Source organism: Corythoichthys intestinalis, chromosome 3 (assembly GCF_030265065.1).
Source record: "Corythoichthys intestinalis isolate RoL2023-P3 chromosome 3, ASM3026506v1, whole genome shotgun sequence".
Taxonomy (NCBI): Eukaryota; Metazoa; Chordata; class Actinopteri; order Syngnathiformes; family Syngnathidae; genus Corythoichthys; species Corythoichthys intestinalis.
Window position 1 is genome coordinate 15,239,921 of NC_080397.1, and position 71,040 is coordinate 15,310,960.

General features: G+C 39.8%; 4 protein-coding genes and 1 long non-coding RNA gene across 7 annotated transcripts; 2 read left to right on the plus strand and 3 right to left on the minus strand.

Annotated features, from left to right (window-relative positions):
- Positions 1–5,514: 5,514 nt before the first annotated feature.
- On the minus strand, positions 5,515–29,432 carry nol6 (nucleolar protein 6 (RNA-associated)). Its single transcript, XM_057830885.1, has 26 exons — positions 29,176–29,432; positions 28,655–28,858; positions 28,461–28,577; positions 28,214–28,393; positions 27,960–28,128; positions 25,921–26,055; positions 25,670–25,833; positions 23,310–23,430; positions 23,170–23,228; positions 22,983–23,084; positions 22,804–22,919; positions 22,024–22,201; positions 21,759–21,881; positions 18,850–18,998; positions 18,577–18,652; positions 15,931–16,071; positions 15,721–15,838; positions 15,492–15,646; positions 15,257–15,420; positions 14,291–14,443; positions 14,080–14,177; positions 13,820–13,944; positions 8,697–8,786; positions 8,420–8,620; positions 8,062–8,163; positions 5,515–5,879 (listed from the first exon to the last, which is right to left on the minus strand). Exons 1-26 carry the CDS (start codon positions 29,209–29,211, stop codon positions 5,730–5,732), a joined length of 3,426 nt encoding a protein of 1,141 aa, XP_057686868.1. The 5' UTR covers positions 29,212–29,432; the 3' UTR covers positions 5,515–5,729.
- Positions 12,031–12,712, plus strand: LOC130912819 (cocaine- and amphetamine-regulated transcript protein-like). The gene is made up of 3 exons (XM_057830886.1): positions 12,031–12,218; positions 12,313–12,396; positions 12,478–12,712. Exons 1-3 carry the CDS (start codon positions 12,075–12,077, stop codon positions 12,583–12,585), a joined length of 336 nt encoding a protein of 111 aa, XP_057686869.1. The 5' UTR covers positions 12,031–12,074; the 3' UTR covers positions 12,586–12,712.
- Positions 29,433–30,647: 1,215 nt separating the features above from the next.
- On the minus strand, positions 30,648–36,616 carry LOC130913726 (uncharacterized protein C2orf81 homolog). Of its 2 annotated transcripts, none has more exons than XM_057832540.1 (4): positions 36,516–36,616; positions 33,461–33,725; positions 32,723–32,935; positions 30,648–32,600 (listed from the first exon to the last, which is right to left on the minus strand). In XM_057832540.1, exons 2-4 carry the CDS (start codon positions 33,692–33,694, stop codon positions 31,863–31,865), a joined length of 1,185 nt encoding a protein of 394 aa, XP_057688523.1. In that variant the 5' UTR covers positions 33,695–33,725; positions 36,516–36,616; the 3' UTR covers positions 30,648–31,862. The 2 variants fall into 2 exon arrangements, with proteins under 2 accessions (XP_057688523.1, XP_057688524.1); XM_057832541.1 differs by lacking the exon at positions 36,516–36,616 and adding an exon at positions 35,872–35,962.
- Positions 36,617–37,149: 533 nt separating this feature from the next.
- Positions 37,150–56,072, plus strand: wdr54 (WD repeat domain 54). 2 transcript variants are annotated; one of them, XM_057830937.1, is made up of 10 exons: positions 37,150–37,223; positions 37,339–37,718; positions 37,867–37,929; positions 48,637–48,703; positions 48,845–48,901; positions 49,021–49,148; positions 49,276–49,376; positions 52,453–52,615; positions 52,695–52,769; positions 52,851–56,069. In XM_057830937.1, exons 2-10 carry the CDS (start codon positions 37,494–37,496, stop codon positions 52,980–52,982), a joined length of 1,011 nt encoding a protein of 336 aa, XP_057686920.1. In that variant the 5' UTR covers positions 37,150–37,223; positions 37,339–37,493; the 3' UTR covers positions 52,983–56,069. The 2 variants fall into 2 exon arrangements, with proteins under 2 accessions (XP_057686920.1, XP_057686921.1); XM_057830938.1 differs by lacking the exon at positions 37,150–37,223 and having other exon boundaries at positions 37,494–37,718; positions 52,851–56,072.
- Positions 56,073–66,184: 10,112 nt separating this feature from the next.
- Positions 66,185–70,564, minus strand: LOC130912884 (uncharacterized). The gene is made up of 3 exons (XR_009062660.1): positions 67,443–70,564; positions 67,281–67,328; positions 66,185–67,203 (listed from the first exon to the last, which is right to left on the minus strand). It is a non-coding gene; the product is annotated as an uncharacterized LOC130912884 (long non-coding RNA).
- Between the last annotated feature and the right edge of the window lie 476 nt (positions 70,565–71,040).

Sequence of the window (71,040 nt, forward strand, 5' to 3'; positions counted from 1 at the left end):
GTGTGTTGGCTCTGATGGCGGGGGAAGATGCTGGCCAGACCTGGCAGACCCAAACGTATTGTGAGGGTCTGCTGGGAACGTCTGGCAGAATCCCCTGTCAGAAAGAGTTTCAACACCCACCTCCGGCAGAACTTCTCCCTTTTCCCGGGGGAGGTGGGGGACATTGAGTCCGAGTGGGCCATGTTCTGCACCTCCATTGTGGAGGCGGCCGATCAGAGCTGTGGCCGTAAGGTGGTTGGTGCCTGTCGTGGCGGCAATCCCCGAACCCGCTGGTAGACACCAGCGGTAAGGGATGCCATCAAGCTGAAGAAGGAGGCCTGTCGGGCCTTTTTGGCCTGTGGGACTCCGGAGGCAGCAGACAGGTACCGGCTGGCCAAGCGGACTGCGGCCTCGGCAGTCGCCGAGGCAAAAACTCGGACATGGGAGGAGTTCGGCGAGGCCATGGAAAACGACTTCTGGACAGCTTCGAGGAAATTCTGGTCCACCATCCGGCGCCTGAGGAGAGGAAAGCAGTGCACCATTAACACGGTGTATAGTGAAGATGGTGTACTGCTGACCTCGACTTGGGATGTCGTGAGCCGGTGGGGAGAATACTTCGAAGCCCTCCTCAATTCCACCGACACGCCTTCCTTTGAGGAAGCAGAGTCTGGGGACTCCGAGGTGGGCTCTCCGATCTCTGGGGTTGAAGTCACTCAGGCGGTTGGAAAGCTCCTCGGTGGCAAGGCCCCGGGGGTAGATGAGATCTGCCCGGAGTTCCTAAAGGCTCTGGATGTTGTAAGGGTGTCGTGGCTGACACGTCTCTACAACATCGCGTGTACATCGGGGACAGTGCCTCTGGATTGGCAGACCGGGGTGGTGGTCCCCCTTTTTAAGAAGGAGAACCGGAGGGTGTGTTCCAATTATAGAGGGATCACACTCCTCAGCCTCCCTGGTAAAGTCTATTCAGGGGTGCTGGAGAGGAGAGTCCGCCGAGAAGCCGAATCTCGGATTTAGGAGGAGCAGTGTGGTTTTCGTCCCGGCCGTGGAACAGTGGACCAGCTCTACACCCTCGGCAGGGTCCTCGAGGGTGCATGGGAGTTCGCCCAATCAGTCTACTTGTGTTTTGTGGATCTGGAGAAGGCGTTCGACCGTGTGCCTCGGGTCCTGTGGGGGGTGCTCCGGGAGTACGGGGTACCGAGCCCCTTGGTAAGGGCTGTTAGGCCCCTGTACGACCGGTGTCAGAGATTGGTCCGCATTGCCGGCAGTAAGTCGAATTCATTCCCAGTGAGGGTTGGACTCCGCCAAGGCTGCCCTTTGTCACCGATTTTGTTCATAATTTTTATGGACAGAATTTCTAGGCGCAGCTGAAGCGTTGAGGGGGTCAGGTTTGGTGACCTCAGCATTGAATCTCTGCTTTTTGCAGATGGTGTAGTGCTGTTGGCTTCATCAAGCCGTGACCTCCAACTCTCACTGGAGCGGTTCGCAGCTGAGTGTGAAGCGGTTGGGATGAAGATCAGCACCTCCAAATCCGAGACCATGGTCCTCAGTCGGTAAAGGGTGGAGTGCCCTCTCCGGGTCGGGGATGAGATCCTGCCCAAGTGGAGGAGTCCAAGTATCTTGGGGTCTTGTTCACGAGTGACGGTAGGAGGGAGCAGGAGATTGACAGGCGAATCGGTGCAGCGTCTGCAGTAATGCGGACTCTGCACCGGTCCGTAGTGGTGAAGAAGGAGCTGAGCCGAAAGGCAAAGCTCTCGATTTACCAGTCGATCTACGTTCCTACCCTCACCTATGGTCACGAGCTTTGGGTCGTGACCGACAGAACAAGATCCCGGATACAAGCGGCCGAAATGAGTTTCCTCCGCATGGTGTCCGGGCTCTCTCTTAGAGATAGGGTGAGAAGCTCGGTCATCCGGAAGGGACTCGGCGTTGAGCCGCTACTTGGGCTACTCCTCCGCGTAGAGAGGAGCCAGCTGAGGTGGCTCGGGCATCTGGTTCGGATGCCTCCTGGAGAGATGTTGGTCCCACCGGCGGGAGGCCCCAGGGACGACCCAGGACACGCTGGAGAGACTATGTCTCTCGGCTGGCCTGGGAACGCCTTGGGATCCTGCCGGAGGAGCTGGTTGAAGTGGCTGGGGAGAGGGAAGTCTGGGCTTCCCGTTAAAGCTGCTGCCCCCGCGACCTGACCCCGGAACGGAGGGAGGGATGGATGGATGTCCTACCCATAATATGGCCCAAAAACGATTGCTTCAATCAAAGAAAACATTTTCAATGAAAAATTAAGTGTTCAAATGCCAATTTTTCAATCTCAAATATTTTTTTGCATTCTGAAACGTTTTTTATGATTGAAATTTTTCTTTTTTTGATTTTCTTTTTGAAAAATGTTTTTGAAGCAACTCATTTTTTATTAATAAAGACAAAAACGTACTAGCCAAAATGTGCCCCAAACACAAATCAACATTACTTAAAAAAATAAATAAATAAATAAAACTTGAATCCAATCAACAACAAAAAAAATTAAAGAAAAAAAGCTTTCACATGCATTTTTTGGAGTTTCAAATTTATTTTTGCTTTCAAACACATTTTTTTTTTAATTCAAGCGACTTTTTTTGATTGAAGCAACTTTTTTTGATTGAATAATAAAGACACAAATCTACCTCCATATGGCTCTGCCAAGGGGATACAATTTTTGACTGGGGTAACTACATTGGCACGACACCGGCAGGTGTACCATATTCAATGGTTGGCGATCTTGGCGAAAAGTATTGTCTAAGCACCCTGATTTAGAATTCCCCTCAAGAATGATGGGAAACAAAAAACGCTCATTGTCACCTTATTATTATAAATATTCTTGTAAGTTAATTTTATTGCCGACGCTGCGTTTCAGGGTCATCAACATGTTGCGCCCCCCCCCGCTCCAAAAGTCAAACTCCGCCTATGAATATTACTCAAGTAAAAGTAGTCGTCAAAAATGTACTCATGTACAAGTAAAAAAGTATTTGGTAAGAACAATACTCAAGTAATGAGAGTAACATTGTGAGTAACTGCTTATATTTTTATTGATTTTTTTTTTTTAACAATGGTATTTTTTTTTCTGAGCCAAAGTTATCTATGTGAACTGATGCTATAATGATACTGTATAATAACCCATTACATAACCACATTAAGCCAAAGAAATACAAAAAAAAAAAAAAAAAAAAAATCATTGAATTCTGATGATAGAAAAAAAAATTACATAAATGAAGCATTATTCATCCAAAGAGCATGACTGCCCACTGGTGTAGAGGGTTAGGGTTTAATAGTGAAGAGTTCCTTCCTAATTACTATTTTGAAATTAAAAGGCTCATATCTCCAGTTTTCCGTGGTCAATCAGTGCCAAATAAAAACTATGAGAGAGGTTAAAATCCACGCTTTTGAGTCATGTTGAGGGCAGCGCTCTATATCAAATACAGGACTTAATTTTTTACAGTGCTTGAAAGACACCGCATGATTGAACAGGCTGGCATGAAGATAGAACGGCAAGCTTGCGTGTGATTGGTATAATGGAGTCATGTGATTATAGTTTTGATGTTTCATTGGCGAAATTGGTAGAGCTACCCCAGTAATACACCAGGCGCGTCCCTACCCTTGGCATCGCTAGACGAAAAAAAAAAAAAAAAATCTAAAATGTAGAATAAAGAATATAATAATATTTTCTTGTTTAAAGATAAGTTTTAAAAATGTTACTGTCCCGCAGAATTATCATAATTATTACATTTAAAGTGATTAAAAAACATTTATTAATATACGTTTACATATACAGTGGGGCAAATAAGTATTTAGTCAACCACTAATTGTGCAAGTTCTCCCACTTGAAAATATTGGAGGCGCTTGTAACAGTCAACATGGTTAAACCTCAACCATGAGAGAATGTAGAAAAAAAGCTCCAGAAAATCACATTGTTTAATTTTTAAAGAATTTATTTGCAAATCATGGTAGAAAATAAGTATTTGGTCAATACAAAAAGTTCATCTCAATACTCTGTTATGTACCCTTTGTTGGCAATATCGGAGGCCAAACGTTTTTTGTAACTCTTCACAAGCTTTTCACACACTGTTGCTGGTATTTTGGCCCATTCCTCCATACAGATTTCCTCTAGAGCAATGATGTTTTGGGGCTGTCGTTGGGCAACACGGACTTTCAACTCCCTCCGCAGATTTTCTATGGGGTTGAGACCTGGAGACCCGGCTAGGCCACTCCAGGACCTTGAAATGCTTCTTACGAAGCCACTCCTTTGTTGCCCTGGCTGTGTGTTTGGGATCATTATCATGCTGAAAGACCCAGCCACGTCTCATCTTCAATGCCCTTGCTGATGGAAGGAGATTTTCACTCAAAATCTCTCGATACATGGCCCCATTCATTCTTTCCTTTACACAGATCAGTCGTCCTGGTCCCTTTGCAGAAAAACAGCCCCAAAGCATGATGTTTCCACCCCCATGCTTCACAGTGTGTATGGTGTAATTCAGTATTCTTTTTCCTCCAAACAAGAGAACCTGTGTTTCTACCAAAAAGTTCTAATTTGGTTTCATCTGACCATAACACATTCTCCCAGTCCTCTTCTGGATCATTCAAATGCTCTCTCGCGAACCGCACACGGGCCTGGACGTGTACTTTCTTCAGCAGGGGCACACGTCTGGCACTGCAGGATTTGAGTCCCTGGCGGCGCATTGTGTTACTGTGGTCCCAGCTCGCTGTAGGTCATTCACTAGGTCCCCCCGTGTGGTTCTGGGATTTTTGCTCCCCGTTCTTGTTATCATTTTGACGCCACGGGGTGAGGAGGGAGTTGTAAGTCCGTGTTGCCCAACGACAGCCCCAAAACATCACTGCTGTAGAGGAGATCTGCATGGAGGAATGGGCCAAAATACCAGCAACAGTGTGTGAAAAGCTTGTGAAGAGTTACAGAAAACGTTTGGTCTCCGTTATTGCCAACAAAGGGTACATAACAAAGTATTGAGATGAACTTTTGGTATAGACCAAATACTTATTTTCCACCATGATTTGCAAATAAATTCTTTAAAAATCAAACAATGTGATTTTCTGTTTTTTTTTCCACATTCTGTCTCTCATGGTTGAGGTTTAACCATGTTGACAATTGCAGGCCTCTAATATTTTCAAGTGGGAGAACTTGCACAGTTAGTGGTTGACTAAATACTTATTTGCCCACGTATACAAGTTTTTTTTTCCAACTATAACGTCTTATATGTATCTTTTTCCAATGATAAATCTGAATAAACACATTGACCACAAATTGGGTTGGGGGGGGCCGCAACTTTGCTGTTTTTCAGTTATTGCGGCGGGTTATGGTCCCCATTAACCACGGAAAACGAGGAATTACTGTACTGTATCACCTTTTCGATATGTTTTCACACCCCTACTTGATATCACATTGTTGTGAAACGTGGCAAACTTGTTTTCTATTGTTTTGATAAATAAAATCAATTTCAGACAAACGGTTAATGAACTTGGTACAATAAGACACAAAAACACAAATTCAAAAAACCGGGACATTTATTGGATATAGTTTTACATGATCATTTTTTTTTTTTCAAAACTTTACTGTGTCATGTTTGCTGGACTCACTGGTTGCTATTGACGTCAATAGGGGTTCCCAGTCAAAATACATTGGGTGTCTACCACAGTTAATGGCAAAAAAAATGTGACAATTCCCTAAGAAAATGTACAGAGGGAAAAATGTGTTGAAAATGAACGTCCAACTAAAATGACCATCTTTCAGTCCTGGCCTCCACCGATTTGACCAAATCCTTTCCAATGATGCTGAAGTCATCCAAAATAGCTTCCACGTTGGGAATTGAATTTGCCACGTCGCTACGTATATCCACACTTCTGGCAGACATCTGGGACGTCTACATTAAGTGGACAGGGGGTAAAAATATTGTAAAACATAAAAGTATTCCTAATAAACTGCTTATAACAACACATTATGTTGTTATATTTTTTTTTGTTAACAAGGTGGGTCGCATTCGGGTTTTCTGGGGGAAACCCTGAAAACCTGATACTTCTGCTGGACGATATGGAATAAAAATTTTCAAGATATTAGCAATTATACCTAAAAAACAAAAATGAATATTCTTTTCTCACTATCCATTTCCAATTGTTGGAAAACCAAGATGCAATTGACACAGGAATTCTCAGTGTACCTCACGGTGGCCATTTGTAAATAGCTATTAATAATTAAGTGTTTTATTGCTTTTGCTACTTTTCCAATGTAGTACTGGTCACTTTGTGCTCCCCCACCTAATGACTCATTTTCATTAACTGTTTGTTTTATTCATGCACCAGAGGTTTGTCACGTGGTGCCTTTTTTTGGGCTACAGAGACATAACCATATCTGATAAAAGTACCAGCTCATTCTTGTAAAAGCTCATTGCTACAGAGACATAACCATGACTGATAGAAGTACGAGCTTATTCGTTCATTTGCTGCTTCAAACGAATGGGACGTCTGTGAGCCGTCAATGGCAGCCAATGAATTAACTTTGGGTCATTCAGGTCACCTCCTGTCGATTTTGGAACATTTAAGGGTCACATCCTTTTGATTTTTGGTTGCTGAACAGAAAGTTAACAAAGACTATTTAAAACTAAATAGGAAATAAACTAAATATTCTAATATCAACAGGACTTGACCTGTAAATACCAAAAAATTAACAGAAGTGACCTGAAATGCCCCCAAAACCCAGAAGACCGGCACTAAAACCAAAGCAGTCACAGCCAATGACGGTGCTCGACCTCCAATCCTTATCGACTGGGAGAGGCGAATGAACAATGTTCATTTGCCCCCTCCCAGTCAAAAGGAAATGGACCGTCAACGGACGTCAATGAGTTAACATAGGTACTATTATTGTGAAAAAATTTGGTAGCAACCAGTTGTTTCCTTTTTATTTTTAAACAGTGATGCCTTTTCAAAACGATATATCGATTCTTGGCAGGAGCATATAGATAACGTTTTGGGATTCACAATTTAAATAGATTGTCACATCCCTAATAGTCACTACTAGAATACAAAGACTATGATAGATAAGTCTTTCAGTGCTATTGACGATGACAGACGCCCAACCATGTGGCTCTTTTCATCCTTCTGCTGTGAATTTGAAGTAGTTTATTACAAGTAGATGTCTAATCCATTTGAGCTGGTGGGGTATTCGTTCATTTGCTGCCACCCTCACACTTCAAACGGATTGGACGTCTATAGCGGTCAAGGGCAACCACTGCGTTTAATTTTGGGGCATTTCGGGTTATTTGCTGTTGATTTTCAGTCTCTTCCTGTGGATTTTGGGTTACTAAACAGGAAGTTACCCGGGCATCAATACGAAGTTCCAAGGAACGTTCGTTCATTCGCCCTTCCCAGTCAAAATGAATTTGGTCATTTGCTGCCATCCCTCCCACTTCAAACGGAATTGACATCTATGGCCGTCAGTAGCAGCAAATGCCAGGGGCATTTCAGGCAATTTCCTGTTGATTTTTGGTCACTTCTCGTTAATTTTGGGTTAATCAAAAGGAAATGACTTTAGAATGTCTGCAAATGAATAGGTATTGACTCAAAATGAACAGGAGGTGGCCTGTAAATGCCCACAAAAGACTGGCTGTTAATGCTCTGGTTTCAGTGTTATAGACGGCGCTAGACGTCCAAGCCAGTCAAAATGAATCGGATGCCTAGAGTAGTCAATGGCAGCCAGTGAGCTAATGTTAACAATACTGTAATGTCGCTGTTAACGCCAGCCAAATCGATTACCTTATTTTCCACACTTTAATGCCCACCTTCAATCAATGGCCTTGTTTAAATCTATTTATATAAAAGGTGCACTGCATTATTAAGGGGCAGTAGTAATAGTGGTTGGGGTTGCGTTATGCATCCACTTGATGGAGTTGCGCTGAAGGGAATGTCATGCCATGATTAGCCAATATTGATCTAGAAAGGTGCGCCTTTTATTGCGGAAAATACGGTAATATTATCACATGTCCCAGCACTACACAATACCCAATTTAATGTTAAGTGCTTCATTAATTTTCTGACAAAAGTGTGTTTTACCTTGAAAGGCAGCGGTGCAAACGCCTTTGGCTTCCATAAGACAGCAATGACAGATCCTCCATAGGGATCACAGAAGAAAAGGGCCAGGTCTCCAAATGCATCCTACATGAAATTAAAGCGCGTTACAAACATTGTGACGTTGTGATTTATTTAATCCGAGAGAGTATTAGGAAAGCAAAGTCACTCTAAATCTATTACTAACAGAATTTGTTCCTGTGTCCATAAAGGTTACATGCAAAAGCTCAGTTGTTTCATATGTATTTTTATTGTTTGCTGGCAGGAAGCCCCCTTGGCAGTTAGCAGAGCTCAGCTTGCATGCCGCCACCTTCTCGGAACATGAACTGAAGACGACGCTTACCCGCAGCTCTGCCAGGTAGAGGGTCACAGGGTTGAAGTCGGTGACAGGCATCATCCCCCCAGAAGCGATAGCGTTTCCGGCGAGCGCGCCCCTGCTAAAGTTGACGGTGGGAGGGTCGACTGCCTGGTTGAGCAGGGGAACCTGCTTGGGGTTCAAGTGGATTAGCACGTCGTAAGCATCCAAAGGAGGACGCATGGCCACCTGGGCATTCAAAATGAAACAAATTTAAAAATCATCTCTTCAGTGAGCGCGTTTGTATTTTTGACCTTCTACTAACCCGGACGTCTTGGATCTGATTGCCATTCATCAGCTGATTTTCCAAAACTTTGCGACTCTCAGCAGCAACCATCACCACACGCTGCAACATCTAAAGAAAAGCATTTGGAAATTCTGAACTCGCAAGTTGAAACAGATTCAAGTAAAATTCACAAGAAGAATAAACTCTGATCAACAATTGCCCAATTTGCTTCAACTTGTCTCGTGAAAGAAAATACGTAAGCGCTGCCTCAATTTTTGCTTGGGCCCAATTGAATAGACTTGAAACTCAGAATTAAGTCATACTATTTCATGCGTGAATGTGTGACGTTTCTGAGCAACCTGTTATACTCTTTACTACATGACGCATATCGTTTGCAACATCAGTGCCAATTTCCTGACTGGTGATGTGGTTTGTCTTTCAGGAGAAAATAATAACTAAATAATAACTCTCCGTGATTGTCAGCTGCTCCTTGTCAAAATGGATTGGCAGTCCATCACCGTCAATGGTGGCCAAAGAGTTTACTGCGTATTGCATATTTATCATGGCTCTTGATCAATGTCATTTAATTGTTTTTATAGTTTATCCCATGTGCTTGGGTTCACTTATCAGATAGAACAAAAGGAGGAACTGGGGGGGGGGGGCTGTCTACCCCCCAAAAAAGTTATTTTTCTTAAGGACAGTATGTAACTCTTGTGTAAACCAGTGGTGTAATGTAACTGTACTTAAGTAAATGTTTTGTGTATTTGTACAGTGTATCACAAAAGTGAGTAGACCCCTCGCATTTCAGCAGATATTTAAGTATATCTTTTCATGGGACAACACTGACAAAGTGACACTTTGACACAATGAAAAGTAGTATCTGTGCAGCTTTTATAATAGAGTTAATTTATTTTCCCCTCAAAATAACTCAAAATATAGCCATTAATATCTAAAACCCCTGGCAACAAAAGTGAGTACACCGCATAGAAACTACGTACATCCCTAAATGTCCAAATTGGGTACTGCTTGTCATTTTCCCTCCAACATGTCATGTAACTCGTTACAGGAGTGCTGTCAGCATTAATAAATTATTCCAAAACAAAAGTGTAGTTATCTTCAACATGGAAGCATTTGCATGGTTGAGCACTAACGTGTTATTCCACAACGACCAAGGAGGAGTTAGGAACAGGACTTGGAAGTGAAGATTTCAGTATATCACAGTATGTCACGTGACTTGTTACAGGAGTGCTGTCAGCATTGCTGCAGAGATTGAAGAGATGGGGGGGTCAGCATGTTAGTGCTCAGACCATACGCCGAACTCTACCTCAAATTGGTGTGCATGGCTGTCACCCCAGGAGGAAGCCTCTTCTGAAGACTGTACACAAGAAAGCCTGCCCGTCTCATCAGACCATAGGACATGGTTCCAGTAATCCATGTGCTTTGTTGACATGTCTTCAGCAAACTCTTTTCGGGCTTTTTTTGTGTACCGTCTTCAGAAGAGGCTTCCTCCTGGGGTGACAGCCATGCACACCAATTTGGTGTAGAGTGCGGCGTATGGTCTGAGCACTAACAGGCTGACCCCCCACCTCTTCAATCTCTGCAGCAATGCTGACAGAGGAGGATTGAAGAGGAAGAGAAAAAGGCCCGTGAGGAGAAGGAACGCATTGCCAAAAGCAGAAGCAAATGAAACGACTATACTGACATAAACCTTTACTTCCAAGTCCTGTCTCTAACTCCTCCTTGGCCGTTGTGGAATAACACGTTGGTGCTCAACCATGCAAATGCTTCCATGTTGCAGATAACTACACTTTTGTTTCGGAATAATTTATCAATGTTGACAGCACTCCTGTAACGAGTCGCATGACATTTTGGAGGGAAAATGACAAGCAGTACTCAATTTGGACATTTAGGGATGTACGTAGTTTTTAAGGGGTGTACTCACTTTTGTTGCCGGGGGTTTAGATATTAATGGCTATATTTTGAGTTATTTTGAGGGGAAAATAAATTACCTCTATTATATAAGCTGCACACAGACTACTTCTCATTGTGTCAAAGTGTCGTTTTGTCAGTGTTGTCCCATGAAAAGACATACTTAAATATCTGCAGAAATGCGAGGGGTGTACTCACTTTTGTGATACATTGTACTTGAGTACAAATATAAGTCGTTTTTTAAAATTATGTTTATGAATTAAATATGTACCAAAAAAAAAAAAAAAAAAAAACATTCATTTTGGTAATGGTCCTAATAACACTCTAAAGTTGTTTTTTTATTATAGAATTTAACTCATTGACTGACATTGAAAACAAAAGATGTGCAATTTATTTAAACTGGAAAGCAGTGTTGTTTTCGTCAATAATGACGTGAAGAAAATATTTCGTAGACCAACATTTTTTTCATGACGATGACGTGACAATAACGAGCTAAAAAATAACTAGGATTGAGAGACTAGATTCTAAAACATAACGAAACGAATGCCAGTTTTCGTCTGACGAGACGACGACGAGATGAAAATGCGACAGTTTCTGTCATATGTTCAGAATGTGTGACATTTTCATATTGTACGTGGAGTACGTCAGCTTGCATCGTAGCAGTGTTTGGGTCGTGTCACTCATGTGAGATCTGCTGTGTGTCTCTCACACTCCTCACCAGAGTTTAGGATTCGTTTCAAGCAAGGCTGCGCTCCATCTTGCTTGTTTGGATCACACATGGTAAGATTTGTTTTCTTATCTTGGCAAGAGAGAATATGCAATGTTGCTTTAGCCTTTAATGGTCTGTGCTAAGTGATCATCACACACTGAGTGTAACTCATTGCGTTAGCATAGCATTTGCGTGAGCATTAGCATCAACTCAAGAACATTTTTTTTCTTTTTTTTTTACATGGAGTTTGTGGCTTCTAGGTGGGTTTAATTAAAAACAATACTGCTTTTCCTGCTTTTTCCTGCGTTGTCCTTGTAGAAGCTACAATATGTGCACCTCTTTCTATGCTCATTTCAAATTGTTGTAAACACTTATTTATTTTTGGACTAAAATTTGAATTTTACATTTTGACTGGGAGTGTTTGCGGCGATCATTTCCCCTCAACACTCTCAGTCAAAATTGATTGGACATCCAGTGCCGTCAAAGGCAGCCAATGAGTGACCTAAAAAGGGTTTGATAACATTAACTAAGTCATTCCTAAAGTGGGTTATTGTTTTTCTTCTGTGTGAATTGTGTGGCTCTAGACTAGCTGATGTATACCTTACAAACGTCTTTTGTGAAGATATAAATAAAGTTGACACGACCCTCAAAACGTGAGCAAACACAAAGTTCCTGCTCTCCGGCACCCTTTATAAGAGGAGGCTGCTAGGAGGCTCCTTGGTATGTTTGGGGAAGAGTGAGGTGGAGCGCCGAAAGCTTATCTGGGTCAGCTACGCACTATGAGAGGCTGCTGTGTGTACCTTTTCTGCACGTTGGTGTGCATCACCAAAAGCTTTTATGTCGACGCCGAGAGCCGGAAGGAGGAATATAAAACTAGACATTTAAGATATTTCATGACGGCGGATGGCAACGAGAAGCAATTGGTGAGCACAAGCTTTTTAAAGAGTTCTTTGCCGGTGAAACTGTCACGGTTGCTGTTTGCCAACTCAAAAAAATGGTCAAATTTTGTGCTTTCAGATAAATGATTTACACGAAGTTTTAGATAGACTTCAGAAAAATCAACTTTCAGGTCTGAGAAAAAAACACAACTACCTGCCTATGGTATGTGTAATTACCAAGTGCGTTGTAAATTACCTGTAACACAATACTTTGGCTACAATTTGATTTTTTTTTTCCCTACAGTGTGATCCAGGAGAGCAGTGCGCACTGAGGAAAGGCTCCAGGATTGGGAAATTGTGTGATTGCACCCTGCCAAGAACATGCAACTCTTTCTTACATCGGTGTTTATGATCAGAAATCAAACCTCGAAAAAATATCTTATCCTCAAAGATAAATTTGTGCTCTTTTTGATATTGTACATATAAATCTGTCAACTTTTTGTTGTTGTTGTTGTAGTGTGTAGTGTGTGTTTTATAATGTGAACATATTTATGCTTCAATTAATAAATGATTTATATGTAGAGTTGTCTCATAATTACTTTTTCACTGATAACCTGATATTTTCCAACTCCAAAATTCCGATACTGATATCATGTATGCGGTCGTGCACTTACCGTGTAATTGCTAATTGTATTGTGATGACTAACTAGATGCATTCATAATGATAAATGTAACAACTTAAAGGCTTTCCAAATAAAATAAATAGGGATGTCCGAATCGCATAGTTTTGCACCCGAGTCCGTGGTTAAGGTTATGTCGAGTCGAGCAGAGTCACAAGGCTGTAAAGACGAGTTGTGTCATCAAGTCAAAAGGTTGTCAAGTTGGGTCTCGAGTTATTGCCTCACAGGTCAAGTAGTCTCGGACCCTCCCAGCTCAAGCGAGTCAAGTCAGAGTCTGCATTTTTTTCCCTTAAAGTGAAAGTCGAGTTGTGTGTCATCAATTTGCGACTCCAGTCCAAGTCCCTGTTAAATCACTTGTGACAATTGTCTGGTAAACAGTACAGTACTGTAACGTGTTTGGAACTTTTGTTAAAAAAAAACAACACTTTTTTTTTCGGTATCGGTTTGGGACTCAAACTCGGGCGACTCGGACTTGGGTGCAAAAATTTGCGATTGGGACATCCCTACTTTTTAGCCCTTGGAAGATGCATGTTGCAGGGCTTTAGCACAGATTTTTGTATTTTATTGCTTTTCTAGTTTTCTTAGTGACCATTTCTTTCTGGTCACAGAGCAGTTTATAAGTAAGTAATTATTACTGATAGTTAATCATTCATTATTTTTCAATCATTTATTGTTCATTTAATTCTTGCGCCATGAATGCAGATGGTCAGCTCACATTAATCCCAAGCATCTTAGTGTGGAGACATCTAATGGTAAATAGGAATAGCACCAGTGCTAAGCTGTTGCCAACCCTTGTACAAAGGCAGAAGGCTTCTGCAATCACTTTGAAGGCAACATGCAAACTGGCTTAAACTGATAATGAATAACCGATGTAAATATTGCCCGATATAATTTTAGAATACCCGATAATATTGGACAACTGTATTTATATGTGTTGGTCGCAATTCTATTTGATGGTCTACTGACCTGGACAGTGGGAGCTCGCTTGGTCCACATTGAAACCTTTTTGTCTTTAGGCGTTGCTATAAACATGACGGGTAGGGACTCCCTGGAGGCCATGAAGTCATTCCTGATCTCTGTGTAGTCGGCCGCTACACGTGAGGAGAAGTGCACAACAATCTCAGCTTAGCAACGCAAACGAGCAGGATGTCAAAGTATGTCAGATGTGTCAATAGAAAAAGGTCAGCGACTGTTTGTTTTGCACGAGTATGTGCGCGACCACTTGCCTGTGAGCTGCTTGTTGAGGTTGACCACCAGCGGGTTGTTCCTCCAGTCAAAGGAGGAGAGCAGATGAAGGAAGCGGAGGAAGCCCACCTGAGGAGAACTGAGAACACATTCACATGACCGACATAGCAAGAACAACGAAAAAAGAAGGGCGAAGAAACACAAACATGAGGCACACGGCGTTCAGACGATTTTTGTTTTCGGAAAAGTTACCCGGGAGGGGTGAACGGCGCTGGATGCAAGAAGAGGGAAGCCACGAGTAGGTCTGCCGTATCCTCTGTGATGTCTTCGCTGAAGAGTTGAGCCCCCAGCCAACGTTTGGCCAGGCGGCACACAGCCCCGAAACAGGGGTGTTGCTGCTGAAGCCTGACAAGAAAGGACACAAAGTAAACCGCTATTTTCTTGACTGCTAATTAGCTGTTATTTCATGTATTGGCAAATTAGACTGTTGTGAGGAGAAAAAAAATCCTAGTTGGAGACTGGAAGCTCGAAGTGTGCCAATAGATTGTGATACTTTGTATCCCAAAAGGTTATTGTTATGCTCCTGTCAAGAATCAATACATAGTTTTAAATAAAAAGGTGTCATTGTTCGGGGATAAAAAGGAGCCAACAGGTTGCTATCAAAATCGTCCGAGAGAATAATTTGTCTGTGTTTGCTCATTGGCTGCCATTGACGGTGCTAGATGTCCAATCAATTTTGACAGAGAGTCAATGATAGATTGGACGTCTAGTGCCGTCAATGGCACTGGAACAGAGCATTCAAGTTTTGGGGGTATTTACAGGTCACTTCCTATTCATGTTAGGCATTTCCAGGTTATTTTCTGTTGGAGTCAATTCCTACCCACTCGTATTGAACAGAAACCAAAAATTAACAGGAAGTGGCCCGTAAATGCCCCAAAAGGAAAAGGAAATCACTGAAAATCAATACAACACGAAATTATGTGAAATGCCCCAAATGAACTGATTGCCTGGCATTGGCAGCCACTGATCGGCCATAGATGTCCAAGCCATTTGAAGTGGGAGGGATTTGTCTATTTGCTGTCACCCTTCCAGTTCAAATGGACTGGACTTCTACTTGTGGTATAAACCCATCCCAATTCGCAGCAAAAGGATGAAAATAGCTTGTTTTTCTGTTTATTAGTTGTATTGTAGGATATCCTAGAAAGAAGCCATATTTACCCATGCAGTGTGCTGGTTAGCAAAGGCTTGTGTACAGTGCTCATTTCCAAGCTCTGAGCCTCCTCGTTGTCCCTGACAACCAGTAAACCCTCGGGACTCAGTCGCTCCCTCAGCACTTGGGGCTCTCGATGGTATGCCACCTGGATACGGAACACAAAGCCGTCCTGGAACAGACAATTAAATAAGTTGGGACGATAAACTTCCAGTCAAACTGAAATTGCTAAAAAAAAAGTACCTTCCAGACATCTAGGTGCGTGGCGCAGGGTCTGCATGTGTAGTTATGCTGCGTCTTGAGTAGCTCTCCCAGACGGATGTGGAAGGCAGTTCGAATATGACGGATGGCCAGGCGCTCGTGAGGCCATTTTCCACTGCCCTCCATGTGACAGATCACTGTACATTACCAAAAAACCAGTCATATGTATCAACGGGCCAGAAAATCAGGTGACAGTGTTACAACACCTAACCTGTGATGGGGGTCACATAAGCCGGGCAGGGTTTACCCTCCTTTGGTACTAGTAGTTGGAAACCACGTCTTTTGTCAAAGAAAGAGTAGTCGAACTTGAGTGGCAATGGAGGAAAAACCTGAAGCACAAAGAAGGAAACCACGCTAACATACATTATACCACTAACATTAGCAGCTTGTGTGTGTTGTGGTCTTCCTGACAGGAACTTACCTGTGTGTATCTGAGCGACGGGTGAGCTCCTTGCACTGATGTAATGGAGAGTGGAAGCTCTTCTAGTTTCCAAAGTTTTCTGCTCAGGTCATCATAGGACTGTACCACACGCAAACCTTCCTCCTCTCCAGTACTCGGCACCTAAGGACAAAGTGAAAACTGCTTCATACTGAAAAGTGCTTTAGTATTTTGTCCCTCCTGTTGCTCAAAGTGCCCACAATAACATGAGAAGCTTAGTAAAACACAGTGCAGCTCAACACCAGTGTCAACCAGCTCTCAGCACAATCAAAAAGACAAGTTATTTTAGTACTGCTATATTTGTAAAAACCTGACCATAACTTAATTACCTCAGTCAGTCTACAAAATGCAAAGATTATGTATTTAGTGGAGTTGACCAATATTATCGGGTAGCCGATAACATCATTTTAGAATGATATCGTATAATATCGACATCAGTTTTTTCATTATCGGTTTTGGGTCAATACGAATGTTGCCTTCAAAGTGAACGTACAAGCCTTCTACCTTTGTACAGGGGCTGGTCAAAGCTTAGACTAAAATGCTTGAGATGTGTTTGTTATGTGAGCAGACCATTTGAATTAATGGTGCAAAAATTGAATGAACTATAAATGATTGAAAAATAATGAATTATAAACTCATAAATTAGCCATAATATACGTTGAGTCCACGACTGCATATATTGGTATCTGTTTGATATCGGTATTGGATTTTTGGATTTAGCATCAAATGATCTGATAAAATATATATATACTAGAGCTGTCCCGACTAGTCGACGTTGTCCACATCATCGATGACGTAAATGCGTCAACGGCCAAAACATACCGTCGACGGGTAATGACGGGTTAAAAAAAATTACATGGGGATAGAGTTTAGAATGGCGGGCGCTCGCGATACAAGCGGTTGTTAATGGCACCCCCAAGGGGGCCGCAGTTATTTCAATGTGACCGGCGTTGTCAGATTGAGCAAAGAGGAAGAAAGTGGGCGGGCGAGCGAGCGAGAGAGAGAGCGGGAGTGAGATCGGTGAGTTGGAAAAGTGCGCGGGTAGCGCCGAGTTGAGTGGCTGCGTCCCCCACATTTTTGTTTTGGTCAATAAAAGTATCCATAAAGAGCCATCCGACGCCTCTCAGTGTTTTTATGCACGCCGCCGCCTTCCTGAGGAGGAAATCGGACAAACCCAGACGAAACGATGACAACGAGCCAATTGAATCGCCGGTTCACGCCTCACTATGGCGAGTTGAAAACAATTACCAAAAAGGGCAGAATTGGTAACACGTGAAAGCGGCATAAAGCCAAAAAAGCGGACCAGAATAGCCAGAGCTTGGAATTATTTCAAGGAAAATATGGAGGGTGCCACTTTGTGTACTCTTTGCCAAGCTGAGCTCGCATACCACGGTAGCACGTCGGCTATGAACGAACACTTGAAGCGCCGTCACCAAAGTGTAATTTTCGAAGACAACAAGAAACAACAAGCTAGCGGAGTGTAAGTCCATACAACTTTCTAATGACTTTTTTAATGGAAGTTGCCTTTATGTGCGTCGTATCAACGTGCATTTTTATTTAATTTATATTTATATATATATATATATATATATATATATATATATATATATATATACACATATAATTTTTTTTCAAATTATTAATAAATTTATTAGGATCATGGAAGCTCCCACTTATGGAAAATATATACATACATCCTGTATACATAATATAATAAAAATATATATGGAAACAGCACTGGCCTGCTTACTGTAATCCATGACTGCACTAATGTTAGTTACTCAATATTATAAAGTGCTATATACAGTAGTATACTATAAAATTAATACTATATATTTATATGTGTGCCTTACATTCAAAATAATTATGGTAGTATTTCAGTGTGCCCTCTACTTGATCTATTTTCAGGTTAAAACAAACAAAAGTTGAACAGTTTTTCCCATCCCCCAAAAATGCGGAATGCACACCAGAAAAAGCATCTAACTCACACAAATTATTCTGAAAATGGTTGTCCGGGACGTTGCAATTCATTTTAACATTTAGAACAATATAGACAATGACAGACCACAAAAAGAGTAACAATTGTTTTGACTCCTGTTAGAGGTGAAGTCACAGTGTTTCCGTTTACATTTTTTTGCACTAGTTAATGCCAGCAGCATTTGACCTCATTGTTTGTGATTTATTATTGGTATTTATGTTATTTATTCATACGTTAATAAATAATTTAGGTGTTCCAAAATGTTTTTTTGTGAATTAATAAGCTTGAACAAAAATTTCATTATTAAAGTAGTAAAAAATGTTTTTTAATTATTAGATTAGTCGACTTTGGGACAGCCCTAATATATACACAACACTCAGAAGTGATCAAGTATAACAAGATAAAAAAAAGAAAAAATACTGTCCGTTGTATTAGTTTCAATGATTGCGTGCACATCACAACAAGTTAAAAAAAAGAAATAAAAGTACTGTCCCTTGTATTAGTTTCAATGACTGCGTGCACATCACAACAAAATTTAAGATAGCCTTGTCCATAAAATATATTTTTTCCTCTATCATCTCTGTAAATGTGTGTAACGAAAAAATATTCTTAAAAATTCATGAGTGACTAAAAAAACAGAAAAAAGTTACCTTATTTCTCATTTGGATAACTTCGTCAACAACTGCCCCAACATATCGCACACAAGACTCAGGGATGTTTGCATGGCTGTTGGGGGGAAAAACATACATTACGGAAGAGTGGCGACACTTGGACGATTTTATACTCCACTGTAATTGGTGAAATAAGGCCTTTCCAAACTACAGGAATTTTCCCACTGGATATAACATGAATTATTATAGAAAACATCTCTATTAGCCTTGTCTAAACAAAAAATAAAAAAAAATAAAAGAAACAATGCATACAGCTGTAGCAAGTATTTGATGATTTGCTGGGGTACCAGGCGTTTCTGGTGTATACTTTCTCCTTCCCACAGGACGGCCTCAGTGATGGCGCCATCCTGAAAACGGCGGAGCTCCGAACGAGCACCCCAAAGCTTCCGGAACTCGGCAGCCTATGACAGTGAACAGTCATATTTCAGTGCTATTGATGGTGAGAGCCGTCCAATCCATTTGAACCGGTAGAGACTGGCTGAGATTGATCGATGCCAGCTTCTCAAAGTTCAAATGGATTGGACCTCTATCTCTTTCAATAGCAGTCAATGAGTTAAAAGTAGGCGTGGGAACCTCTGGGTACATCGCTACGATACAATTTTCGATACAAGGCTCACGATAACGATTATTTCACAATATAGCGATTAAGTATGCAACAATACTCTGTTTTATATTGAACCGTTTGATACGCCCTCTCCGATTCAATACGCAAAAACATTCATCCAAATGAAAAGGTCCCAAAATGTATTTTACGAATTTATTTTTGTCGTCTCTCGCTAAAATGTCTGGCGCAGCTTTGCCTTGAAAAAACAAACTCTGCCGCTAGCACCCCTGCTTCTCCCCCACACTTCCTGAAAGGTGGGAGGTGTGGCGCACAAGGATCATTGCTCGAGAAGAAAGACAAACTTTCAATGTCGTACAGATCTGTTGTTTGGCAGCATTTTGGGTGAGATGATGTGCAATCCCCACTCGTACATATTTAACAAAGACTGTCTTTACGGATACGTACAACAAAGTCCGCCTGCTACGAACAACCTCACTTTGACAATTGACAGCTGGACACGCCGGGACAACATTGAGAGCTATCTCACGGTTACATGATGAACAATGAGTGGCAAATTAAGAGCGCTGTACTTCAAACTTTTCCTGTTTATGACAGTCGATTGTCAAATGCTGGTGTTGTGCAGTAATGAGCAGATTTGAGTTCTGTGGCATTTGTTAACTTTTTTAATGCCCGACAACACTCGCGCGCACACACTAGATATCATCAAATAGCAACCTAGATATGCTACGTTAGACCCCCCCCCCACACCAAGTCCCATGCCATTGGCTGCGTGAGCCCAGAGTGATCATGGGACGCGTAGTCCATATACCACATCGATGAATTAAAAACCATTAAACTGAAGTTAAGCAGGTCAAACCAATCCATACCAGTGACTATAGATAATGCTGCAAATATTGTTAATTCAGTACATAACACAGATGGACTCGGACCACTAATAGGATGTTTAGCTAATGTGGTAAACATACCTGCTAAGAGAGCAGTAGCAATCAACAGTGTGCCCCGCCTCACTTCACAAGCAGTAAAGATTGTTCTCAGCACTTATACAAAATATCTTCAGACTAGTAAGTAAGCAAGCACATAAATATTATGCACAATAATGCATGTTTAAAGACGGCATTGTTATTTATGAGTCTTAGCAAAAAAAAAAAAAAAAAAAAAAACACTTGTATTTTTTCTTTCAGAGCATTAAATGTATTGAATCGAATCGAAAATCGTGTCCCTCGTATCAAAAATCATATCGAACCGTGACTTAACTTTCGTTGCATCCCTAATAGCAATATAACTATTATTGATACATAGGTCAGGGAATTCTAAGATATTTTAGAAATAAATATATAAGTAATAAACATAAAAACAAGCAATCATATGTAGACGTCCAATTCATTTGAACCACGAGGGTGGCAGCGAATTAACATTCATTCATTCGGTGCCATACCACCCACAGGAATTTAGCGTCTATGGCGGTCAATGGCAACCAGATTATAATTTTGCTGTTGATTTTCAGCCCCTTCTTGTTGATTTTGGGTCATTTATGGTCCACTTCCCATTGATTTGTGGGCATTTATGGGGTACTACCTGTTCATTTTAGGTTACAGAAAACGAAGTTACCCGTGAATCTTCCCAAATGAATAGGCAGTGACTCAAACTCAACAAGAAGTGACTTGTAAATGCCCCGAAAATTGGAAATACTGGCTGTGAATGCTCTGGTTTCAAATTAACATTCATTCGCCCCTCCCAGTCTAAATGGGTTGGGCGTCTAGTGACATCAATGGCAGCCATTGAGTTAACAGACACACTATTCTAGTGGAAGATTTTTGTAGCAACTTGTTTTTTTCTTTTTTAACAGTGACATCTTTTTAAAACGATATATCGATTCATGGCAGGAGCATATCGATAATCTTTTGGGATACAAAGTGTCACCAGATATATCACCAGAGGTGGGTAGTAACGCGTTACGTTTACTTGAGTAACATCTTGAGAAAGAACTTCTAATAGTAGTTTTACCACTCAATACTTTTTACTTTTACCTGAGTAGAATTGTGAAGAAACACTACTATTACTCCGCAACACTAGAGTCGTTACATTTTTCCTCTTTATTATACATATTGACTTTATTTTTGCCAGATATGCCGACAGTGGCTGCCTCAGTTACAGAAATGACACGTCGCAACAATAACCATAGGACTCCATTATACCAATCAGAGGTAACAATGTTTTTTCCACTAGAGGGCACTCATGCTCTTTGGACAGGTGATGTTTCATAGTGTTGTTCTGGTCTGAATTCTTTGATTTTTATGTCATCTTTTTGGCCAAATACGGTCTTGTAATTGGATATAGGACAGTATAATAACAACAGTTCATATAGATGAAGCTGTGCTGAGAATATACCATTATTTTTTCGAAATTCAGACATTGAACGCAGTTATTCACAGTGTTACTTATATTGTTTTCAACTAATATTTACTTGTACTTGAGTCATTTTTTAGATGATTACTTTTAAGTAATTACATTTAGAAGTAACGCTACTCGAGTAAAATTTTGGCGACTCTTATCACAATATTTTGTCACACTCCCAGTTAAAAGTCATTAAAGCTACCTTAGGGCTGTCTGCTGGAGGTCCTCGCTCCAAGACTGAGTTCGCAAACTCAGACTGCAGCAACAAGCCAAAGCTGAGAGGTGGCTGGGTTTTGTACTTTGGAGGTTCACTCTCCAGTGACCACTGTGAAAAAATTATAGTTATGAAGAAAGCTGCAACTCAAATTTTCAAGTTATTTCAAATCTTAAGTTAGCATAACGTATTAGAAGTTATATTCTTTTTACAGTGTGGCATACTCAGTCTCAGATAAATACACAGCACCCACCACAGGTTCAGGACAAAGTGAATGGGTGAGAAGGCTGATCCTTTGTCCAAGGCCTCTCTGAAGCAGCGACAGTATAAACGGGAGCACCGTGTTGACGTAGTTTCCACTCTGGTCCATCAACTCACTGAGTAGGTTTAGTTTCTTACAGCTGGACTGCAGCTTTACAAGTTCACACAATCTGGATAGGAGGGGAAAAATGATCACCAGTTGACATCCAATCTGTTTGAACTGGGAGGGTGGAAGTGAATGGATTAGTTAACTTCGGGGCATTTCACGTCATTTCCTGTTGATTTTCTGTCACTTCCTTTTCATTTTGGGGCTTTTACGAGTCACTTCACTACCTGTTGCTTTTAGGTTACTGGAAAGGGAACAAGTCAAGAATGTACACAAGTGATTAGGAAGTGACTCAAAATCAACAGTAAGTAACCTGTAAATGCCCACAAGACTGGCTGTGAATGCTCTAGTTTCAGTGCCATTGACGGCGCTAGATGTCCAATCCAGTCAAAATGAATTGAATGTCTAGCGCCGTCAATGCCAGTCAATTAGCTAACGTAGACATTATTCTAATAGAAGATTTTGTTGGGAACTTGTTTACTTTTTTGTTTTAAACAGTGACACCTTTTTAAAAACGATATGTCGATTCTAGGTGGGAGCATATTAATAACCTTTTGGTCTACAAAGTATCACGATATATGAATTCATTTCACTTTCAATATATTGTCACACCCCTAATTCAGTCAGAATTAATCATTTTATCATGAAGTTGAGGAGCAGCCATACTGGAAGACATGGTCACTGGTCCTCAGCATCGGTTTGGATGTCATGAGGAGGCTGTGGAAACCATCAACCGTTGGGTCATCCCAGAACTGCATGGAAACTGACGCTTCATGCTGCAACTGAAAGATTTGTTTCAGTTGGTAAAAACATTTTAAGCAAAATGGACTTATTTCTGAACAAACCTGTTTGTAGGTGCACGCAGTCATGTCAGCACACATGTTGAGGTGACCAGATGGATCAATGAACACGACCTGGAATGCATCGTGAAAGTCTGCCATGGAAGGCTGTTGGATAGAAAAACAAACACACAAAAAATAAAAATGTGAAAGGTGAATGTGTGAACATTGTTCAATGTTAAATGTTACTTACAGCTGTCGAGTCAGGATTTCTGGATAAGCTGATTCCATTAACTGTAAGGTCTGTTGATGCTGGGAATCACACCAAAAATTAAATCTGCTCTAAAATCTCATTGACGTGTTGTGATTGTAGGACAATTTTGATCAATGTACCAAGAAAATTCAGGCCGTTTCGCAGCAGCTGATATGCGGTCATAGTGTTGCTGATTCTGTGCGTGGTTAACAGGTAGGCCAACAGCATGGAGGCAAGAAATCCGTTAAAACCTCCAGTGCCCTTAAAAGAATTTTGGGGGAAAAAACACAATTGGATGAGTATGGGCTACATGAGTAATGACGGAACGATATTGATTTTGTTTGTTATTGCAGCAATAAATGGTTCAACATTGGTAATAGTTTTACCATTCATCCAAAAAAAGATGACAATACGAAAATATTTCGTCGACGAACAATTTCTTTCATGCCAATGAGCTAATAACATCTTGGGTGGCGAAAACATAAATAAACGGATGCCAGTTTTCGTCTGACGAGACGACGACGAGACAAAAATGTGGCGTAGTTTCAGTTATATGTTCACAAAATGTAAGTCAGCCTGCATCGTATGTAATGTTTGGGTCGTGTCACCCATGTGAGCTGTGCGGCACCCCACCGGGCACTGTGGCTGTGCTTCAAGCTAGGCTGCGCTCCAGGCTTGTATGTTTTGAAACACATGGTAATATTTGTTTACTTATCTTGGCAAGAGAGAAAATGCAATGTTGCTTTAGCCTTTAGAGGTCTGTGCTGCTGAGTGATCATCACACACTCAATATAACCGGTAGCATTAGCATCACATTTGAGTTAGCATTAGCATACACTTTAGCGTGGCAAGCGACCTCTTAAACTCTCAACTTTTTTTCCCTTTCTTTTTTCACATTGAGTTCGTGGCATCCAGGTGGGTATAAATACAACCCCTAGCAAAACGTATGGAATCACCAGTCTCAGACAAGCACTCACTCAGACATTTTATCATGTAGAACAAACTCAGATAAAAACCTTGAAAAAATAATGAATTAGTTCAAAGTGCACTCAAAGAAATGAAAAAAAAAAAAAACAACATTATGGTGGTCAGTAAATGTTACTTTTATAGAGCAAATGCAGGGAAATATATATGGAATCACTCCATTCTGAGGAAAAAAATATGGAATCATGAGAAACAAATCAAGAAATAATCAAAACACATCTCTAGTATTTAGTATCACCACCTCTGACTTTTATGGCAGCTTGCAGGCTCTGAGGCATGGACTTGAATATTATTCATCAATTTCCAGCATCATCTCCTTGTCAAGAGTCAAGAATCTGCATTGGACAAGGTGATGATGCTGGAACTTTGGTTTGGTGCTGTTCCAGTGAGATCTACAAAGTTGACTGCCTGAGGAAGACATCAAAATTCCCTCAGTGCTTGATGATATGGGGCTGCATAGCAGGAAAAGGCACTGGGGAGAGGGCTGTGGTTAAATCTTCAATAAATGCACAAGTTTACATTGAAATTTTAGACAGCTTTCTAATCCCTTCAGTTGAAAATATGTTTGTCATTTTCCAAGATGACAATGCATCATGCCACAGAGCTAAAACTGTTAAAGCATTCCTTGAAGAAAGACTCATCCTGTCAATGTCATGGCCTGAAAATAGCCCAGATCTCAACCCTATTGATAACCTGTGGTGGAAATTGGAAAAAAAAAGAAAAAGGTCCACAGCAAGGCTCCGACCTGCAAGGATGATCTGGTAACTGCAGTCAAAGAGTTGGCACCAAATTGATGAAGAATACTCATCAAGTCCAGGCCTCAGAGACTGCAAGCTTTCATAAAAGCCAGAGGTAGGGCTACTAAATACTAGAGATGTGTTTTGATTGTTATTTTATTGTTTATTTCTCATGATTCCATATGTTTTTCCTTAGAATGGAGTTTCCCTGCACTTGGTCCATAAAATTAACATTTACTGACTACCACAATGTTGTTGTTTTTTTCATTTCTTTTAGTGTTTTTGAATGCTAAAGAGTTGGACTTTTGAACTAATTCATTATTTTTTCAAGCTTTTATCTGAATTTGTTCTCCATGATAAAATGTCTGAGTGAGTGCTCGTCAGAGACTGGAGATTCCATACTTTTTGCTTTTTGGTTGTAATTTAAAATAATATACTGAGTGTGTATTATCATCACAAAGTTGCTGTTGTCTTTGTAGACACTACAATATGTGCTTGTGTGTCATTGTTTATTCGAAATTGTTGGAAACCTATATTTGTTCATTTTTGGACAAAAACTTTTGAATTTCACAGATGAAAACATTTTGAGTAAGCGTCGAGTAAAACTAAAGGAAATTAGAGGTAACTAGAGGAAGTTTTGAGTTTTTCCTCAACAAAAATTGGGTGGAGACGAACATATTTGAAATGACTAAAATAGGATTAAGACTAATAAAACACTTTTGTCTAAAAAAACTAAGACGAAAATAAAAGGGGCTGCTAAAAACAACACTGAACCACACCTGGTCAAGCTCTCGCTGACGGAGCCAAACTTTAAGTAAAGATACTCCATCAGGAAAAGCGGCGCATTGAGCGCTTATAGCAGTCAGAAACTGGAGGTGAGCCCTGGGCAGCATGTCACCCAGAAGGGAGCTATTATAATGTGGAGTGGGAGGCTCAATGATCTCTGCAAAAATAAAACAAAACAATGGGCAGATGTTTGAATGACAGGATTGCATGCAGCAACTGTTAAGTGTAAAGTTAAAATTCTCACCAGATTGTAAATTGTTCACCTCGGTGTACCAGCATGTCCTGATATTATTCATCCGAGGGTGGAAACGACTGGGCTTGAAAAATCCAGGAGGTGGGCAAGCATGAATGCGGACTAGCAAGGCTGGTGAGTCCTTACCTAAACCATACAAAAAATATTTTAAATCATGGTAAACCAAGGAAAATGATACGTACAACCACACAGGGTTCGTTTGTCTTTTGCATGTCTAAATTCAAGCACTTTTTAAGGACTATCAAGGCCAACTTTCCTGTTTTCCCAGTACATTTAAACGTTATCCCAATGTTTTTTCTTTATTTTAAGATCAAGTACGCAAACGTCTTTTAAAATATTCTGACCCCGGACGTTCGAGAAATTTAGTTTGAAAAGGTGCCGATTCTGAACCCCACTGGGAGGGTGCGTTCTGTACTACTGAACTACAGAACGAGCGTGTAGCAGCGATGAATCAAGTTGAATTTTCCTTCTTTTAATAATGTATATTTTTAGACAGGGTCCTGAGAAATATTGTGCGCCTTACACTTCTAAGCATTTAAGGATTTTTCGCAAAATTCAAGCATTTTTCAAATTCGACAGTAAAATCCAAGCATTTTAAAGGATTTCAAGGATCTGCATCAGGGGTCGCGTTAACCGGAAATTTTCCGTCGTTGACCGTTTTTTTAAAACGGTGACGGAAAAAACTGAAGTCCGTCAGTCATTTTGACAGGTTGCAATTCACACCCCAGAATACAGGGTGGCGAGTAAGCATATTAATTAGCTATTGTCTCTCTTAATGCATGACGTCGTTGGCTATTCTGTCAGAATATTGTAGTGTAACCGGGGTCTGGCGGCGGCACCGTGATTGACACATCAACGCGAGGTTCTTATTGGTGCACCCGGTGTGCCACCGCGTCATCCAATTGATGGACAAGATTGCCGTCTGTGTATAGACCCCAATCACATGACGTCACAACTCCGCCCCCCTGACCGGAGCCGCCATATTGTGTGTCAGCCCGTCATGTTTATACATTACCGCTACGTACATGCCTCCTATTACGGCGTGTTTTTCTGCTCGTTAATATTAATAATCAAAATGGTGAAGGCGTGTGTGGCGGTTGGTTGCTGTAACAGAGAAGATAGATGGAGAGACTTGAAGTTCTACCGTATTCTGAGAGACGCGAAGATGAGAGCGAGATTGACTGCTGTAATTCGACAAGAAATCTGGGCACCAAACGATCACCACAGGCTATGTAGTAGTCTTTTTATATCTGGTAAGATGCATTTAATATATATTTAGAAGATTTTGGGCTGACAACCACAATTAAGATCATTGTGTGACGTTGGTGATTGGGGTCTATATAGTTGCCTCCTTTTCTTTGGGGGCGGAGTTGTTGGCGGTAAGCAGAGTAAAAAGGGAGAAAAATACCACGACTTCCGTGTCTAATTTTTCGCCGCCAAGCAAGCGTTACAATATTAATTAAAAATGAATGAAAACTAAATACTATTGAATATGTCATCATTATCATTTTAAAAATTTAAGTGACGGGTAAAAATAGACTATGACCGGATTTTTATGACCTTGTCAGTCAAAATGACAGACAACGAAAATGTCTAGCGCAACCTCTGATCTGCATGAACCCTGCACAGTAAGGCTGAACGATATTGAAAAAAACTTACATTGCGACTTTTGGGGGATTTGCGATATATTTTGCGATATTAAAACAAGAATTTTCAGCAGATGACTTGAATAGCTGTTTTAGAAGATTTTGGTTGACTCTCACCATGACCACATTGTATTCATGCAATACCGTTTAATCCAGACGAAGGGAGTTCATCTTTGAATGATGAATGCTATATATGCTATATATAAATCCAGGAGGGCATGTCTCTGCACACTTACTGCTTTTATAAAGCAAAACAAAAAACAAAAAAACAAAAAAAAAAAATCGCATGTCTTGCGAGGGGACTATTGTGCACACATTGCGATAGCGATGTTCAAACGATATATCGTGCAGGCCAACTGCACAGATTCCTTTGTATCCTATTACCTGGGGGACTCAGCACCAGAACAGGACGAAGCCGATTCCCATGAAGGCAAGAGTACGAGATTTCTCCAATATCTGAGGATTCTGTGAGACACTGAGCCAGACCTGCCAGATAGAAGGCTCTTTTCCTGGGATACCTCTGGTTTAAGAAGTCTTTCGGGTGGAGGATATCCTAAAAACAAGAAGTTATAAGCACGACCATCCATAATCAGAGAACTGTCAGCATTATGCTACTGTGAAAAGCAGGTGTGATTTACAGCTGGGATTATGGCAGCTAGGTCCACCACGACACGTGGCTTGGTGCAGGTTCCCAATGGGTAACTTCCAATCAGATCAATAGAAGCAGGAGGCGCCATGTGAAATTTCCCCTTTTGAGTTTTTGGTATCAGGAGGAAAGGAACCTTCACATCATTGGATAACCAGGACAGATTGCTCACCTGAGAGGGAAAAAACAAATCCTGCAATTTTGCAACAAAGGTCCACTTTCAGAAAGGTTTTACCCACCTCCACCTCAGGTGACTGTGGTACAGCCTTTAGGAGCTTTGTGACCGTCTGAATAAAAGCATCTATTTGCAGTTTCCTGCGTTCACTGAGGGCGACTTCTTTTAATAGCTCATCCATCTGTTAGAGAAGATGGGTTAGAGCTTTATTAGTAGTAAGAATCTTTTACCATTACATTCAGGTTGTTAAAGTTGTACCTGCATTTTTAGCAAGCTGCAGTGAAATAAACTCTCTGCCTCTTTAAGTTGGTTGAGCTCCTCTGCTGTTGGGGGTCTGTAAAGGTCGCTCCTGGACAACTTCACCGGGTGGTATGCAACTTCCTCACCATTGCTCCTTTTCACTTTAACAGGCGGCTCATTTGTCTCCTCTCCCACGTTATTTGCAAATTCTTTCGGAATCATCTAGCGATTAAAAACAACATATCTGTAAAACAAGCTTCCGAAACTCTGAAATTTAACGCTGTCATTCAGTGATGACCACAGTTTGACCAATTCTATACTGTTCAGTCGATGTTCAAATATAATCTATTGACGAATTTAAAACAGTGTGTTCTCTTTATCGGCCATATATTTTACGTTTCTTTGCATGAAGTAGCGATGAAATGTGAAAATTCGATGTCGATGCAAAAATACAGCATTAATACAGCAAATATACCATGCATTACCCGTGTCGGGAGGCAAATGTTTGTATCTGTTATAAAACTGAAACGTTGTCTTACCTTGGCTGAGTAAGAATTTACCCGTTTCTTCTTCATGGCTAACCTTCACGAGAAAATTGAGATAAATCTTAGATTTTAGTTAATTCAACACTTGCTGATAGTCCTCACATGTGCAAGGGTCACTGAAACTTGCTTGTTGTTAAAACATTATCTGATTGGTCTACGTTAGTTGACGTAATGGAACTTCCGTTTGGGACTCATGTTAGGTTGAGCATGCAACATGTTGACGTCTAGGGAAACGTAAAAAACAAACGGAGGTTGTTTTGTAATACTGTTATTCGCAGTATTCATAAATAATACTTTATTCAACACTTATACACTACAGAACAGTACGTACGAACAAAACGTTTAATTTTTTTTCTTCAGTACATTACATATTATATTATTCATTATATTACATTAGGCTACATTATACATAACTCTAGAGGAATTGATCCCCATCCCCAAACCAAAAATGATATATTTTTTTCCAGAACGTTAGAAACGTTGACTTCAAATGTGTTTCCCTTTTCCGAAACGCACAAACAAGTTGGTTTTGTGCTCCATTTTATCAATGAGCTCGCACGGAAACAAATGCACACTTTTGTACTTTTTGCTGGGGACGAGGCATTAATAAAACCAAACAGATTGGGTTGAACGGGGGTCTGGGCAACATTTCTCACCAATATGAAGGTAATTAATTGATAGGCTAAATGATTAACGCAAAATAAATCTGTATTGATTCATACTAACTTTCACACTGCAAATTTATAACGTCTTAATCTGATATTTTTTCTTAAATCTAGTCGTATAAATTTCTCCCTCTTGTTTTGAGCGTTAAAGGCTAATTAACAGATTAATGCGTCAGATTATTGTACTTACTTTAAGTAAATATATGTTCATCCATAAATCTCAAAGTTGGTCATTTTTGACCAAAATGTAGAAAAAAAATTGCTTTCAAATAATATTTTGGACGGTATCTATTCTTGAATTAGGAACATTTCTGACAAAAAAAAAAAAGTTTTTTTTTTAAAGATTAAATATACAAACCTTTTGCTTAAAATAAATCGGTTAAGCTTATTTTCAGCTCGCTATTTTTTTATTTCATGAAATCTGAGTAAAATTTACTTGAAGCACTTGCAGATAATTTCACCTATTTTGAGGAAAGATTTACACTGAAAACAAGGGAATTTAAGTTTTTTTTTTCTTCCAGTTTTAAGGAGGTGGGTTTTGCAGTGCATTATATGTTCAGGTGATTCACCGTTCGATTCAAACCTTTGTTTTCAAAAACTACTAAAGATACATTTTGAAAACTTCCAGAATAAATGTCTGGATTTTATTAGCAAATTTCAACGGAAATATTTGAAGTTAACATACACAAGAAATACAAACGTGTTATTCATCTTTTAACTATCCAGGAATGCAAAAAAAAAAAAAAAAAAAAAAAAAAAAAAAAAAAAAAAAAAAAAAAGATAATAATAAACGTTGTTTTAAGACCACTCAAAATTGTCTAAATAAATTAAATATCCCAAAAAAACACTATTGCTTTTGTTCACAAGCACAGCCAAACGCAAAAAAAAAAAAAAAAAAAGGAAAGCTCCTTTGGGCTGCTTTAAGACCACATAAATATAATTAAAATGAAAACTGGGGAGAAGGTGGTAAACCTTGGTTCATTACATTTCTTGCAGTTTAATTAACGTTAACAGTAGAAAACACTCAGGTGGATATTCCTCTCAAAGCAAAATTCGTCATGTGCCCCCCCCATACTAATATCCCTCGTCTTCGAAGGTGGCGCAGGAGGCAGCATATTGCATATGGGGGGTGGGGTCAAGTCATCAGCCAATCAAATATGCGTTTGAGGGGAAAAATGGACTGGCACACCCAGCAAGCGAAAACAGACCAATGTAAATCTGAGCATAATGAAAATAATTCACTTAATAATGGTAGGGTCTTTTCTATCCTTACAACATATGGGAAGACAAATGACCTACAGTATATAACAGAAGTCACTGTATAATTCAAATAAGGTTGCCCAAAAGTTGGTGGAGACAATTTGAGCATCCTGAAAAGTTGGAAGTGTTATGTCCCTACCGTCACTATGCAAACCTACACCCTTGCTGTCAACACTCATATACTCATTATGATTGGAGCTCCGAGTGCAATGTATTCTCTTGGAATGGTTAAAACTACCCAACTAACCCAGGGGCGGAACTTAGGGAGGTGTGGCCGCTCCCGGGCCCCTTTGCGAGCGTAAAATGGCCGTGGTTGGGCAAGGGGAGGGTCAAATAGAAAAGTATGATGATGTGCGGAGCTGCAATATAGTGTTTAAGTGTTAAAATATCTCTGCCCGCCGCTTGGCTGTTGTCTGGAGGGGCCTGCAAAAAAATTCCACATGCCCACACATACACATACACATACACACAGCGGACGATCGTCTTGAGGTGCCAGCAAAAGTGTGGCTGTTGGACCGTCCACTCAGGGGGTTCCATTTATGCTCATCGCACCCAAGCCCTCTTCACATTTGTTCCGCCACTGAACTCACCATTAAATTCAACTCAATGGATTAATTTAATTTCCCTGTGTCCCAATGTTAAAAATTATTCAATTCTTCGTGTCCAAACACTACGTGAAATTGTACTTGACAATAAAGATGAACTTATTTACAAAAATAACAAAAGTATCAATAGACCTACCCAGTTGTGTTATAATCAAAACTTGAATTTGTCCAAAGGCAATATTTGGGTAACCTGTGGTGGACATCCTGTCGTCAACTCATCCACAGGGAACTCCGGCTTTACTGATTCACTGTTTATTGGCCTCAGTTTGGCAAACTGAGCTTGTGATTTGAACTGATGTGGGCCCATTTGTGTTCTCCAGGGATCCTTGAGACAAACACCTTTGGCCAAACTTATGGTGTCCATCCTCAAAGCTCGAGCCATCATCCTCTCATCTTTAATGGGAGACAACCTCTCGGGTTGATCAGGTTTCCAACAGGCTCCTGTTGTAGCAATCTGCTGCTTACTAGGCAAAGGCCGTAGTTTGGGTTGACCACTTGATGGTTTGATGCTAGATTTTGTGTGTTTGTCAATCTCGTATTGAGGAGTGATCAAACGTTGTGGCAAAGATGATTGATTAACCTTCAGTATAGTTTTAGTGTCCTTTGGTGGTTGGGTGGATCTATTGTCACTCGTTTTTGTTTTTTCTTCATGTTGCAAAACAGTGCTTCGGGGAAGCTTTGCGGGTAAAGAAGCCTTCTGTTTTTTCTTTGTGGAAATGTTCGGTTTAGGGCTAGGACTTGGTTCTTTGTCGCTCACATGCTCGCAGGGACTTATTTTCCCTTCGGACATCTCAGGTGGGGTGCTGATTTCTGGTGATGTATCGCTTTGAAGATTTTCTTCAAGATGGGCAAGCTCAAAGTCCGCACTGGTATTAGTTTCCTGGTTGATCTGAGTACACAAAGTGAAAAATCAATCATATGCATAGTTAAGTCTAGTGAAACATACAAAGTTCGGTGCAAACACAATTGAGTTGTTGTGATTGTAAAACCAAGAGATAATTTAAAAAGTACCTGCGTTGACACGGATGCAGAGTCAGATGAAAGTATACCATGTATAACGGGAAAACATCCTTCTGCCCAGACATCTGGAGTGATTGGTATTGGTTCGGAGTCTTCTGTTGCCGACAACGCCATGGGATCTTCCCCTCTATCTCGGCAAATAATTTTCCTCTCCACAGTTTGTGTGAAGAAACATTTAGCCCAGTATGCAGTGAAAGATGGTAGCTGAAAAAATTGTGGTGTATATTAGGGATGTGACAATATATCAAAAATGTGATATATCGCGATACGCAAAAGGTTATCGATATGCTTCCCCCAATAATCGGTATATCGTTTTAAAAAGCTGTCACAAAAAAATAAGAACCAACAGGTTGCTACCAAAATCTTCCATTAGAATAGTGTCTATGTTAGCTCAATGTCTGCCATTGATGGCAGTAGACATCCAATTAATTTTGACTTGATTGGACGTCTAGTGCCGTCAATGGCACTGAAGCAAGAGCATTCACAGCCAGGCTTTAGTAGGCGTTTACAGGTCATTTAGTGTTCATTTTAGGGTATTTAAAGGTTACTTTCGTTTGATTTTGAGTCACTTCCTATTCATTTGGGGACATTCTTGAACGTCATCGACATGAACAAATGTTCATTCGCTGCCACCCTCCCACTACAAATGAATTGGGGCGTCAACTAGTGATAAATCCTGATGAGGACAAAGACAATTTTAAAAAATGGTTGGATGGATGGATGTTTTACCTGTCTTTCAATGTGCACATTGTAGCAAGCTTCCATAACATTTGTCATCACATCAGCCATTATCTCTCCTACAACATCTTCCGCTTCCTCTTGGACCAACATGTCTATCCATTGGCTCTGAGTCAGACAACCTGGGATAATGTCTTCCTCTTCATGCTCATGGTTTGGCAGTGGTGACACACGGGCAGGGGCCTTGCCCTTGTCAGCTTGGGCTTTGGATGTCGCGCGTGACATCTTGATGGTTAGGTCAACTAATTTGAGCTACCTATGAGGGGCAATAGATAAGAATTACAGTTAAACATAATGCAGTGCGTATCCAGGTCAATGAAAACTGAAAATATGACATCACACATGTTGTGGAAATGTGAAGGTAAATTATGATACAGTAAGTAGTATAGTACACTGTTAAAGGCTGTTGTGAAAGTCATATGGAAAATAGTAGCACACTCTGGTGGCGATTTTTAAACCTGCAATGGCATGCTATACACATTTCTAGACTCTACATCAGGGGTCCTCAAATACAAATCTTGAAGGTCCACAATTATTTTTTTCATACAAGCATGGGCCCATTTATTAATGTCGGTCAAGTAAAAGGCAGGTCGAAGGTGGTAAAGGTGGTTTTCTTTTGACTAAACAAAAATACAACGTACATTCTGATTAAATAATAAATAAAATACATAAAATATAATAAATAAAATAATAAAATAAATTAACAAAACATTTTTTGACTTAAAATAAAAATACAAAAAAAAAATGCAAGTACAATTTTTACTCATGTACACTACATAATTGACAAGATCTGTCATTAAGGTGCAAACAATAACTATTGACAGTACATTTTGTAATTGTAAAACACTGCTGTACAAAAAAGAAAACGTGCAAGCAGTACAGTACATGTTCACTTGTTCAGAACATAAATGACAAGCTCTGTCATTAAGGTGAAAACATAATTATTGACAGTAACTTTAACTGTAAAACACTGCTCATTGAGAGAAATGGCATTTGGGGGGTCACAAAGCTGTTTACTGACATCATCAGCCAGTACTTCAGTGAGTCTTGTGGTTGATAAATCTGAGAGTGAGATTTGTTTTATTTTTTTTTTTTGTCATTTCCTCCTTTTCTTTCCCTTGTAACATTGCTGTCATCAGTTCAATCATACTCTTGTATTATTTCTCCATCAGAGAATGGCTTCTTGTGTTTGGCCAACAACCACGACGCTCTGAGTCAGCACTCCATTGCAATGTGTTGTTGTGTCATAGATTTAACAATAACCTTGCTTGACTCTTGATACCACTGCTTCAACCTGTTGATTTCTTGCCTTCTCAATTCCGATTTAGGAGGAAACTTCTCTTCAAAAGAGCTGTGCTCTTTAACATAATAGAGTTTAAAATTGTCACTTTTTATCAGAGCAACTGTCTTTAAGCATATTAAGCACATATATTTGGTATTTGCAGTTGGTAAAATGGACGCATATTTGTCATTCCATTCCTCATTGAAGCGGCGATTTTCGTTGTCCACTTTTTGTCTCTTGGTGAACGTTGAGCATGTCTTTTTGTTAGATTCGGTCTTCTATTGGTGGCATGGGTGGTGTTAGTGAACGTTGCTTAATGTTGTGATCTTGAACGTTGCACGGATGCAGCGAGAGTACCGGCGTAACACAGTGAAATAAATAAATTAATCATGTTCGCTCACAGTATGACTCACATTCTTGAATGAAAAATAAAGTACACGACAGCATGTATAAACAGATTGCACAGTGCCAGGTGCCACACGTGTTTGAGGTTGCTGACACTGCTGCGGTCCGTCCACGCTAGCTTGTAGCATGCAGGCTCTCTCAGCCAATCAGCGCATCGATGCACACTCTCTCAGCCAATCAGCGCATCGTTGTCATAGAGATGACAACAGAAGTGAGAACATGGAAGATATTTGACTAAAAATGAAACAGAATTTAGCGATAGAATAGTAGCGCATAGCAACAGATTGGCGATTCATGCAAATGATATATGTTGAAAAAACTTTTTTTTTTTCATTTGTCCGTGAGTCCGCAGAGAAGTGTGCTGTGGTCTGGTCGTGGACCGCGGTCCGCTAATTGAGGACCTCGGCTCTACATTCTTAACTCGTGTGTATAACCAGGGGCGAAGGTCCATTTTCAAAAGTTGGGGGAGGGGGGTGGGACAAAAAAAAAAACTGTAAAATTTTAGAGAATAATGATAAAAGTTAAAGAGTTAAACAGCATCTTTTACTGCAATTCGCCGTCAAGTTACCATAAATACTCCATATAATAAATCCTTCCTAGAAATAAATCTAAAGTTATAAAATGTCATTAAAATCTGAACTATTTCTAATATCAATATCCAGACAGTTAACCGTTTAGTGACGGAAATAAATATTACAGGCAGCTTGTCTCTTACCTGTGTTACTGTGAAATTATGCTTAGGTATTATTAGCTTTTCACTTAGTTTCACAGCACTCAGTAATGGCGAGTACAGTCTGACCCCTAGATTATAGCTCAAAGGATGTTTGAGAATTTGCGTGTCTGTGTTTGTGAGTTCAGGCTCTACCGTTGTGGAATGGACTAAACCATTTTCAGAGAAGGTAGAGGAGAGAGAAAGATTCTAATATTTTAAGAGCACATTATTGCGCGACTAAAATAAGAACTGAACAGATTTTACTTTGAATTTCGTCGACGGCTCCAAAAATACTTATTGTGTCAAAATATTGGGGGGACAGTTTAGTTGAGGAGGGGGACGTGTCCCACCCATCCCCCCGGGATAGCCGCCCTTGTGTGTATGATTTTGTGGGCCATTCGAGAGGAACTATTTCGCGAATTCAACATAAATAATAGATGATATTTTAATAGCTTTTATTGATATATCAGCGTAACCAAATGGACAAAAAAAGATTAAACAGAATAATACCGCAATCCAGATCTGTTCAAGATTGGTTATTATGTTTTCACAATTTACAGCAACATATGGTTGCCATGTTGTTGTTTGTGGCATTGTTTCAATCAGTTATCTACTGAAAACGCAATGACAACAACAAACAAGCATACCTTCAATTACTCAGCCCGCGGTTGTGTTGAAGTTGTATTTATTTTCAAGCCGCGGTTGTGTTGAAGTTGTATTTATTTTCAAGTAGTGTTTGCGACTTCTTTGCGTCCATTTCCGGCTATGGACAACTATTGCCTAGCAACGCAACTAATGACACTGACGTCACAAGTTGTCTTTATCATAGATATCACTTTGACAAGGCTAGATAATAATGTCTGCTGTGGAATAATCAAAAGGAGCGTCGTCACTTGTCGGCCATTTTGTGTCGGAGCCATTCGATGCATATTACTGGTAATGATTACAGTACTTTGAAATAGTTAGAGATTGTTCAATCAATTTTTTAAATTGTTTAGTTTTTCATAATTGTTAGAGATGTAGTAATTATACTGCATACTTAAGAAACACTTTCTCAAAAATCTAGACTGAATCACAGCCACGTTAGCACGGTTTGTTGCAAATTAAACAGTTAGCAAATCTGTCAACAATTCAGCAAGTTAAGAGTATTTCAATGGAGTAGAACTGTAAATCCCTCACCTTGCGTCCACAATAATCGAGCTCTCCAGATACGCAAGATGGCCCCCAGTTACTTACGCCGCTAACTTTCCTTTTAGACATCTAGTCATATAAAAAGTGATGTCTATGGTCTCTATGGCTGCGGTAGACGCCGAGTAAATCCAATCGAGATAAATGCGTATTTCAAGATAACTCAGGTGCCAACACTTGTTTTTGTTTTTTTTTAAACCAACAATTGCTCTTATTGGAGTGTTAATAAGAAAACACAATAACGTTGTTATTGTTTAGAATTATTTCACTCCGTAATTGCAGGTGGCTTTTTGTGCAAAGCGGCTTCGCTAGCCTAGCTGCTAAAGCTAAGGAGCACACAAAGCTGAACGTAATGCCGTTTTCACTGAAATTCCCATCCAACATGACGACGGAACAAGAGTAGACGTACAGACGTTCCGAAGTGATATTGAATCAAGATGTATCATAAAGAGAAGAGCATCCAGATTAAGAACAGCGCGTCTGCGTTGTACAACAACCTGAGCGTGCTGCGCATCGCTCCGCGGCGGCTCACCTACTTCACGGTGGTCCACGCCAATGTGGTCAACATGGTCAGCGCGTCGTGGGATGGACTCAACTACTCCCACCGCCAGTTGCAGTCCAAGGAGCCCAACGTAGCCACCAGTCCATCACTCGTCATGCAGGTCGGGGTCGTACCACAATTGTAGGATCTCATTTTGTTGTCATAAACCATCCCTTAAATTTGAAATGAATTGGACGTCCATCGCCGTCAATGGCAGCCAATGAGTTAGTCTGTGTTCATGCAACATGTATTTGTGTTTCTTGCAATAGGCCGCATTTTGTGTTTTGCCCTCTCGAGACCTGCTTGTGGTGACATCACAGAAAGGCATCCAGGTGAGACATTGATTATATATTAAACTGGAAATGAATACATCACATTATGACTACCAATTGTGTGTCCTGAGGCGAACATCCAAATATATGCGGACGATACAGTCCTATACATACACGGACCAACAAAAGCAGCAGTGGCAACTAAACTTATAAGTGCTACGGTCGAAAATCAATGATTGACTAAAAACCAGTGTAGTCTCTAATTAAACATTTCTAAGACAATTGGTATGTTTTTTTTTTAAAAACTGAATTCACAATTCTACACCAAATCCAAATATTGTATCTGGAAAAAACTTTAAATAGTTCCAGAATTTAAGTACCTACGTAGGTATACTAATAGATTCAAATCTCAACTTTAAATCACATGTCACTAAAATTGTCAAAGAAAGTCAAATTTAATTTAAATTGTAGGTATATTAGCAGTAGGACCTCCGGAAATGTTTCATAGGGGCGGGCTAATGGGGCCACTTAAAATCTTGGGGTGGCACACCAAAACTAAAAGCCATAAATTCAGTTATTTATTATGTTGTTGTAGTAAACACTAACAGGCAAGTAGAAAACTGTCAGAAAGACTTTAGGACACGCCTACTGTTACACCTTGGTTTATTGTGCTATATTTCAAGTTACTAATGATTTAATATGCATAGTCCATAAAAGTCCAGGTAATATTTGGATTTCCACAGCTACCGCAATCTGGCTTTATCCTGGCCAGTGGGGTAGCCCAAAAATTTATGGGGCGCCATTGTGTATCAGGATTCAGAAACTCCATGTCCACCCAAGCAGCTAAAATATATGTGCATGCACTCAGTGATGTTTTGACATATGATTTACAGTGTATTGCATAACCAGGTCACCCACACCAATGTCAAACCGTTACAGTCCCTTTATAAACAAACACTTCGAGTGCTCGATAATAAGCCACGTCATTATCACCACTGTAACATTTTGTCCAAATATCTAATTTTGACTTCTTATAAAGTTCATGATGATCTGCATCGCATATAAAATCCTTCATGGTGTGGCTCCTACACCTCTTAGTAACTTGATACGTATAAGATCTAATAACAGTCACCAAACCAGAGGAACATCAAGAGGTAACTGTGATTTCTTTACGAAAAACTGAATTAGGTTAAATTAGGTAACTTTCTCTGTTAAACTTCAAAAGTGTGGAATGGTATTCCCACATCAATCATAGAAATCACCACTTTGAGTTTATTTCGCTCACAGCTAAAACATTGGCTCTTAAGTTGCCAGACCTGTCAGCACCAGAGGTGGGAAGAAAAGCCAAAAAAAAAAAAATCAAGTAAGAGTAGTCTTACTTATAATAATAATATTACTCAAGTAAAAGTGGACATCCAAAGAATTACTCAAGTACAAGTTAAAAAGTATTAGTTGAAAATTATACTCAAGTAATGAGTAATATTGTAAGTAACTGCTTACAATGTCTAATTTTTAATGTTTTTTTCTTAGCAGAACTTCATCTATATGAACTGTGGTTATTATAATGTACTATATTATATTATATACGGTGAGTGTATACACTAGTGTATATACACTCACCGGCCAATTTATTAGGTACACCATGCTCGTAACGGATTGGACCCCAGTATATACACTCCGGTGAGTGTATATACACTCACCTGCTACTTTATTAGGTACACCATGCTAGTAACAGGTTGGACCCCCTTTTGCCTTCAGAACAGCCTCATTCTTTGTGGCATAGATTCAACAAGGTGCTGGAAGCATTCCTTAGAGAGTTTGGTCCATATTGACATGATGGCATCACACAGTTGGTGCAGATTTGTGGGATGCACAGCCATGATGCGAATCTCCCGTTCCACCACATCCCAAAGATGCTCTATTGGATTGAGATCTGGTGACTGTGGAGGCCATTTGAGTACAGTGAACTCATTGTCATGTTCAAGAAACCAGTCTGAGATGATTCCAGCTTTATGACATGGCGCATTATCCTGCTGATAGTAGCCATCAGAAGTTGGGTACATTGTGGTCATAAAGGGATGGACATGGTCAGCAACAATACTCAGGTAGGCTGTGGCGTTCCAACGATGCTCAATTGGTACCAAGAGGCCCAAAGAGTGCCAAGAAAATATTCCCCACACCATTACACCAGCATCACCAGCCTGAACCGTTGATACAAGGCAGGATGGATCCATGGTTTCATGTTGTTGACGCCAAATTCTGACCCTACCATCCGAATGTGGCAGCAGAAATCGAGACTCATCAGACCAGGCAACGTTTTTCAAATCCTCCATTGTCCAATATTGATGAGCTTGTGCAAATTGTAGCCTCAGTTTCCTGTTCTTAGCTGAAAGGAGCGGCATCCGGCGTGGTCTTCTGCTGCTGTAGCCCATCTGCCTCAAAGTTCGACGTACTGTGCGTTCAGAGATGCTCTTCTGCCTACCTTGGTTGTAACGGGTGGTTATTTGAGTCGCTGTTGCCTTTCTATCAGCTTGAACCAGTCTGGCCATTCTCCTCTGACCTCTGGCATCAACAAGGCATTTCCGCCCGCAGAACTGCCGCTCACTGGATATTTTTTCTTTTTCGGACCATTCTCTGTAAACCCTAGAGATAGTTGTTCGTGAAAATCCCAGTAGATCAGCAGTTTCTGAAATACTCAGACCAGCCCTTCTGGCACCAACAACCAAGCCACGTTCAAAGTCACTCAAATCACCTTTCTTCCCCATACTGATGCTCGGTTTGAACTGCAGGAGATTGTCTTAAACCATGTCTACATGCCTAAATGCACTGAGTTGCCGCCATGTGATTGGCTGATTAGAAATTAAGTGTTAATGAGCAGTTGGACAGGTGTACCTAATAAAGTGGCTGGTGAGTGTATACAGTTGTGGTCAAAAGTTTACATACACTTGTGAAGAACATAATTTCATGGCTCTCTTGAATTTCCAGTTATTTCTACAACTCTGATTTTTCTCCGATAGAGTGATTGGAACAGATACTTCTTTGTCACAAAAAACATTCATGAAGTTTGGTTCTTTTATGACTTTATTATGGGTTAACAGAAAAAGTGATCAAATCTGCTGGGTCAAAAATATACATACATGGATCTGAAAAAGCGAATCATTGACTTGAACAAGTCAGGAAAGTCACTTGGAGCCATTTCAAAGCAGCTGCAGGTCCCAAGAGCAACAGTGCAAACAATTGTTTGTAAGTATAAAGTGCATGGCACAGTTTTGCCACTGCCACGATCAGGAAGAAAACGCAACCTATCACCTGCTGCTGAGAGAGAATTGGTCAGGAGGGTGAAGATTCAACCGATAATCACCAAAAAGCAGATCTGCCAAGAATTAGAAGCTGCTGGAACACAGGTGTCAGTGTCCACCGTCAAGCGTGTTTTGCATCTCCATGGACTGAGAGGCTGCCGTGCAAGAAGGAAGCCCTTGCTCCAAAAGCGGCACCTTAAGGCTCGACTGAAGTTTGCTGCTGATCACATGGACAAAGATAAGACCTTCTGGAGGAAAGTTCTGTGGTCAGACGAAAGAAAAATCGAGCTGTTTGGCCACAATGCCCAGCAATATGTTTGGAGGAGAAAAGGTGAGGCCTTTAACCCCAAGTACACCATGCCTACCGTCAAGCACGGTGGTGGTAGTGTTATGCTGTGAGGCTGTTTAGCTGCCAATGGAACTGGTGCTTTACAGAGAGTAAATGGGATAATGAAGAAGGAGGATTACCTTCAAATTCTTCAAGATACCTTAACGTCATCAGCCCGAAGATTGGGTCTTGGGCGCAGTTGGGTGTTCCAACAGGACAATGACCCCAAACACACATCAAAAGTGGTAATGGAATGGCTAAATCAGGCTAGAATTAAGGTTTTCGAATGGCCTTCCCAAAGTCCTGACTTAAACCCCATTGAGAGCTTGTGGACAATGCTGAAGAAACAAGTCCATGTCAGAAAGCCATCAAATTTAACTGAACTGCTCCAATTCTGTCAAGAGGAGTGGTCAAAGATTCAACCAGAAGCTTGCCAGAAGCTTGTGGATGGCTACCAAAAGCGCCTAATTGAAGTGAAAATGGCCAAGGGACATGTTACCAAATATTAGCGCTGCTCTATGTATATTTTTGACCCAGCAGATTTGATCAATTTTTTCTGTTCACCCATAATAAAGTCATAAAAGAACCAAACTTCATGAATGTTTTTTGTGACAAAGAAGTATCTGTTCCAATCACTCTATCAGAGAAAAATCTGAGTTGTAGAAATAACTGGAAACTCAAGAGAGCCATGACATTATGTTCTTCACAAGTGTATGTAAACTTTTGACCACAACTGTATATATATATATATGTGTGTGTGTGTGTGTGTGTACCACATTACTAGTCCTTCTAAAAAATAGCATATTGTGATGAAGTTCATTATTTTCCAAAATGTTATGATAAAAATTAAACTTTCATATATCTTATATTCATTGCAGAAAAATGAAGTAGTTCAAGCCTTTTATTGCTTTAATATTGATAATTTTGGTAAAAAAAAACTTAAAATCCCTATCGAAAAAAATAGTGTTTTTCATCTGATCAATTTAAAAAAAGTTTTTAATCCAAAAAAAGTCAACCTTCAAATAATTATGTTCAGTTATGCACTCAATACTTTGTCGGGAATCCTTTGGCAGAAATGATTGCTTCAATGCGGCGTGGCATGGAGGCAATCAGCCTGTGCCACTGTTGAGGTGTTATGGAGGGACACCATGCTTTGATAGCGGTCTTACTGTAGGCTGTCCCCTGTGTGCTGTATCAAGTGGGAAGGAAAGAGTGTGGCAGAAAACACTGTACAACCAGAAGATGTGACCGGACCCTGAGGAAGATTGTGGAGAAGGACCGATTCCAGACCTTGGGGGAACTGCGGAAAGTGGGCTAGAACACTGTTCTGTGAAAAGATTTGGGGCCGGAACGTCAGTTAATTGAAGGTTGACTTTTTTTTGGATGAAAAACACTTTTTTTATTGGTTGGATGAAATATGCAAATGTTTGGAGTTAGAGATTTTTTGGTTTTCTTTACTTTTTTGCCAAAATCATCTATATTAAAACAATAAAAGGTTGGAACTACTTTAGTTGTGTGTAATCTGAAATATATGAAAGTTTAATTTTCATCATTACATCATGAAAATTTTGAACTTTATCTCAATATGCTATTTTTTCAGAAGGACTAGTACATTACAATATTAGGCCAAAAAGATCACTGAAAAAAATCTTTCAATTCAGACCAGAACAACATTATAGACCCTACTCACGTGACGTCACAGCCACGCCCCCGCGCCATGTTGTCCGTATAGTCGTCATGTTAATGCATTAGCGCTTCGTAAATTCCTCCTATTATGGCGTGTTTTTCTGCTCGTTAACATTAATAATCAAAATGGTGAAGTCGTGTGTGGCGGTCGGTTGCAAAAACAGAGAAGATAGACGGAGAGGCTTGAAGTTTTACCGTATTCCGAGAGACCCGGAGAGGAGACCGAGATTGACTGCTGCAATTCGACGAGAAAACTGGGCTCCAAACGACTACCAGAGATTATGTAGTAATCATTTTATATCTGGTAAGATGCATTTAATATATATTTAGAGGGTTTTGGGCTGACAACCACAATTAAGATCATTGCTAGGCTAATCGCCGACAATATACACTCAGATGTTGTGAATGAACTACCTGAAAATATATAATTATAAGGGGATAATCAGACAGTTGTCATACAATTAATTTACAATTTCCCTATTGAGGTCAAAAGCCAAAAAATAAATTCAACTAGGGACAATCTGGAGTAGTGCTATCGCACTTCATATTTATTACATATTATATACGTATGTAGTGAGAGTGCTATCGCTAAACCATATAAACATTAAAAGCCCTAGCTCCATTGACAAATGACATGAAATACATTAGACTTGACAGTGGATGTTGGCTAGAACAAAAGATTTTGAATTGAAAATTTCGTAACTCACCTTCCCGAGCACACGATAGATTCCTGCCGAATTTTCGTGGACGAGGACCTGTTTCACCCAACCAGCAACGAAGTATTTATAAGCCTCCAAGCTCTTAAAGTTTTTCAAACTTTCGTGAGAATAGGCTGATTTTGTGTGGACAAGATAGTTGTAAATATCAGGGTAGCTAGCAGATGTCAGGCAAAGACGGCGAAGAAAGCAGGTCGAAAAACATCGATTTAGGCATCAAACATGGATCTGGCGAATGGATAAACTGAAGCTTTTCCACATAACGCCTTTTATGCAACGCATCCAATGAGTTTACAGTGTCAGATAACACCGGGGCTTCCATGAATTGCTCTATAACTTGCACGACTAATTGAAAATAATGAGAATAAGTCTAAAAAATATGGACAATATGGCGGCCGGATACAGCGACACGTCATTTTGTGACGTAGGTGAGTAGGGTCTATAAAACGTCACCTGTCCAAAGAGCATGAGTGCCCACTAGTGGAGAAAATTACATTGTTCCTCTTCCATAATGTGAGTCGTGGTTATTGTTGGAACGTCTCATTGGTGAAACTTAGACAGCCACTCTCTGCATCTCTGGCAAAAATAAAGTCAGTATGTAGAATAAAGATAAAAAAATGTAACGACCAGTGTTGTCACGGATTACTTTAAAAAGTAATTTAATTACTGATTACTGATTACACCTCAAAAAGTAATCTAGCGAGTTACTTTACTGATTACTTTATTGTCAAAGTAACTAAGTTACTTTAAAAGTAACTTATTAGTTACTTTTTACCAATTTTTCTCCTTTTGCTGCCTCAAAATAAAAATAACTGAAAAATGTCATCGCATGTAATTGAGTTTTTCCACATAAGACTTAATCTTTGAGTTAGCGTAGGTTTAATGAGTCGACCACTATTGACTCGCCCTAGCTTAGCCATTCCGGAGCCCTAAAACTAACAAATAACTGACAAACTGCACGAAATTTGTTTAAATCAACTCCAACGACTAATGAAACCCCCGCTAACTCCAAGATTAAGCCTAATGTAAAAAATTCTGAACTTCCCCTTTGAAATAAAGACCTAGCCATTAAAATGTTGTCTATAAAAGTTGTAAAGCAATAAAACAAACAACAAAAATTAATGAAATGAACAAAAATCCTACAACGTAAAGTTTTCATAATGGGTCAAAATCATTTTTCGAACAGATCATGTGACATATTTTTGTCATCTTTACTGGACGGATATATGAAGTAATTGCTGTATCTCCAGTGAGCAAATGCAGCCGTTTGTTCTGTCTCTCCGACTCCTTTACTGTTAGCATTCGGATAGGCAGCCAAGTAGCCATGCTATGTTGTTGACTGCCGTGGCAGACGGCGCGCACGCACACAGCATGGTAATACACGTGACCCGTTGTTTTCCCGATGAGAAAACATGAGATGTGATGTAACTCCCAAACTCAAGAGCAGTATTTTCTATTCAAATGCTCTTCGTATATGACTACAGTAGAGCTGTCCCGACTAGTCGACATTGTCGACGTCATCGATGACGTAAATGCGTCGACGGGATAAAACATGCCGTCGACGGATAATGAGGGGTTTAAAAAATTACATGCAGATAAAGTTTAGAATGGTGGGCGCTCGCGATGCAAGCGGTTGTTACCGGCACCCCCAAGGAGGCCGCTGCTATTATCAATGTGACCGGCATTGTCAGATTGAGCGGAGAGAAAGAAAGTGGGCGAGCAAGAGAGAGGGAGGGAACGAGATCCGTGAGAGTTGGAAAAGTGCGCGGGCAGCGCGGAGTTAAGTGGCTGCATCCATCACGTTTTTGTTTTGGTCAATAAAAGTATCCATAAAAAGCCATCCGACGCCTCTCGGTATTTTTATGTACGCCGCCGCCTTCCTGAGGAGGAAATCGGACGCACCGACGACAACGAATCAAGTGAATCGCCAGTTCACTCCTCACTGCGGCGAGCAGTTAAAAACACCGCCAATTACCAAGAAGGGCAGAATTGGTAACACGTTGAAAGCGGCATAAAGCCAAAAAAGGGTACCAGACTAGCCAGAGCCTGAAATTATTTCAAGGAAAATATGGAGGGTGCCACCACTGTGTGTACTCTTTGCTAAGCTGAGCTCGCATACCACGGTAGCACGTCGGCTATGAACGAACACTTGACACGCCGTCACCCAAGTGTATTTCGGAAGACAACAGTAAACAACAAGCTAGTGGATTGTAAGTCCATACAACTTTCTAACGATTTTTTTTTAAAAATTGAAGTTGCCTATATGTGCGTCGTATCAACGTGCATTTTTATTTAATAATGGCCCTCAACGGCTTCAATACGCTTTTGCGTACCAATGGCTGACAACTGTATTTGCGGCGGACACGAGAAAATCACTTTCTCTCGGCCCCACTGAGTAATTATTTCCGTGATCCCCCACCCCCGTCAAAACACAGACAGACGACAGAGACATCACCGGAGCTACTGAAAAAAAGGACTTTTGCTGAAAAGTGGCTGCAGGAGGTACCATGGCTAGAAGCAAATGATGCTCGCACGGAAATGTGGTGCAACATTTGCCGTGAGAATCCCAATGTCGCTAATAAGAGCAGCGCATTTTATGTAGGGTCAAAGAATTTTAGCCATCCAAACTTTGAAAAGCACGAAAAAAACAGAGCATGTGGCAATTAAGCAAACTATCTATGTCAGATAGGACCCCACTCGCCCTATGGACAAGTGGCGGAATAAAGTTATTGTAGAACAGCGCCATGCGTTGACAAACGTGTTTTTGCTCGCATTTCACAAAGCTAAACATGCACGTTCAATGAGCTCGTATGAGGAGGATATCCCATTTTTACAAAGGCTTGGAGTTAATGTGAGAGCCGCATATGAATGCCCTTTATTTTGAATTGGTGCTTTTATGTCTATTTCTTTACATTTCACCTCAAAGTAATGGCAATTTTGTTGTGCCAGTTGATGTTAATCAAGTGTTAATTGTTTATATAATTAATTAAAGGTAATTGGCTCTAAGTAAAGCTTGTCATAATTTTATTGCATCAGGCGGGTCGGCTCTCAAGCTCAATGAGGACCAAGTCACATCTCCAGGTCCTCCTCTGAGAACCTGGGCAAAAAAATTATGTGCACCCCTGTATATGTGTGTATATATATATATATATATATATATATATATATATATATATATATATATATATATATATATATATATATATACACAGTGGGGAGAACAAGTATTTGATACACTGCCAATGGGAAAACCCATTGACAGTGTATCAAATACTTGTTCTCCCCACTGTATGTATATGTATAATGGAATTATATAATATTTTATTACTATTAAATGTATTAGGATCATTGAAGGTCCCACTTGGGGGGGAAAAAAAAATCCTGTATATACATAATATAATAAAAATATATATGGAAACACAGCACTGGCCTGCTTACTGTAATCCATGACTGCACTAATGTTAGTTACTTTATATTATAAAGTATTATTGTATTATTGTGTATATACCTATAGTAGTATACTATAAAATTAATACTATATATTTAATTTTTGTTACTATGACTATGTGTGCCTTTCATTCAAAATAATTGTGGTAATATTTCAGTGCGCCCTCTGCTTTATCTATTTTTAGGTCAAAATAAACAAAAGTTGAACAGTTTTCCCCTCCCCCAAAAATGTGGAATGCACACCAGAAAGAGGATCTGAACTCACACAAAGTATTCTGAAAAACATTGCAATTCATTTTAACATTTAGAACAATATAGACAATGACATACCGCAAAAAAGAGTAAGAATTGTTTTGACTCCTGTTAAAAAGGTGAAGTCACTGTGTTTCCGTTTACATTTTTTTGCACCAGTTAATGCCAGCAGCATATGACCTCATTGTTTGTGATTTATTATTGATATGTTATTTATTTATACGTTAATAAAGAATTTAGGTGTTCCAAAATGTTTTTTTGTGAATTAATAAGCTTTAACAAAAATTTCATTATTAAATTAGTAAAAAAAATAAAAAAAATATTAGTCGACTAATCGTAAAAATAGCCGGTTGACTAATCGGGAGGAAATTAGTCGTTTGGGACAGCCCTAGACTACAGCAGTCTTCATTCTACATACAGTATGAGGCAACAACAAAATAGTAATGCACAGGCTCCGAGGAAACTAACTTTAATCAGATTACTGGCTTGGAAAAATGAACGCGTTAGATTGCTCGTTACTTAAAGAAAGTAATGAGATTACAGTAGTGTTGCCCAAAGTAGTGGAGTAAGGGTAGTGTTACTTCTTCACAAATCTACTCAATTAAAAGTAAAAATTATTTTGTTGTAAACCTACTCTAAGAAGTACATTATTCTCAAAAAGTTACTCAAATAAATGTAACTACCCACCTCTGGTCAGCACTGAGCCTAGTGTGCAATCTTGCATGTGATACTGTTTCTCATTTATTCTTTCTTTCTTTGTAATTTTGTACATCTCTGGATTTTATTGTTTGTTTGTTTTTCCCCCAAATATTCAGTAATGCTCTCTACTGTGCTTTTTTATCGTGCGATTATTATTAATGAAAAATATTTTACGATTTCCTGGATGTCTATGTATATCTGGCCGAGGACTACCGATGAAAACTAGCCTTTTGGCTTATTCTAGCAGATTTTACAATGATTTGTAATGTTAAAATGCACTGTCCTTGTAAATAAATCAAATAAAAAGAAAATCAATAAATGTTTTTGTTGTCTTTCTAAGATGTATGAATCAGATGGCTCCATTATGGTGTATTGGCATGCACTGGATACTCCTGAAACACCGACAGGTAACATTAACACTACAAACCTCATTTCCTTTTCTCAGACACTTCATTAGGTACGCATGCACAATGTAATTTTTTTTTTTTTTTTTTTTTTTTTACTCCTACCTTTCTTGCGTGTGTCATACATGTTTCATTTGCCCTCAGCTCAGGCTGTGTTTGCTCGGGGGATCGCTGCTGTCTGGGAAAATTACATATGTGTGGGTAGGTAGCTGGAGGAGTGTTAGCTCACCCAGCCAACACCTTAAAGTGAGGACAAGCCTTATAACAAATGGATGGTTGTGTCAAATTCCAGAGTCTCTTGTTTGTCTCTCTAATTGAAGGTCTGTCCTCTTGTGGAATCCTGGTATTCGATGTTCCTAATAAAGGTAGCAATATAACCCTGTCAGAGGTGTTGGAGGAACATAAGGAGCCCATTACTGACTTGGCTCAAGAGTGCTCTGGCAGCCAGGTATTATAATGGGATATTCCTATTTAATTTTATATCCTTCTACAGTATGCCCCCCACTTTTTTTTAATTGTGCATGTTTAGTGGAAACTTAAAGCAGCCAACCTTCACTGAGCTTTTCTTCATTCAGGAGTGCATCGCCGACCTTGTCAGTGCTGATGATGGCGGCACTTTGTGTGTGTGGAAGTCGGGGGAAGAGTTTCAGCTTCTCAACAAGATTGGTGGATTTGAGTAAGAATAAAATTAACTTTTGACATTTAGCGGCTGTCCTATTCGTCACACAGTTTTCCCCAAACTGTAAAAGTGCAATGAAAGAACTGGACTCTTACTTATTTAAGAGATTTCACCTTTGATCCAATAAGGGTTTTCAGTTCTATATCATTCACTAAGCAAACTATGCTAATACTGTATAAGGACCACTACTGGTTAAACTCCATTATTCATAATATAACACAAAATGGTAGCTGCAAATTTGACATTTAAATTTGGAAACGGGTTAGTGAGCAGGCATTTAACAATTCATTTGAACTACAAAGCCAATCCATTTGAAATGGGAGGGGCGAATAAACAAATGAGCCGCCAATGACACTGAAAGATGAGCATTCACAGTTCCAGTTTAAGTGAATTGGACATCTATCGTTGTCAATGGCAGGCAATGAGTTCATTTTGCGTCACTTCCTTGTAATTCTAAGATACTTACGGGTCGCTTCCTGTAAAATTTGGATCATTTCCTGTTGATTTTTGGGGCATTTCTGGGCTGCTTCACGTAAATTTGGTTTGGGGGCATTTTTGATCACTTCCTTGTCATGTCATTGGCTGCCATTGACGGTGCTAGATGTCCAATCCATTTTGACTGGGAGGGACAGAAATAATGAATTTAACTGCCAGTGGTGTCTTTTTTTCACCTAAAGGGTACCACGGATAGAAAGACGTGTTCTTAAAAGATGAATGTAAGTACGAGTTATAATAATTTGATTTCAAACCCCTCTTAATGTTTTCGTTTTCATAATATTTGTAAAATTATTATTACATGGTAAACTATTGTGTGATCCAACTTATTCCAATATTATTATGGACATAGTTAGCATCCAGAGCTGTCATGTGCTTTACATATGATTACGGTATACAGTGAAACACAGCAGTTTGATTATTTTTGCTGATAGCCCGGGGCCATGCATAACAACACACGAAAATGTTTGCCTCTACTGAGACGTCTAATGGTGTCTAATGACGTCTTACCTTTTTTTTTGGTCATGTAAAAGCAGATGTCCAGATTGTTCATCATCCTGCCGGTTGTTTCCCGGTGAATAAGCGACACGGAAAATGAATAAATGTATTAAACTTTGTTTAATTGCTGGCTATTCGTATCATTTTCTGCCCAACAGATTATAATGAGGGCTTATTATGCACATTGAGATCTAAGAGGCAGAGAAAGATGAGTGGACACAAGGGTTTTAGATCCGTAGCTCGGAGCGCGCTGTTTATTGGCATAATATTCGTCAACTCCTTCACAACAAACATAAGTATCATATAGTGAAAATACAACAAAAAATAATAGTCGTATCGGTCAAAAAAATGTTCACAAAAAGAAAAGTGCTTCAATCTGTATTAATGAGGCCCTATTCTCACACTGTGAAACAACAATGCAAAAAGAACTTGCATTCACAAATTCACAATCAAAATAGATATGCAAAATACACATAAAACCTTCTCAGACTTTGGTCAAACTTAAACATTTTAGCAACTCGTTAATCTCAACAAATACACTGGATGGCAATATTTAGTCACAATATACAGACTATGACACTGGGAGCCATTATAAGGAGTCTTGTTTGTTGTGAAGACAACACTCAAAGGACGTAAGGCACGATGGACCCGCATTAAACAGGAAACTACAGCGTCAAACGAGGGACAAAACGCACTCATTTGCTTGAGCTCTTATTAATTTAAAACTCGTCATTGACACCTTGTGGTGTATTTAAATTACTACCTTACATAGTTAAAGAGTGACACTATGAAGTACAGCAGCGTACCCATGTGACGTCACCGCCCTGCGACGTAAACAACAATGGCGAGATACTATTTTTTTTTTTTTTTTTTTTAATTTTGCAAATTTTATTAAAACGAAAACATTAAGAGGGGTTTTAATATCAAATTATTATAACTCGTACTAACATTTATCTTTTAAGAACTTCATGTCTTTCTATCCGTGGTACCCTTTAAGTATAAGTACAGATACAGGGGCAAAAAGGTAAAATACTTGAGTATTTTTTTCTTACATACTTGTACTATTACTTAAGTAAAAGTACAAAAGTACTTGCTTTAAAATATGCAGAAAGTTTGAGCCAATATTAAAAGAAAAGCAGAAAATTCATTAACTGCTCATTTTTATTTAAAACTGTAGAATGAGAAAAAACAAACAATAAAATTGCCTGGACTGTAAACAGAAGCTTAACAAGCTCCAAAACTCCAAAATTTAGCTTAACTGTAGCTTGCAAGCAACTATCTGGTGCATACCCCCACCTACTGTACAAGAGTGTGCAGCACCCATCTGAAAGCGTGCTGCTCTCACTGTTAGTTTTTAATTGGTCGACATCTTGTTCACCTGCCTAATCTTGCTTATACTCGTGTTGCTGCCTCTAGTGCTCAATTATGGTACGGTTGCATGGGGCTTATTGATTGCGGCGAAAGCATGAAAACTAAACTATCAATTCCCAACAAGAAAAACGAAGAAAAGTAACGTGCAACGCAAGTGACAATTTGAAAAGTAGTGGAGTAAAATGTACAGACACGTGCAGTGAAATGTAGTGTAGAAAAGTAGAAAATACCACTTAATTTTTGTACTCAAGTAAAGAACGGATACACAAAAAATGTAGTTAAGTAAAATAACGAACTCGACCAAGCAAATCTACAGTTTTAAAAGCATGTGATTATGTATGCACAGTATGAATAAGCTACTTCGTCAGGCAGAACATCCTCCAGGGCTGGTTTAGACGCCCTGGTGCGCCGCTTCTTGCCCGCGGGCCGTACATTTGATTTTTCTCAATCCGCTGTCTGTCATTGTCAATGGCACTGAAAAATGAACATTCACTGCCGGCCTGTCTAATTAGTGATGAGATTGATTGTGATTGTCGTCAAACTTTGTGTACCTTTCCTACATTATTCCCATCCTCCTGCGTACATGGTTTTGCGTCACTACCTGATCTGTTTCTTTCCACTGTCCTCTCTCTTCCTTATCACTCACTCCCATAATGTAATTGCCGCTTTTTTGTTTCCTCAATGCAATGATCCTCAATCTTCTTGTCAGTATGAGCTGCTCATCCGTGAAGCTGTGGAAAGGTACAGCAGTGGCAGCTTACGGAACAGGCCAGATCCGTCTTTACGAGGCTGTGACGGGAATTTTGCATGCGGAGGTCAACGCCCACGCCCGCTGGATCTACTCATTGGATATTGCTCCGTTTTCTGGGCTGGTGAGTTTAGAGAAACAACACATCTTTAGCCTGTTAGTTGTTGTCGTCAGTCATTTGAATGTGCTGTTGTGCGCCCTAGCTCCTGTCTGCTGCTGAAGATTCTTTTGTCAGGGTGTGGCTACTGACAGTAACGCCAGAAAGCAACAGTGTTGAGGTAAAGCTTTCCAATAAACAACAGTAAAATAGCTCATTTTCTAGTTTAACTGCACAACCTATTACTCTAATTTTCTATTAGGTTGCCCATTTACATAATGAATGTGTGACAGACACACAAATCTGCGGAGCCAAGTTCTGCGACGGAGATGGCTACGCCTTCGCTGTGACAGGATATGATCTCAACGAGATTATAAAATACACGCAGACATAGGACTTCAACTGTATCATGATATATTATGGATACCAAACAGATGTAATACAATATTTCCGCATAGCGATCCGAATTTAGCGCAGTCAGAAGGGCAGAGGTTCTAGAAGTGAGTGTCAAGTTGCAGGTTTTATTTTATTTTTTTTAAATCCAATATGTATTATGTTGCAACTTTTGTGGTTGTAGATGTGCGTTATCTCATTAAAAATGGATCTAAATATCCTTTATCTGTTTTAAATGCTCAGTAGATAGTTTTTAATGGCAAATTTTTAAACCATTTGTGGACTTTATAAGCCCTATTCACAGTGATGTCACTCAATTTCCGGATTACTTTTGGGTTAGCGGAGTGTACCTTCAGTATTCAATGGTGATTGTGTGCACTGCTCCATAATCCAACAAAAGTAATTTAAATTCAAAGGAACAAGTTAACATGAATATTTTTACATTTGTCTCGATAATGTTATCTGTCTTTTATGCTTTACCATTCTGAAATTATCGTTAGTTCGCCTGGGAATTTATGCTATAAACTAATTCTAGTGATGCCTGTGTGTATCACAGCCTTATTTTTCTTGTTATTATGATTAGATGAAGAATAATGATAGAATCGTACAATAATAGAAAAGTGATGGAATCATCCAAAATAGCCGTAACAAAGGATTTCTTGTCATCATTTTAGTTAAAATTTGTGACTGCATTTCATACAATTCTGTTGGTGGCTTTTTACCTTTTTCCATTCTCAGACCCATTATTTATTTATGTGACATTTGAATCACTTACTATCAGAAATACGTTGTGAAGTGAGGCACAGGTAGTTTGCTAGCATTATTAGCGTTACTTAGCTTCCGTTTCCACCTAATCAAGAAGTATTCATTGTAGTTAAATTCGAAATATGTATACATTTAGCAAGACAACATATAGCCTTGTCATAAATAGTATTAATCTTCATTATACCTTTCGAAATGGAATGTTTATGCATTGTAGACCCTGGTGATCCATATAAACTCTGGTGTTTCACAGAGGGATACACTCACATCAGCAAACCCAGAAGAGTATATGACGTCATGTGAAATACCCCCATTTTAACTGGGGGGTCTCATTTTTGAGTGAGGAATCCAACTGAAAAAAAAAAGTCCACTAGAGGGCAGCATAAATTTTGTAAAGATAATGGACTAAAAAGTCAATCACAATGCTAGTGACTGAGCATTGGTAGCTTTTTGTAGGATTTCTTCATTAAAAACAAACGGAACCTACTCAGTGACAACTACTAACACCAAAGTACAATCACAAAACACTAGTTGTAAATAAATAAATGCCGGTTTGCTCATTGTGTGTGATTGATGGCTATAGCTGGAAGTGCTAACAGTGAATGATCATGTTTCACTTCCATCGATGGTGAATAGGGTTGGCCATAGACTTAATAATATATATTATAGACTTCATATTATATATTATAAAGTCTAAGGGGTGCCAACCGTCCTTTGAAAAATGGAATCGTCCCATATTCAGAAACAAAATATATATTATGAAGTCTATGGGTTGCTAACCATCCCTTGAAATATGGAATCATCCCGTATTCAGAAACAAAAGTGAGCGTTCCGGGACGCACTTTGTCCTTTAATATCATGTAACTTGTAAATAGTCTCATTTGTAGAATGAACGAATACTAAAATTATGATTAATGGGGTCCAGAACCCGCAGCGATAAGTGAAAAACCGCGAAGTAGCCCCCCCCCTTAAAGAAAAAAAAAATGTGTTTAATGTATTTATTCAGATTTAGTATTGGAAAGAGATACATACTTTTTTCCCAAAAGTATAATTTTTAAAAAACTTTTATGTATTTATATATTTTAATAACTGGTTTTGAAGCCCTTCAAATGTAATAATTTTAATTTTTAAACATGTTACTATCCCACCAAATTATGTTTAAACACTAATAAAGTAAAAAAAAAAATGCTTGTCTTTATTAAATGCTTCATTGAGTGAGTCCACTCAAATTCACTCAAACTGCTCACTTATGCACAATGAGTTGCCACAACAACTGTTTAACAAGCTAAACGATGATTGACACATGTGCCGCTGTGAAGTTTCAGCTTCCAAGCGTCCTTGGCAAGATCAAAACTTACCGTCTGTCAATCATCGTTACCTTTAATAAACAACTCCAGTGCACTGCCTGACCAAGAAAAGCAGCAGGAGGGAAAGTGAGGCTATGTCTACACTAGGATGGATAATGGCCTTAAACATGTAATTAGTTGGAGTATACGGCATGTCGGCCACACTAGTATGCCTATTATCCGGATTAGTTGTTAGACGGATAAGGTAGGCGGGTAATGTTACCCACCGCCTACGCGCTGCGTAATATGGACTGCTGTCTCTGTACAACATTCGGATATTCAGGAAGGGACATCATGCCGTCGCTGTTTTTAGTATGGCATGACAGCATGTAAACAATGGAGGCACGACGTGGCTTTCCTGCGCTTTTCCACACATTTTTCTTGAACCTTCAAACTACCTCTCAATAATATGTTTCAATTCAGTCCCCATTTGGGGTCCTCCCATCACAGATGAGGTGAAGATGAGCGTTTTTTACAGAGCTCGTTTCCGAGTTGTCTCACATCACCCAGCTACGGGGTTGGCCCCTCCCAACTCAGTGCCAACCGAACATAAGTACTGTATATAAAAAAGCATAGAAGAAAATTAAACCACGAAAAGTGACGTGCGTGGTACCCCCAGTCAAAGAGGCGCGCGATCATTTTTTTTTCTGAGACATTTCTGCCTGTCAAAATTGTCGCCACTTCCAGGATCGCCACTTTTATGCACAAGCAGCCTGGTTGCGGCTTCCAGGAAATATACCTAGTGCCACAATATATGCTTCTATTGGTTATTCTCCCAAGTGGTGAGAGCGCAACTGAGCATCGATTGTAACATTCCAAGTAATGATGTCAGGCTTTCGTTGTTTTATAAAGGTTTATTTCAATCACAACTTGGCTCCTGCTCGAACAATCCGAGCGTGCTCTCCCTTCCTCTCTCACTCCTGCATGATGCGTTCGATTGCGATCACGGAAAAAACAGTGATCACAAACTAATGACAGTCTAGAAGGTTTAGTAATTTCGAAATTTGCCGCGGGCGAGGAATGAGTTTCCGTTTCAGAGGTAAACCGCGCGGGCGATGACGTAACACATGAGGCTTCTCCTTTTTACACGTGTAGTTTGCGCAAATGCAGGCGTACCTTGCTGAAGCGGGGGAGGGGGGGTGGCTTAAAAGCACCTTAAATGAAGTGTGGACAGGTATAAAAATAGTCGGCAAAATACCCTGGAAAAAATTATCTGTCCTAGTGTAGACGTAGCCTCGACTACATGATCGGATCGGGACAGCTCATCTATATTTATTTATTTGTGTTTTTTAATTGAAAAAAAAAATCTGCGATGGACTAAAGGCGCGAAGTTGGAAGCGCGAGGTAGTGAGGGATCATTGTATCATAAAAAATAACTTTTTTTATACAAAAAATTTTTTTTAATGGTGCCTGTTATCAGGCCGGCTCTACCAATGAGGTGTCCCTTATTTTTTTCAGGAAGTTGGCAACCCTAAAGGTGATAGACCTCTGATCTATTTGAATTGCAAACTTTTCCCTGTCCAAACAGATTGGACGTCTACCGCAACGATTAAGTTAATAATGAATTTACAAAATGTACCCACAGCCTTTAAAATTTTCATTGATGATGAGTGTCAGGGCAGGGTCACTAAATATATTTATTTGCTATCCTAGCGTAGCGCATCTCCCATGCACTTTTTAATTTTTGCTCATATCATGCGACGAGGTCTCCCGGTAATCCGTCCACCTTATCGTGATGAGATAAGAAGAATCAGGTCAGCGAGGAATTGTACGCTGTTTATCGGTGTGCGGCTAAACTAAATCCCAGAGTTGTAGTCTTTCTGCTTTGCAGTCAACACTGATCACATAACATCAAGTGACAAGACTTGTTTTGAAGCCACACACTCATGACATGTTACATAACTTAAATTTGCGAGGTGCCAGTGGACCGCGGGGTTGATGCCGACACCCGGCCGGCACGTAAATGGTGAACATGCGCCAGCGGCCCCGCAAACGTCACACTTTCTAATGGAGTCGATACATTTTAGTAGGTCGTGTTGTGTCACGCCTCTCGGTCGGCTGGTGTGTATTGGGTGAGGGGGACAGGGACAACTGATGGTGAGAATGAGGTCCCCAATGACACAGATGTTACATAACTTTCTGGAACAGAATAATACACATAAGGAGTGATTGCTGAAAAGCGACTGATGAAATAAAAGATGGATTGAGGGAGAAGGGAGCGATTGGAACATGCCAAACAAAGGTTTAAATAGAAGAAGGGATGATGAAGTCATTTCTCAGAAAATTGGGGGAGGGGGTGGACAAACATCAGCATTTAGCCTTCCTGGGGGTCAGTCAATAACGCTGCGTGACACTGGTTCTTTTTCAAGCCCGGGGCCACTTCTGCAATACTTGTTGACTCTTGGCTGTTCCAGCTGAGCACACAAAGAGGAGATATTACAACGCAAAGTGCAGTCGACATATGTGTGTAACTTTGCATATGCTGCATTGCTTGTTCACAATCCCCCCCAAAAGTATAGAACTATTGAGACTCATTTATTTTTGCTGTTAAACAGGAAGACAACACTAAGTATAAAGTACCTAAAGTGTTTAGGTAGGCAAATAGCGAATTTCTAATATCTCTGATAATAGAGAAAATAATGTTAACTTTTGACACAAAAATATGACACTGCTTCAGGTGCAACCTTTTTGTGATGTCAGTCATACCCAAGCACATACTGTACACTTATCGACTTCAACACGTACTGTACATGCGATAATGGTGTTGTATTTTGCGTTGACTCATTAGTTGGCATTGACTGTGATAGACGTACATGATAAACATAGACCCACATGGTTGAAAAGAGTTAACTGAGAATTTTTTTTTTACATTAGATAACCTTGACCCTCATGATCTGAGCACAATTCCATTCCAGGACCAAGCTTGTAAATTGACTGTGCTCATACATCTTTAATGTTTTTCTCGATAAGAAATCATAGAATTCCAGTTAATGCCTGCAAAACATCCCATGACCCCCAATGTTATCCCAAAAAATAATTCAAGGCATCATTTTAAAGGCTAATAAATCTGAAAAAGAAATTAAAAGTGTAAAAACAATGTTATTTATACACAGTGGTTCCTGTACTTACGAAATTAATTGGATCTGGGAGTAGTTTCGTAAACTGAAAATTCTGTAAGTAGAGTCGCGTTTTCCATGTATATGCTCTCATGTGTTCCAAGCCCCTCAAAATTCAGACCGAAATCTTTTATAAAGCATAAAAATGCCTCAAAATATGTAACAAATACATTTTACAATTAGATTATTGCACGATAAAAATTAAGAGTTTTGTATACTGTAACAAATAATAAAGACTAAAAGTTCATAAACTCACATAAAGCTGTCGGAACATCTCATGGCTCGAGGGGGCGGATGACGAGGACACTGGGATACACATACTAGTACAGTACAGGCCCCTCTTAGCCAATTGGATGCCAGGAAGATGCTAGTAGCCAGTGGCAGAGCAGTTATAAGTATGTTACTTTCAGTAAACTCTGGGAGCTGCGTATAGCAGTCTATACTGTATTTTTGCCTCTCGTAGTCTAAAATTTCTTTCGTAGCGAGTCAATATTTTCCTGTTGAGGCATGTCGTAAGCTGAAAATTCCGTTTGTAGAGACGTTGGTCAGTAGAGGTACCACCAAACAAGCACATACTATGAGGGCTTAAGTCTATCAACATAACGAAAGTGTGAGCCAGCTGAACAGGAGGAGTGTTAGAACGGGCAGCTATACATACACCTTGACATAAAAGGAAATGTTTAGCATAACATAAACAAAACAGAATTTTGGGTGTAAGACAACTTGGGGACATGGTTAATGTTCACTTGGAAGCACTTCGATACAAAATTCTATCTCCAGAGACGACAAGGATGAGCGGCAGATGGGGCATTCTGTTGCTGTTGATGCTCACTTGGGGGATCGATGTACTCGTACACACCAGGTAAAAGAGAGGCTTTTCTTGATTTTGCTTGTTGATCTTATCATTAAAATTTGCTTGCGTAATGAGACTCATTTTCTCTCATGATGATGCTCTTATTGTGAAAAACCCGTAAGGTCAGGTGCTCGTATGATGGGGGTCCACTGTATTTAAAACAAGGGGAAAAAATAGGAATCGAACCTGTGCTGTCTGCATGCAGAGTAGACTGTTGGTATGTCCAGCTGAGTAAAATTAAAAAAAAAAAAAAAAACCTGAATGTGTCCTGTGTATGGCGGAAAACACTGACGTGACTTTAAGTTCCGCTTTCAGACCCCCAATTTGGCCAAATTTTAAAATTGTCCGATATGCATGTGTGATACATCATTGGAAAGCTTAAAATCTCAATTTTCTGGGGGAAGAAAAAAATTGAACAGGAGGGCATTTTTAAAAGAAAAACATTTTTTAAACAGCAAAACCCTATCTGGAGGTGAGAGCACGCAAGAGCAGAGTTACAGACGCCATGATTTTAACGAGATACTATCGCGTACTTACTTTGTTTCGATCCAAAAACCCCATGTAGCATGTATCACTGAGTGTCAAGACACAGCTGTGAATGGGCGCACTTGGATTTTTGGGGGATTTTATGGGCGAAACATGGTAATATAACAAGGGTTGTGATGCAGAAATCGCAGACATCAAGGAGTGGACGAGATTTTCTTTTTCATGTATTTAGTTTTAAAAGTTTTTTTTCCAATTTTTCTTGGTTTGGATCGATTATATATCATCTAACATATCGGAGAAAATGCGACAGTAACAAAAAAATACAATTACGCGATCGTTATGAAGTAGATATCCATGACTTTTTTACGGACGCCATTTTTTTCATTGTGACGTAATTTGTTTAAAAGTTTAATATATGCAAGTGAATAATTTTTTAAAGTCATTTTTTTCTTTTTAAACGAAATATGAGACCTCAATTAATGATTCTAAGCTTAAAATGACAGACATTTTGAATAAGAAATATGATTAATTACTTTCGTTTTATGGCTGGGTTGAAACAAAAGCGGTTGCGCGACGTCGGTAAACTGAGGTTTCCAGGGTAAAACGGACCAATTAGAAATAGTTGGGGGGCTTCATGCGCCATGAATCTGCTATGGCAGCATATAGACATATTGTTCTATCAAACACAACAGTTGTTTTGGCTTAAAGTACTGCAGTTTCTTTTAAAGAGGAGTGCAAGAGCAGAAACTGCTTCTTCTGTCTTGTCTGTGTTTTCCACTGTATGAAAATACGGGTCCCCTAAGTAAAAGCAGCTGCTTTCATCCTAAAAGTTAATGGTGAGGTTTTATTTTTACAGATTTACTGTCCCAACATATTTGATCAATTAAAATAATTCAAATTTTGTGTCGATTCACATTCAGCAATCCTGCGTCACACCCTTCCAGAGTGAGTAGTTTTGTTTTATACTTGTATGAGAATGGATTGAGTTCAAGAAAAGTTTCTCAAATTTCACACGTTCAATATTGCCTGCGTTATTTTTATTTCCCGTTTTTTTTTCCCCTTTCAAAGATTTTTTTTTTCAGAAGCAGATCTGGAATGACTGCCAACTTAAACTTTCCAAGTTCAATAGGGAGATGTAGTTTTTCAAAGTAGTAGTTTCACAATTTGGGTCTAGACTAACATCTGCTGCTGCGTCAAATGCACTGGCAGCTGTACTATGATGACCTTATGTGTCCGAACGTGGTTGATGCTAAGATTTTTGAGTGTTTGAACTAAATTATAGTGCTGAAGAGTGAGCAGTTTATTCCGTGCCATCCATGCTTGTGACAGCAGCTGGGCTTGTATGGCTAAGCCTAGTGGGATAGATCCGAACCGTAGGGATGAAGTGCCTAAAGCCCCTCCAGCCGGCTGCCATAGATGGACTAGCTCACTGATAAAAGCAAACAGCCAAGTAGCTTCCTAATACACGCGACTTTTGAGGAATGACTTGACACGCTCTGAATAATTTCAAAGGAAATGGCTCTAAAACCCAAATGATTTTTTCTTACAAAATCAAGATATGTACTATATTTATTAATCACATTTATTTATCCCTCAGTGGATTAAGTAATGTTATCCATTCAACAATTTGATTATTTGATAGGTTAAAAAAAGGTGCTCGTCTGTCAATATATGTTTGTCAATAGCCACGTTTACATGCTGACTTTTATTCATACCGATTCAAATCATTCCGAATGGAAATTTCACATCAGCTGTTTACATGTCACTTCATCTATTCCGATCCAGCATTTACATGTGACTGCCTTTATTCCGAAAGGACGTTTGACAACTGCCGTCTGACATGCGCAGATTAATCAAAACAAAGCGTCACGTTGCAAAACATGGAGATCGATCGTCAGATCAGCTGCTGTTTTAACTTTTCGAGTGGAAACAAAACTTCAGAATGATACGCCGTTCATTTAAAAAGTTGTGTGTGTGCGCTGTGCGTGCCTGCCTGGGTCGGCCCCCAATGGGAAGGCATGGCGCAATGTTTGTGGGAGCTGTCTTGTCAACTGATGCTGAATTCTATGAATATGACTGAGACTTTCAGTATTTTCATCCAAAAGACTAAGACAAAAATTAGCTCATTATCGTCCTGTCATCGTCATTGAAAAAATGTTTGTCGATGAAATATTTTCGTTATTGTCATCGTTAGAGGTGGGACTCTTGGGGCACTTAACGATTTGATAATAATTCAGAGGCTCCAATTCGATTATAAATCAATTTTTGATGCAACCCCCCCCCCCCCCTTTTTTTTTTTTTTTTTTTTTTTTTTTTTTGTCTTCAGGCTTCATAATGCAATGCACCCGGTCAAGCAGTCCAGTGCCAGAGGTAGCAAAGCAACCGCAAAACATCAGGGAACATCTGCCATGTTTGACTGTGGGGACCTTGTTGTTTTCTTTGAAGGCCTCGTTTTTCCCTGTAAACTCTATGTTGATGCCTTTTCACATAAAGCTCTACTTTTGTCTCATCTGACCAGAGAAAATTCTTCCAAAACGTTTTTGGCTTTCTGAGGTTAGTTTTGGCAAACTCTAGCCTGGCTTTTTTATTTCTCTTTGTCAGAAGTGGGGTCTTCCTGGGTATCCTACCATAGAGTCCCTTTTCATTCAGGCGCCGACGGATAGTTCGGGTTGACACTGTTGTACCCTCGGATTTCAGGACAGCTTGAGCTTGTTTGGATGTTAGTCGAGGTTCTCAATCCACCATTCGCACAATCTTTCGTTGAAATCTCTTGTCATTTTTTCTTTTCCGTCCACATCTAGGGAGGCTAGCCACAGTGCCATTGGCTTTACACTTATTGATGACACTGCGCACGGTAGACACAGGAACATTCAGGTCTTTGGAGATGGACTTGTAGCCTTGAGATTGCCCATGCTTCCTTGCAATTTTGTTTCTCAAGCCCTCAAACAGTTCGTTGGCCTTCTTTATTTTCTCCATGCACAATGTGGTACACACAAGGACACAGGACAGAGGTTTGATTCAACTTTAATCCATTTTAACTGGCTGCACGTGTGAATTAGTTATTGTCACCACCTGTTATGTGCCACAGGTAAGTAACAGGTGCTGTTAATTACACAAATTAGATTCCCATCACATGATTTTTCAAAGGAAACCAATACTTAAGTCCGGCCCAGTTTTGTGTAAAATGATAATGATTTAATTTCCCCCCCATTCTCTTTTGTGTTTTTTCATTGCAAGCAAAATAAATGAAGATATTATTACCAAAGCATTTGCAATTGCAATCTTTTTCAGGGGGAAATTGAACATTATCTGACAGATTTGCAGGGGTGCCAATACTTTTGGCCTGCAGTGTATGTTCCCTGTTGCGACATTTAGGCGGGAAATTGAACTCAAGTGGATAACATTAGAATAAAATAAACATTGGAGCCTGACATCTGGAACGGCACAGTTGCCTAGCATTGGGCACTGTTGATGTGCTGACGCTGGCTTGGTGTGCTTAGACCTTCATGATTATGTAGTTTTACCTGCATACAGTTGGATGCGACCACTGAAATGTTGATGGATTTACGTTCTAGGCTTCTTATCCAAATCAAGTCTGATTCAATTGTCTCTCTGTACGTTAGAGTAAAAGACAAAGCGATTCTGATAAATGAAGATAACGTGAACATGTTATTGTTCTTCTCTTGTGAGTTGACAGTAACAATAACAACAATATCCTGCAAGCTTTTATCACTGTGCTCTTGTCAGTCTAATGCTGATATTATGAGTGCTACAAATTGGCACCTTTAGGGCACGACAGGGAGTCAAAACAGTGCAAACATTTCTGGCAAAGATTTAATCATGTGTCGTCTTTATGCAGTCGATTTTAGAATACGCTGGTCATTTCGGTAGCTCGCTATATTTACCTCTCTGCACATGCTATGACAGCAATGAACAAATCATGCAACACTGCAGGAGCATCACACCAATTATTCACTTCACCAATAGGAGAGTGGCAAGGGACCAAACATGACATGGAATCATCTTGGGAGAGAGCGATTGTGTTTGCATCTGTGCTAAGAAATGATTGGAAAATTCCATCACCTCTGTTAAAGTTAAAATGCTAACAGATGGTCTCAATTGCATTCTTAGTGTGCATTAAGGGTGGAAACCTCTGGGTAGCTCACAATACAATGCGTTTTGCAATACAAGGTTTATTCGTTGTATTGTAGAATATCCTAAAATGACTTCCTGACTCATGTATCGATAATTGTTGTATCACCAGATCCTGTGATCATTGTGATCGTGAGCCTTGTATCGCAAATCGTATCGTATCGTGAGCTACCCAGAAGTTCCCATCCCTAGTAGACACCCAATCCGCTTTGACTGGGACCGCTTTGAACTCATTGGCAGCCAATGGGTTAACATGGACAGTATTCATGTAGAAAATTTTGTTTTTGTTTTATTTAACGGTGACAACTTTTTGAAAAGATACAGTATTTCAATTCATAGTGAGAGCATATAAATAACCTTTTGGGATTAAAACAAGTATAGCGATCGCTCACGATTTCAATACATTGTAACACTCCTCGTGTCTTCTGTTCTTTTTTTGTTTGGAAACTAAGGCTAGTCATTTTAAATACAAATATTTTTTTTATACTTTTGGGTATAATAAGCATTCAGAAAAAGGGTTGAATAAAAGCAGTGTCAAATTTAGTTGCAGTAGCACACTAATGAACCAATTTGCGCCGGACATTCCGCAGCTGTTCTGTCGCTCTCATGCACAAACTAATGTATCAAATGTGGGCATAGCGTACACATTAATGGTTTTATTACTGTAGTTATGATACTAAGAGGGGAAAATAGCAGTGGTTTACTCCCAAAATAACCGCAAAATTACAAATAAATAAAGTAATATTAACAATGGAGGTGGGGGGAGGGGTGGTAATATTGTGGGGAAAATCAGCCATAAATTCACTGGATTGATGCTGCCTTCACATGCTCTAGGAAAGAGGAGTGCTTTTGTTATCATCGCAAAAAAACATAGCAGACACGGACTTAATTTTGGTTTGTTGCATGAGCAAAACCGCCATTGTGAAAAGCAAAATCTTGGAAAATCGGGAATCATAGCACAATCCCAGTTCTCTAGTAGAAAATAGGACTTGAGGCAGCATTCACGTGCAATTTTTGACTCGACAAGTGGTATTTACCATAATTACGACACTATAGACCCTACTCACCTACTTCACAAAATGACGTGTCGCTGTATCCGGCCGCCATATTGTCCGTCATTTTTTAGCCCTATTCTCAATGGTTTCAATCAGTCGTGGAATATATAGAGCAATTCATGGAAGCCCCGGTGTTATCTGACGCTGTAAACTCATTGGATGCGTTGCATAAAAGGCGTTATGTGGAAAAGCTTCAGTTTATCCATTCGCCAGATCCATATTTGATGCCTAAATCGATGTTTTTCGACCCGCTGTCTTCGCCGTCTCTGCCTGACATCTGCTACCCTGATATTTACAACTATCTTGTCCACACAAAATCAGCCTATTCTCACGAAAGTTTGAAAAACTTTAAGAGCTTGGAGGCTTATAAATACTTTGTTGCTGGTTGGGTGAAACAGCTCCTCGTCCATGAAAATTTGGCAGGAATCTATCTTGTGCTCCGGAAGGTGAGTTACGAAATTTTCAATTCAAAATCTTTTGTTCTTGCTAACATCCACTGTCAAGTCTAATGTATTTCATGTCATTTGTCAATGGAGCTAGGGCTTTTAATGTTTATATGGTTTAGCGATAGCACTCTCACTACATACATATGTGTATGTTGTCGGCGATTAGCCTAGCAATGATCTTAATTGTGGTTGTCAGCCCAAAACCCTCTAAATATATATTAAATGCATCTTACCAGATATAAAATGACTACTACATAATCTGTGGTAATCGTTTGGAGCCCAGTTTTCTTGTCGAATTGCAGCAGCCCATCTCGCTCTCCTCTCCGGGTCTCTCGAAACCCGGCAGAACTTCAAGTCTCTCCGTCTCTCTTCTCTGTTATTGCAACCGACCGCCATACACGCCTTCACCATTTTGATTATTAATGTTAACGAGCAGAAAAACGCCATAATAGGAGGAATTTACGTAGCGGTAATGCATCAACAGTGACGAGTTGACGGACAATATGGCGCGGGGGCGTGGTTGTGACGTCATGTGAGTAGGGTCTATATGAAGGCAGCATATGTCAAAATATTATTGGGAAAATAAATCAACATTATTATAGATATAATTGTCCCATAGTGACTTTTTAACTAATATCCAACCGATACCGATATAGGCGGTGGTGGATTTAATATACTATGGTTAATTGTATTGTGATTCCCTACTGGATGCTTTAATTATGATAAATGTAAGAACTTCAAAGTTTTCCAAATAAACATTCTGTGAAAAATAAGAGAAAAACGTCAATTGAAGTTATGGAAAAAGTGCCTATATTGCACTGATATATTAATTGTTGCAATCGAAATAGTGCAAACATCAGCTTAGGCACTTATTCTGTCCTCAATGTGTGTGCTGGTACACAAATCGGCAGAACGCGAACAAATCAGGCTCCAAAGAGAAGTCAGATGCTGGGCGTAAATTTGAATTGGCTTTACTGTTGTCATCTTTCTCTTGACAAGAGCACTGATACTTTTTTGTAAAACTAAAAACAACAAAACATTGTGTATAAAATAAAGTCACAAATAAAGTGAAGTATTCACAACCTGTCAATTTGAATAGCAACTGGTAGTACAGCTTGCAAGCCGTGAAATAATGTAGCCACAAACAAAACAATATATACACATCTCCAATACACTATACAGTGCTCATCAATATAAAACAAAGGAAGATTATAACTACAAATTATGCTTGTATAAGGAACAAATGACATGGTGAGATGGCAAGAACTGCTATGGTACATTGGCTGCAGACGTTAGCTCATCCATTTACTGTCTCTCTCTATTCGCAATGAAGCAGAAAGTGCTGGAACTTTTCAAAACTAATTACACCTAGCGCCAGCAGGCAATAAGTGAACATGACAGCACTGCCATATGCATATTGGCCCAAAACCGATGTCAATATAATCCGATATCATTTTTAAACTACCGGATAATATTGGACAGCTCTAATATTAAACTGTAGTCAGAATTCAAGAAAATTTGAAATATTTGACACTAACAAAAAGAAAACTCAAAATGAAACAACAATAAAGTTGGAATATTACACAATAAATATTTATAATACATGGTATGACAGTAATATCAACATATTATAAGCTAAAATCTGAGAACTTTACATAAATAGTCAAAGTTTATAGATTCAAATTAAAAAATGATTTATTCCTCATTAACATTAAGAGAAGAATCTCAACATTTCTTATTTTCCAGAAAACCAAAACAAGAAGAAAAAAAAAACATTTTCCTTGGAGTACAAGTATTACAGGAAAAACAAAAAATGCAACAGTAGTTGACACAACAGTCCAACAATCCTCAGCAGAATGCCATTTGGAGAAATCCAATGAGTGTCCAGATTGCATCGCTATGGTGAGATCAAATCAATAATTTGACCAATTTATGCAGAAATCCAGGTCATTCTGCCTTGGCCACATTCTATTCTTGCAACTCTGTATTCCACATGGTTTCAGATGCTAAACCACAGAAAAACAAGCAGCTGAAGATTACCGTCAGCCTTTATTTATTCAGTTTCATTTTGTTAACCTCCTACCTGGCCTGCCATATGGCTTCTCGCCTGCCCATCAGTGCAGAGTAAATTCTACATGATCAGACACAAAGTGGTAAATGGAGCAGAAGTACAAACACTGCAATCTGCTCATTTGGTGCTGTGAAGGCCGTGGCGCTTTAGTCAATTAGGCAGTGACCCACTCACCTCTCCATTAGTCTCTTCCACACCACGCATGGGGAGAGTTGGAAAAAGACACTCTTGCACTTTACCTAAAATGCCTGAGTTGATGCCACACGGTAGAAAGTAGAAATCAAAAAGAGAAAACACCACACAAAGAAAGAGGAAGACTTTTCTTGAGAAAACCCAACAACGGATGTCAGGGCAGGGGTAGCTGCTCATTCTTGTTTCCATGGCAACACCAATGTGCTGCCGGTGCAGCGACACCAGGCAGGAGCGCATGAGACACACGTGCCAATGCCCAGCTGACGGCACTGACGATACGCCAGCGTCTATTCATAGCACCTCGGTGACGCCAAACAGGGACACGGTTTTTGGGCCACAGAGGTCCGCAATCTGGGCATTCGCTTACATCTTGACGAATATAGGCAGAGAAAGATATTATGGTTTATGTCATCTTCCTTCTGATCACTGTCCAGCCTGCCAAAGAGACAGCTGGTCGCACAACAACCTCTTTCATTTATTTATTTTTTTTAGAAGCCCGCACTATGTTTATATATGTCTGGATACGTTAAAGATCAAGATCCACTCCACTCACTTTGGCATATTTCTTTCCCTGAATTGCATTATTCATGGACGTTTTTTTTCTCAATGATCTTTATTTGTTACAATTAAAGATTTTAACCAGTATTTTTTGATCATGTGCTTCCATATTTATATGCTTTTATGCAGGGGATGGCAAATGTACGGCTCGCGGGGTTGTTCTACCTGATAGGCACGTTGTAGCTTCTTTATACTGTACACAGGGTTTGTACACCTTTTTCATGTCCAAATTCAAGCACTTTTTAAGGATTTTTGAGACCATTTTTTCAGTTTTTCCAGTACCTTTTAATCAATATCCCAATGTTTTTTTGTTTTTGTTTTTTTACAATAAAGCAGATACAAAATATGGTTCCTTCTCACAAGTACGCTAAAGGCTTCCAAAATGTTCTACGACCCAGGAGGCTCGACAATTTTTGTATGAAAGGCTGACGGTATTGAGAACACCCTGAGAACCTTACTCTTCCAAATTTTTTCAAGGACTTTACGCAAAATTCAAGCATTTTTCAAACCTTGAAAACACAACATTAAAATCCAAGCATTTTCAAGGACCTGTACGAACCCTGTGTGTATATACAAAATCAACATTAATGCTGTAAAACATTAGATTTGTGTGATTGAGGGCTCGCACTACCACACTTGGTTCACTTTCATGGGCGCAGTTACATTCGTTCATTTGCCGTCTTCCAGTCAAATTGGATTGGACGTCTAGCACCGTCAATGGCAGCCAATGTGCTAAGAAGGAAGTGACCAAATACCAACAGGAAGTAGCCTGGAAATACCCAGTAAGTATCTTAAAATGACATGGAAGTGACCCAAAATTACCTCATTGCCTACTATTGACAGCAATAGATGTCAAATTCACTTCTACTGGAAGGACTGGCTGTGAATGCTCATTTTCCAGTGCCACCAATGGTGCTCAACGTCCAATCCTTGACTGGAAGACGGCAAATGAATGTTCGTTCATTAACCGTCAATGGCGGCCAGTGAATTCACTTATTTGGCCAAAAATATACTAGTCTGGCCTACATGAGATCTAATTGTCATAAAATGACTACTGAACCAAAATGAGTTTGACACCCCTACCTTTAGGTGTTTTCAAGTCTAGACAAACATTGCTGATTTGGTTTCAACCAAATTTTGTCAAGAGAAGGAACATAACTTACGTCAGGATTTCAGGAAAATTTGCCTGTGTTCAACTGCAGGAAAGATATCTGATTCCAATCAGATTCCTCTTCAAATCTGATTTTAAGGACAAATTATCTAGGTTCGTACGGGTCCTACAAATCCTTGAAAATGCTTGGATTTAATTGCCGTGTTTTCAAGGTTTTAAAAATGCTTGAATTTTGCGTAAAGTCCTTGAAAGTGCTTAGAAGTGTTAGGCACACAATATATCCAGGCACTGTGTCTAAAAATATAAATTATTAAATGAAGGAAGATCAATTTGCTCAATTGCTGCGTTACGCTCGCTCTGAAGTTGCTTTCCCTTGATGTCCCACATCACATCGAGTACAATGCATTTGAGCCCGTGCGTGAGTAGTTTAGTTTAGCCTGAACAACAGCTTTCGGTTTGACATTTGGAAGAATGTTACTTTTCTTTATAAGAACTCGGATAGCACAACCTTATTTGTTTGTACAATTGTCACCAATGTTTTAACTCTGACAACCAGTTTTTGGCCTTGTTCAGACTGTCAACCCAAATCTGATTTTTAGCCCATCCAAATTGAAACTGGTTGGCTCTTTTGTAGTCTAGACAGTCCCCAAATTTTTATGAGACGGATTGAAACCACTTACAGGAGGTAGTTTCGTATCCGATCTGGACGAGATACTTCTCAGTCTGAACAGCTCAGATGGGATTTGACTGTCCGTAACGTACCTCTTTGCTGGATGACGCCTTCGTTGCCGCAACAACCTGTCAGGTGTGTCAATAATGTGAACAGGCCCAGATCTGATTTGGACACTTGCTAAAAATAGTGTGAACAGTCAACCCTAAAAATCAGATTTGAGGAGCAATCCCATTGGAATCAAATATCCCTGCGGCCTGAACACAGCCTTAGTATCAAGACCCTTTTCACGGTTTCGTCTTGTCTCATTCTTGGACTCCCCGGCTATGCGGATTTAGGATTTTCCATCAATCCCAGCACTTCAACTTGATACTGAAAGTCATTTTTATGGTTTTGGTCTGTTTTGGTCTCAACTTTCAGGAGTCTTGGTCTTTTCTTGGTTTCTGTGCGTTTAGCCTCGGATAATGTGGTCATGAGTACAAACCTAATGCTGTGACTCCTTAACTTTTAACTTAATATCAGCAATCCAAATCAAGACTGTCATGTGCTTTTAGTGGTGTTCAACATCCCTGAAATATATATATATTTTTTAATCTTCCATTAAAATGTGGTATTAAATCAAAACGGATCCAAATTCAGTGAACGAGTTATCCCAAAACCTCTCAATTCATCACTGACAACTGAGTGCACGTTTTTTCAGTGCACCGTGACGCAATGACCACGATGTTGTACAGTTGGCAAAGAGGACCAGAGACGACATCAAGTCACTGGCCGCTTTGTGAGCGATTGTTCAAGCTCAATTGAAACTTTTGTCACGCCCTTTGTTCCGCCGATCATCCCAAAGAATAACAGAGGCTCCGAGGCAAATAGAGGCTCATTGTGGCCGCTCGGCTCCCGAACGTGTGTCATTGTGGCGGCTCAATGGCTGGTGTCGAACACCGCTTTGGCTCCTCACGTGCAAAAGTGAAAGTAATCCAAGCGAGACCTAGATGGCTCCTTTGTTTGTGCCAATGTTGTGTTGTGTCTATGTTAAAGGCGCTGTGCAATCGCCAACTGTTTGTTTGTCGTTATTCTGCTGATGCTGGCCTTTTACACCCCGGGGATCAGCAGTTTGCCCACTTAGGAGAGACCGATCGAGAATTGGCTTTATGTGTGTTTATGTGGAAACGCTCCATTATAGACCTATTGTGCCCATATTGCTACATCAATAGTGGCATGACATAGGAAAGTGCTGTCTAAGA

What these genes read in the sequence shown, in the direction of transcription:
- LOC130913726 (XM_057832540.1), bottom strand. Translation starts at nt 33,694, where the DNA reads ATGTCACGCGCGACATCCAAAGCCCAAGCTGACAAGGGCAAGGCCCCT. An exon ending in ATGTGCACATTGAAAGACAG is followed by an intron (nt 32,936 to 33,460) that starts GTAAAACATCCA and finishes CAATTTTTTCAG; the next exon opens with CTACCATCTTTCACTGCATA. An exon ending in CTGCATCCGTGTCAACGCAG is followed by an intron (nt 32,601 to 32,722) that starts GTACTTTTTAAA and finishes TTGTGTACTCAG; the next exon opens with ATCAACCAGGAAACTAATAC.
- nol6 (XM_057830885.1), bottom strand. Translation starts at nt 29,211, where the DNA reads ATGAAGAAGAAACGGGTAAATTCTTACTCAGCCAAG. An exon ending in TAAATTCTTACTCAGCCAAG is followed by an intron (nt 28,859 to 29,175) that starts GTAAGACAACGT and finishes TTTAATCGCTAG; the next exon opens with ATGATTCCGAAAGAATTTGC. An exon ending in CTCCAGCAGACAGCCCTAAG is followed by an intron (nt 18,999 to 21,758) that starts GTAGCTTTAATG and finishes TCACTGTCATAG; the next exon opens with GCTGCCGAGTTCCGGAAGCT.
- wdr54 (XM_057830937.1), top strand. Translation starts at nt 37,494, where the DNA reads ATGTATCATAAAGAGAAGAGCATCCAGATTAAGAACAGCGCGTCTGCG. An exon ending in AACAAGATTGGTGGATTTGA is followed by an intron (nt 49,377 to 52,452) that starts GTAAGAATAAAA and finishes TCTTCTTGTCAG; the next exon opens with TATGAGCTGCTCATCCGTGA. An exon ending in TTGCTCCGTTTTCTGGGCTG is followed by an intron (nt 52,616 to 52,694) that starts GTGAGTTTAGAG and finishes TGTGCGCCCTAG; the next exon opens with CTCCTGTCTGCTGCTGAAGA.
- LOC130912819 (XM_057830886.1), top strand. Translation starts at nt 12,075, where the DNA reads ATGAGAGGCTGCTGTGTGTACCTTTTCTGCACGTTGGTGTGCATCACC. An exon ending in ATGGCAACGAGAAGCAATTG is followed by an intron (nt 12,219 to 12,312) that starts GTGAGCACAAGC and finishes TTGTGCTTTCAG; the next exon opens with ATAAATGATTTACACGAAGT. An exon ending in AACACAACTACCTGCCTATG is followed by an intron (nt 12,397 to 12,477) that starts GTATGTGTAATT and finishes TTTTCCCTACAG; the next exon opens with TGTGATCCAGGAGAGCAGTG.